The sequence below is a fragment of the Lacerta agilis genome, chromosome 16 (assembly GCF_009819535.1).
Source record: "Lacerta agilis isolate rLacAgi1 chromosome 16, rLacAgi1.pri, whole genome shotgun sequence".
Classification (NCBI taxonomy): Eukaryota; Metazoa; Chordata; class Lepidosauria; order Squamata; family Lacertidae; genus Lacerta; species Lacerta agilis.
Window position 1 is genome coordinate 35,858,152 of NC_046327.1, and position 67,527 is coordinate 35,925,678.

The 67,527-nt window shown below is 46.6% G+C and overlaps 2 protein-coding genes across 2 annotated transcripts; one reads left to right on the top strand and one right to left on the bottom strand.

Moving 5' to 3' along the window:
• Nucleotides 1-5,566: 5,566 nt before the first annotated feature.
• Nucleotides 5,567-30,509, top strand: ITIH6 (inter-alpha-trypsin inhibitor heavy chain family member 6). Its single transcript, XM_033174047.1, has 15 exons — nucleotides 5,567-5,778; nucleotides 10,144-10,179; nucleotides 11,404-11,558; nucleotides 16,249-16,359; nucleotides 17,471-17,718; nucleotides 18,523-18,692; nucleotides 20,248-20,364; nucleotides 22,762-22,933; nucleotides 23,281-25,095; nucleotides 25,723-25,749; nucleotides 26,543-26,572; nucleotides 27,054-27,104; nucleotides 27,197-27,310; nucleotides 28,754-29,134; nucleotides 30,203-30,509. Exons 1-15 carry the CDS (start codon nucleotides 5,605-5,607, stop codon nucleotides 30,436-30,438), a joined length of 3,837 nt encoding a protein of 1,278 aa, XP_033029938.1. The 5' UTR covers nucleotides 5,567-5,604; the 3' UTR covers nucleotides 30,439-30,509.
• A 2,406-nt stretch (nucleotides 30,510-32,915) lies between these two features.
• PHF8 (PHD finger protein 8) lies at nucleotides 32,916-55,578 on the bottom strand. The gene is made up of 21 exons (XM_033174048.1): nucleotides 55,099-55,578; nucleotides 53,181-53,266; nucleotides 51,897-52,017; nucleotides 49,531-49,691; nucleotides 48,710-48,851; nucleotides 48,093-48,279; nucleotides 46,947-47,109; nucleotides 46,602-46,689; nucleotides 45,800-45,906; nucleotides 45,591-45,682; nucleotides 44,952-45,041; nucleotides 43,492-43,710; nucleotides 43,170-43,267; nucleotides 41,751-41,920; nucleotides 40,898-40,983; nucleotides 39,726-39,859; nucleotides 38,157-38,428; nucleotides 37,134-37,229; nucleotides 35,940-36,049; nucleotides 34,939-35,305; nucleotides 32,916-34,611 (listed from the first exon to the last, which is right to left on the bottom strand). Exons 1-21 carry the CDS (start codon nucleotides 55,194-55,196, stop codon nucleotides 34,523-34,525), a joined length of 2,976 nt encoding a protein of 991 aa, XP_033029939.1. The 5' UTR covers nucleotides 55,197-55,578; the 3' UTR covers nucleotides 32,916-34,522.
• Nucleotides 55,579-67,527: the final 11,949 nt, after the last annotated feature.

Sequence of the window (67,527 nt, forward strand, 5' to 3'; positions counted from 1 at the left end):
AAGCCAGAGTTCCCAGTGGGCACAGTGCAGGTTTATTCTCCTCCGTCCAAGCAGCAAACACCAACACTTTGCCAGCATATTCTAATTAAAAAAACAACCACTTGGATGTACCGGTACCTTTCCAGTAGTTTGCCCACGCTGTTGCTTTTGGAACTGCAAATCTTAAAGATTATTTTGTTGATTATGATGGCAATAATATATTTCCCTTTAGCCTTGCAAGATCTTTTTTCCAGGTCTATTTTTATCAAGTTATTCCATGTCATAATTTCTTATGCAGGGCAGTTGGATAAAAATTACCCACAGGGCATCTAGACCACCTCCTGCTTTTGCACAATCTCGGTTCATTTAAATTGACTTGTTCATGGAGACCATTGTTTAAAACATGACTTTGTTGAGTTGCCTAAAGAAGGAAGTGCAGCAGAAATATATTAGTACTGTAGAACCTTTTTCATCCATTATGCTAAGTAAACTTTAGTATAGATAATTACCTGGGGACTTTTGATATGATGAAGGCACTTCTCATGTTGCTTGTGAACCTCTTAAATTGGCCAGGGGTGTCTCAAGAATTGCAATTCCTAAGCTGAAAAATGCAAATGGCACCCCATCTCACCAATTAAAATGATGAACAACCTACCAGGGATTTCTCTTGTGCAAGTCTTGTTGAAATTGAAGAATGGCTGTAGCTCAGTAACAGAGTATCTGTTTTACATGCAGAAGGTCCTGGCATCTCCAAGCAGGGCTGGGAAAAAGCCCTATCTGAAAGCCCAGAGAGCCTTTGCCAGTCAGTTTAGACAATACTCAGCTCTGGAAGCGCCAGTGCTCTGACTTGGTCTAAGGCAGCTTTCTATAGTTGTTGTTCCTCTCCACAAGTGCTCTACTGTGTTCTTGTGCAGCTGCCATTCATTTCTTTTTTTTTTTTTTTAAAGATTTTATTGGTTTTCTACACCATAAAAAAAACCACAACAACAACATCGACATAATAACAAATAAAACAATTAATACAAAACAAAAACAAAAAACAAATACATACCTAAACTGGAACACCAATCTATCTCTTACTACTTAACAAAATCTAGTTTCTGATCTTCTTAAGGGACCTCCCCCGCTTTCCCTCCTCTGCCTTCAATACTAATATACTTTGGTAACATCTATTTTTAACATTACAATTCATTATCCATCCTTTTATACTATCATGGAAACTTAACATCTTATAGTATCATGAAATAATTCTTAAATCAATCTTATACTTCTTTTCACTTAAACTGCTGCTGTTAGTCAATTACATATCTCTTCACTAATTCAAAATTCCCAAAATCTTAACATCAAAATCCTAGAACTTAACATCAAAATCCTAAAATCTTAACACGCTATCTTCAGGGTACCATAAATCCGTCCTAATTCAATTTTTATCATTTTCACCCTATTCCCCTTCTTGCCATTTTTCTGCTCTCTCCCATGCCTCCCCACCATTCATCTTTACATTTCCCTCTATTGTCCTTGTTCAGTGTCATCTTATAGTTTATAAATCTCCTCCTTGGGAGCCTCGAGAGGCACCAACTCTCCTCTTCCAGCAACTCCATTTCGCAATTTTGATTTTCTTCCACTTGTGTCTCCAGAAATCTTCTCGCCTTCATCTCTGGACTCCCACTCCAGAGACAGGATATTGTAGCTCCAGCCAAAACATCAGCCCTGTGTCTCTCACTACACCAGGGCCATCCATTTACTTGGGGTTGCTGAATCAATTCGTCCCATTTCTCCAGCACCTCCCCCAGCTCCCTGGAGAAGTTTGCTTCCAAGTTATCAAAGTTCTCCCAAATCTGGCTGGTTTCTCTTGTTCCATAACAAATTTCTTTGAAATTGCACCCTATCCAGACCATTTTCCGATTTATCAGCTCCAATTGCAGAAGGATTGTTCTTTGTTCCTGGGTGATACCCGGATCTAGAATCAGTTTGAAAGCGAAAGCAAGCATGGTTGGAAAAGACAAAGGGTGTCAAATGTCAGTAATTTTCCATCTTGCGTACTAGTTTTCCAGCGCCATTTTCCCTGAGACAGGGTGCCAAAAACAATTCCAAAAGCCACAGAAGAGATATTTCCAAAGTCTTCAATCCCCTCACAGGGATTTAATCCATCTTCTCTGTCAAAATACTCCAAAACAACATTGTATCTACTGATGCAGCTGCAGCCACTTGAAACTTAATTACCTCCTCTGCACAACAAAGGAGAGGGACGGGCTTCCTTTTAACATCCCTCCCGGTTGCCAATTATTCAAATGTAAATCCAATTAGTCCCGTACTTACAGCAGCCGGGGTTCTTCTTTTTTCTTTAAAGTTAACAGGAAATGCCTGGTGCTCAGATCTGGCAGATTCGCTGCTTTGTTCTCCGAGGGGCTTTCGTCTCTTCAGTCCCGTGCCGGAGCCTCTCTCCCGATTTCCCCCCCTTACGAGGGTAAATCAAGAGCGGGGACGACACAACAGGGACCCACAAGACCACGGTCCACGGGACGCTCTTCCCGTGGCTTTAAGGGGCCCCCGGCGCAGGCGAGGTAACCCCTAAACCCCCCCCCGGGAACCGGAGCTCTTCAGCTCCCCTCCGCCATTATCCGGCACCAAACCGGAAGCCAGCTGCCATTCATTTCAATGGGCCTCAAACTGGAAAGCATCCTAGCAAATTATTATCCATCATCAGATCTGCCTGTCTGCTACTCTTAAAAGTGTCCACACACTCTATCTAAAGCAGGGATGGAGAAGTTGCAGCTTTCCAGATGTTGTTGGACTCCTAACACTAATAACCTTGGACCATTGTGTCTGCTGGCTATGGCTGTTGGTTGGGAACAGGAGTCTACAATAATTGAAGGGCAACATGTTCTGTTTTTAAAGCAACCAACACAACTTGCCTCATGTTCAGCTGGTCATGGAGCAAGATGGCTCTTTCCAAACTTAGTGATAGAGCAGCAGAGATCATGTCCCCCTGTGCAGAGACATTTAAATATCCAGAGTTCTGCAAGAACAGCCACATGCTGTGAAAGATATGCTGATTGCAACCAGTGCATAGGTGGCTTTTTAAATGGATTAAGGAAATAAATGTAATGGAGGCCATGGCTAGGAATGACTACTCCCCATGATAGGGTGGTGCATCTTTGAATAAAAACAATAGGTGACAGCCATCTTCTGATCCAGAAAATGTGCATATGAGATAGACAAAGAGAGGTATTTGTGGGCAAATTATGTGAAATGTGCAAGAGCTAACAAAAGAATGATGTTAGGACATGAGTATAAAATAGGCCACCTCATGAGAAGAGAAGACTCCCTGGAAAAGACCCTGATGTTGGGAAAGATGGAGGGCACAAGAAGAAGGGGACGACAGAGGATGAGATGGTTGGACAGTGTTCTTGAAGCTACTAACATGAGTTTGGCCAAACTGCGGGAGGCAGTGAAGGATAGGCGTGCCTGGTGTGCTCTGGTCCATGGGGTCACGAAGAGTCGGACACGACTGAACGACTGAACAACAACAACAACAAATAAAATAAAATAGGAGTTACCTGTATGAAATCAAAAGTGCTCGTGAAGAACCAATTGAAATGGGAGGTCCTGGATTTCCCTCTATTTCTCCATGCCCTCATTGCATAATCTAACCAGTACAGGTCAACATGCTTGTTTATCCCACACATTGGGCAGTAGAAATTTAGGCATTTTGTTTTTGTTTTTTGAAATTATGCTTTTACAATAAATTAGTACATCCATTTCACAGTATTCTTCATTATCCTTCTACATTGTTCAACTTCCCCGCACTTCCCTCCATGGGTTCCTTTTTACTCTTAGTTGTGCTACATATCCTTCCACACCTTCTAATTGATTTAGCTGCTCTTCATAAATCTGGTCCTACTTGGAGATTTATATAACTGTTATAATTCTTTAAATATTCTCCAAATTTCCCCCACTCCTTTCTTATGGTGTATTCATCCTGGTTTCTTATCTAAGCTTTTCTTACTAAATCCTTTTCCTTTATCCTTTTTAAATATCTCATTTCTTTGATGGTACTGAAGCCAGTCTCTTCTTTCTTTTTTAGTATTGTTTGGCCTTCATTGATTTCTATAATATATTTATAAGTACCTCAATTTCCTTTCATATTTATCTTTTTCACTGATGCTGCTTCCATGGGTGATAGCCAGTTTGGTGTTTTCCTTTTTAGTAGGTCCTTATACCCAATCCAAACCAAAGGTAGACTTCTTCTAATTATATGGTTTAAGAACCATCTGTGTACTGTAGCCTTGTCATAATATAGATACACATGCCAGCAGTACCGTAGGTCAAACCCCTCCAATACTAGTAAATACTAGTAAGCTAGTATTTTTTAATTCCATACAGTCTTTTACCCAACTTAGACATACTGCCTCATAATAAATTTTTAGATCATGAAGGCTGAATCCCCTCTTTCTCTTGCATATGTTAAAATTTTGAATTTAATATGTGGCCTTTTCCCTTGCCATATGAATTTCAGCATATTCGTTTTTCATTTTTTAAAGCAAGCATAGTTGCTAATCACTGGTATTGTTTGAAAGAGGAACATCATTTTAGGTAGGACATACATTTTGATTGTTGATATTCTTCCCAACAATAATAAGTTTATAAGTTCACTATTCCCCATCTCTCCGTATCTGTTTAAATTTCATTCCAGTTTTTAGTATGGTTATCCTGAAAAAGATTTAAGTTTGTAGTCGAAATCCATATTCCCAAGTATTTTACCTTCTTCACTACTTAAATCTCCGATATGGCTTCTATTGTTTCTTTGGTTTGGGGATCTAAGTTTTTCGTTAACATCTTCATTTTTCCTTTGTTGATATAGAAACCTGCCAAGCTTTCAAAATTTGTTATAGTTTCCAGGGCTTTGGGTACACTCTCCCAGTGCATTTTCTAAGGTTAGGACCACATCAACAGCAAAAACTCTTAGTTTATAATTCCGTTGTCCTGCTCAAATTTCTGTATTTTCATGTACTGTATATTTCTTGCCAGGACTTCCAACGCTAAGATAAATGGTAAAGGCGATAAGGGACATTCTTGCATTTGGGGTTTTTTGCTTCATTGCAAGGAGGGAGGTTTGCTTCTTTCAAAAACCAGAGGATTAGATGAGGACCAAAAGGAACTGTGTAAATTCACTAAGATTCATGCATTGAGGAAATATTTCCCTTCCTTACACACATCCAATGAACTGGGGAGTTTTCTGTTCCTCTTTTTAGTAAGCTTTGACCTATTTTTGGTTTCTTCTCTGCCAAGGAACACTGCAGCAGGTACAAGTAGCAATGCTAGTCATTTTGCAGTGACCTTCTTCTGTCCCCTTGGCGATCTGGACCCATCGTCTATTTACGTAGCATATTTGTGGTCTGTTTATTTTTTTTCCAGAGCCCTCATCAAGTGCTGAAAACAGGACACGGGCTCTTCAGAATATTTTGTTTTCATTTCATCTTATGGAGTAGCGAGTGAAACTGGCCACCCTCCAGTCTTGGATGCATGGACAATCAAGGCTTGTATCAGGATGAATGCCACATTTATAGGTTCTTTTTATGAAAGAAAAAAGAAACCTAAGTTTTAAAAGCACGAACGAAAGAGATGCCAAGGAGGCGTTCTCATCCACAAAGCTTTCCGCAAGGACGAGGCAGAACTTCCATGCCAGTCACTACCACCATGGAGCAGCTCCTGGGATATTATTTCTGTCTCTTCCTGATCCTGTCACCTTTATGTAGCGCAGGGCACCCTATTCAGATCCACATACCTTCTCACGAGGTAAGTCCTGCTGGGAGCCAGACAAATGTAAGGGTGAAATGCTGCTTGGATGTTTGGTTTTTTTGTTTTTAAGGAAAGAGGACTACTGATCGGTCAGGTCAGCTGGAGGCAGCCATGCCAAATAGTTCAAGAGCAGTGGAAAGGTTGAATAGGAATATTCCCGAGTTCTTCTTCTGCCTTTGAAAAATCAATGGGTTCCAAAAGGTGGAGAAGGGAGGGGAGGAAACACTAGTGAAGTGTTCTCTTTTCGGATCAATGGGTTCAAACTACAAGAAAGAAGATTCCACCTAAACATTAGGAAGAACTTCTTGATAGTAAGAGCTGTTCGACAGTGGAATTTGCTGCCAAGGAGTGTGGTGGAGTCTCCTTCTTTGGAGGTCTTTAAGGGGAGGCTTGACAGCCATCTGTCAGGAATGCTTTGATGGTGTTTCCTGCTTGGCAGGGGGTTGGACTGGTTGGCCCTTGTGGTCTCTTCCAACTCTATGATTCTATGATTCTATCAAATTGCCTAGCATTGTGCAATGCAGAATAGGCAAGTGGGTGTATCTGTGTTGGAAGTAGTTACAGGTAGGTAGCCGTGTTGGTCTGCCGTAGTCAAAACAAAATAAAAAATTAAAAAAATCCTTCCAGTAGCACCTTAGAGACCAACTAAGTTTGTTATTGGTATGAGCTTTTGTGTGCAAGCACAATTCTTCAGATACCAGTATGTAGTAGGTGAAGTAGGGTGCTAACATTAGGGTTACGCAGAACTCCTTATTGGGCAGAATAAAGAGTCCACTCTCTCTCTTTCTCTACAGACAGAATGCAAAGCTGGGTAACAGCTTATTTCCATTCTGCTAGATGAAGAGTTCTGAATGACTCAAAATCTTGCATACTCTTCTTCCAACAGAGTCTGGTATTCCCTCACCTATTTTGTGTTCCTTATCTAATGCATAGCTGTCAACTTTTCTCTTTTTTTAAGGGAAATTCCCTTATTCCAAATAGGATTCCTTGCAAGAAAAGGGAAAAGTTGACAGCTATGATCTAATGGGACCAAAACGGTACCATCTTGACATCAAGCAGAATACAGAGATGCCTTGATTTTCCATCTCTTCCTCCCACCCAGGAATATTAGTTTTCAGTTTATTCAGGCTAAGAAATTAGTAATTGAGGCGCTGCCCATTAACTCTGACCAGCTGTGGAAAGGGGGGTCTGTGCTGTCTGAAGTATTTCTCATGCACTGTAGTACTGGACCTTCGTTGTTGTAGCCGAGAGGAATCAGAGTCCCTATTCGCTACATAATTCCAGGCAGTCACCATCAGTGCGATATCTTGGTCCAAATCCAGTCCATGGCAGCTGCGACTTATTTCCATCCAAACTTTGATAGACCAAAAGCCACAGCAGGTGCAATCCATGAATGGCAAGATTTGAGAACAAGCATTAAAAAGCGGTTAGTGTCCTAGAACATTTTTTACCACATGAAGCAGTGCCTGCAATGAAACAAATCAGGAAAAGTTGTCTCTTCTAATCTCACGTCTTCTGCTGTTTTTACTTCTTAAAATCATGGTTAAATTAACTGGACCTCCAATGTTAATTTTTATGCTCCTCACCTCAGCTCTTTCTAACCACAGAGAAACTGTTTGAAAAAATAAAACATTACTAAACACACATATATATATACACACACACCGTATTTTCCGGTGTATAAGACGACTGGGCGTATAAGACGACCCCCAACTTTTCCAGTTAAAATACAGAGTTTGATATTATATTTTAATCATTTGTGCCCCACTCTTCAGCTGAAAACATTCCCAGAACTACGTACAGCTCAATAAAGAGAAAGGCAGTCCCTACCTTCAGGCTTACAATCTCAGCTACAGGTGAAACTCAAAAAATTAGAATATTGTGGAGAGGTTCATTTATTTCAGTAATTCAACTTAAAAGGGGAAACTAATATATGAGATAGACTCATGACATGCAAAGCGAGATATGTCAAGCCTTTATTTGTTATAATTGTGATGATTATGGTGTACAGCTGATGAGAACCCCAAATTAACAATTTCAACTTTGGGGTCTCCGAGACTACGATCAATGTTGCCAAATTCTGCGTTTCTGCTATTAGACGCAGGAAATATAAGCTATCCATTGACAACGTGCAGGCAAAGGCAAACGTTTAATTTTATTAAGATCTTAATTTCAAAATGCTGTTTTTTCGTGTGTTTGTCTTGTGTGTGCTCCGTTGGACGATTTGGTCTGTGACCGTTTAATAAAATTTGATTTGATTTGGGGTTTTCATCAGCTGCACGCCATAATCGTCACAATTATAACAAGCAAAGGCTTGACATATCTCACTTGGCATGTCATGAGTCTATCTCATATATTAAACTCCAGTAGCTAATGAAAACAATTGCTTACATAAATGGACTTTCCACGATATTCTAATTTTTCGAGTTTCACCTGTATTCTCAGCAGCAGCTCTCCAAGGCCCCTGGCTGAGCTATTATCCAACTGTGGTACATGGTTGTCTTTTAAGTGGAGATGGTGAGCCAGACTTGAGCCCAGGAGAACCATAGGCACTGCCTTCAAGGTGGTCAGCTTTTGTTTCCTCGATATTTGGGGAGGTGGGCTGAGCAAGTGAGCTGGAGACATCGTTGACGCTAAAGTGAGGTGTGAGTCCCATTAAGAGTCCCAATAATTTAAATTAGAACAAAGTATTTACTTGTGGAAATGCATGATTTATTCTGGAACCCAAGGCCTATGCTAGCTGAATAAATGGCTATTTGTTTTAAGTAGGCACAGATCATAACACTTTTTCCTCAGCTTGCAATCTTCAAAGGGGAAAGTAGTTGCATGTTTGGAAAGAAATGGCTGGCCGAGCGATGCAAAACAAAGTTGGTAGAACTGGAAATGTCACCTGTGGTGGGGATGGCATGACCTGAAAGGAAGCAGGCAGTTCAGTGGATTCCCTGAGGTAAAGTTTGCCTGACTTTCAGATGCTTAGGAGTATAACTTTTATGGACTCTTTGAAGACACCTGGCAAGATGAATTAGGAATATACAGAAGACAGGATGAAGAAATATGAAGGAAATTGTCAATTAGCCAATGAGTCAAAACACACACAAACTGGTCATTTTGGCACACCCCTAGAACCTAAAGTTTTGTATATTCCAATGAGAGGCCACGGGGCTCCAAGATATGTGCAAAAGAGGGAATTTCACCAGGCATCCATTCTTGACTGCTGAGAACAGGCTAGAACTGGTGTAGGCACAGTGCTTGCTGAAAACTGTACCTGATAAAAGAAGGGTAGATGACTCTCTTTCACTATAACATGGCAGAAATAAAGGTCTGTGTCTCCACATCCCCAGCCACAGTCCAGTTGACTGAAACCAGACAAATTTTCATTGTAAACAGATTTTATAACCAAGGCTTTCAAAGGAAACTACATATTCCTGTAAAACAGACTGACTCTGTGGTTTGGCAGGTTATAATCTGAAGGAAATGGTGTTACTTTTTGCTGTTGTTAATGAGGTCTGGTCTTTCTTGAAGACAAGCTCACAGTCTGGGAATTCTCCTAAGCACATATGAAATGTAAGAGTCCTGCCCTGAATTTGACCAAACTCTTATCTAGTCCAGCATTTTGTTTCCCACAGTGGCCAATCAGATGTCCATGCAAAGTCCGCAAGCAGAAAGAAAGGCACACTCTGGATCCATAACTGTACCTGGAACATCAGGATGCTTGCAGCTCAAGCTCTTTTAACCACATTCATCCAGTGACAGCTAGTACATTCTCTTCCACATTTCAATTTAGTAATCATTCCAGTATTTGGAAGACACTTGATTACACCAAAGTAAACAGTTTTGCTTTTGCTAGTTACAGGTAGGTAGCCGTGTTGGTTCGCCATAGTCGAAACAAAATAAAAAAAAATCTGAAGAAGAAGAAGAAGAAGAGGAGGAGGAGTTTGGATTTGATATCCCGCTTTTCACTACCCGAAGGAGTCTCAAAGCGGCTCACATTCTCCTTCCTTTCCCTTCCTCCCCCACAACAAACACTCTGTGAGGTGAGTGGGGCTGAGAGACTTCAGAGAAGTGTGACTAGCCCAAGGTCACCCAGCAGCTGCATGTGGAGGAGCGGAGACGTGAACCCGGTTCACCAGATTACGAGTCTACCACTCTTAACCACTACACCACACTGGCTCTCTGCATGCACACGAAAGCTCATACCAATAACAAACTTAGTTGGTCTCTAAGGTGCTACTGGAAGGATCTTTTTTTAAAAAAAAAAATTGCTTGGGGATAGCAACCCATGCAATTGCTTGTAATTTAGTTTGATCCAGCACATTCACTTTTCCTTTTGAAAGAACAAACTCTTTTTGTTTTCTTCCACAGAGGTCTACACGCCAAGTGAAGACCCCCAAAACAGAGGTAGGTGATCATGTTGGATTACCAGTTCATTTATTACTGATCGACCATCCTTTTTATTTTATAACCACAGTCATGTCAGTGCAAGGTTTGTTATGTATGCAAAGGTAGCAGAAAGAGGTGCCAGAATAGTTTGGAAGAAAAGGTGCTATATAAATGTAACAAATAAAACAAACAAACAAACAAATAGAGAATAGCATCTGGAGTGGTTGTAGACTGAATGATTGACAGGATGGAATCCAGCAAGGTTTCTTTTTAGGGAAAACAAACATATATCTGTATGGGCCTCAAATGACCATGCATTAAAAAAATTAATTTACTGTATATATTTGGGTTATGCAGACTAGTATACACATAGGATTGGATCCAATGAAGTCGTCCCTCTCCCATACCTGTGCACCTCCCCAAATCTGTTCTGGGTTTTCTCCTTCTGAGAAGATTGAGGGCCAGTGGGGGGGGGGCATACACACAGGGAGAGAGAGTGGACATCTCATTGCATAGGCAGAAGTCCTGCCACTACCGAGACAGCTCCGTCAGATACAAGCCATAATTTTATCTGCGTAACTGAGTGTCTCTTGGGGATGCAAAATAGCTAAGAAAGGGGGAACACAACACAACCTGTTTTGCCTGGAGTCAACCACTTACCACAAACCTTTTTCAAAGAGGGCCAAGATTTGATGAAGTGAAGGGCTGACTGAAGGGCCAACCAATGTTGTTGCCTTTTTTTAGGATTGAAGTTGTTGAGGGTTTTTTAGGATTTTACCCCAGAAAATAAACTACCACAGGGGTCGGATTAAACTGATCGGTGGGCCGGATTAGGCCCCCGAAACGGACTTTGGACATGCCTGGCTTACCATTAAAACGTTAGAAGGATGAATGGCTTATAATTCAGGGCTACCTGCAAATGCTGATTTTTTGTGTGAACTTAATCAATCAGTAATCAAATGCTACAGATATTAAGGTCTGCATGAATAAATATTATTTTATTCTGGCTTGAAAGGCTGTAGTTGGAGCTGTTTTCCCCCTCTCCACCCACAACCCAGCTCTATTCTGTGCAGCTGTGGCCCCACACAAAGCAGGTGTGGCAAGAGGGCTTAGTCCTACTTGGAGGGTTCTCATGGTTTTTTTCTGCAAGTCCACCTACCTCACAAATGATCCAGGTAACACTTCTCAGGGGGCTCCTTATGGCTGATATTCATTCTGACTCTCCTTTTGGTTTCTCTTTAGCTCATCATTTCCAGTTTCTTGGTGCGCTCAACCATTGTGTCTCGCTATGCCTCCACCCAGGTGTGGACTTTCATGAGCAACCCACACGCAGAGGCAAAGGAAGCTTTCTTTGATCTGGACCTGCCCAGTTCGGCCTTCATCTCCAACTTTACCATGTGAGTCTGAGCTAGCGGAAGGCACCATAACAGAGCCATAATTTAATGGTACTGAAAGGGATGTGGAGCACAAACTTTGCGTGCAGAAGGTCCCAGGCTCAATCCCTAATGTCTCCATTTGAAACAGGGTGCTCCAACTTTTCATACCAAGTGGGTCACAGCAGCACTTTGACACGGAACCCATGGGCTGCACACTGGCCAAAATTTGAAGCCGCAGCTCTCACACTGCCTTCCTAAAGCCAGCTAAGCAAAGAGCTGGGCTTTGGGAAGGATGTGCAATGCTCTGGCAGGGTCCTAGAGCCCTTCCACCCCCTTTCCAAAGCTGGAGAAGCACTAACAGTGGAGAAGCACTGAGAGCCAGTGTGGTGTAGTGGTTAAGAGTGGTAGATTCGGAATCTGGGGAACCGGGTTCGTGTCTCAGCTCCTCCACATGCAGCTGCTGGGTGACCTTGGGCTAGTCACACTTCTTTGAAGTCTCTCAGCCCCACTCACCTCACAGAGTGTTTGTTGTGGGGGAGGAAGGGAAAGGAGAATGTGAGCCGCTTTGAGACTCCTTCGGGTAGTGAAAAGCGGGATATCAAATCCAAACTCTTCTTCTAACTAGGCTTTGGGAAGGAGGCACAAGGGCTGGGGTGTGTGTCAGATGTTGCTGAGGGCCTCCAGAAAGGGCATTGAGGGTTGCATGAGACCCTTGGGCCGCACATTGGACCACCCTTATTTAAATGGTTCAAGGAAAGGAGCTCTGCTTGAGACCTTAAGAGGTCCACAGTTGATTCTTCTTCCTTGGTGATCACTCATAGTCAAGTAAGATTGTCTTCCATGAATATGGTCTTAATGGTGTGTCCGCAAGTGACTGTGGAGGCCAATTCTGGATCCACACATCCTTCCAGTTGGGACACAGGTTACCGGGTGGGAGTTGATCACGGTGAGGATTTGCCAAACGTACCTTCCTCATAGCTCGTTTCTCCCTTTCTTCTTGAGTTTGTGCTTCTGTCCATGACACCTTTGGTAGAGGCTATTCTCCAATTGGAGTCCTCGCAGGCCAGTGTTTCCAAATTGTTAGTGTTTATACTACATTTTTTTAAAATTTGTCTTGAGAGCATCTTTAAACCTCTTTTGTTGTCACTGGCGTTACACTTCAGTTGGGAATAGAGTAGTTGCTTTGGAAGACTGTAGTAGCGTGGGGATAATGATTCCAGCAAGTGATTTCAGCTCTCTGACATAGCAGGCAAGAGACAGCTTCTTCACATAACACTCTTTATTCAGGCAAACAAGACTGGGGAACTGAGGAGAGGGAAGCTACATTTATAGGGACAGAAGACTGGCTAGAAAGGATACATTTTGGAGGGAACAATCTCAAGCAATCACAGAGCTGCCTTTTGGTGGGAACCAATAAGACTGAGGATCCAAATGCAGCAACTTGAACGAACCAATAGTAGCTGTTCCTTCTGGAACAGGAAGGCAGTTACTTTCCCCTAATGTGAATACAGACAATAGTAATACAGATATTATAACCCTAGAATCAATACACAACAAAGAAGAGAAGGAGAAAGAAGAGAAGTTTAGATGGCCCATTCAGTATAAGTGTAATGGAATATGGTTGGAGGGGGCAGCCCTTGGCCACCAGGGCTGCCAATCAAACATTTAAAAAAAACAAAAAACTCTGTTCCTGTGTCTTTCACAGCTGCTTGATCTGCAGGAGTTAGGTGAAGTTGTTCACAGCACGGAGGTAATCATTATCACCTGCTCATGTCTGCAGAGCAAACAGCTGTTAAAGGCAGAGGGAGCCAAACCATGGAAATCTTACAGTGGTTGGTCTGAGAAAGAACAGAACTGTTTGCAGAGCTGCAAGAAGTGAGGAATCCTGCCCCGTGCCCTGGGGAAAGCTGACAAGTGATGTTCCAGAACTCCAGAGCTAGATGTTTCTCTGCCTAGCTCCCCATCAGACACACACCAGCCCCCCCCCCACTTCCTCGTGAAACCTCCTCAAGCCCCTGGCAGTGGAGCACAGAGAAGGAAGCCCCCTTGAATGGGCAGGAGCGTCCTTGGGGATAAGGCTGAGGATTGTCCCAGCAGCCAAAGAAAACTTGGCGGCAGAGGAGACCGCTTGATTCTGGCGGTGCCTCCTCTCGGGCCGCCTGCTCTGGAACACAGGCAAGGCTTGTTCAAGTTTGTTTTCCTTCCCTGCCACGGCAAATGAGGTTGTCTTTTAATTGCAGAGGATGGGTTTGCTGGGTGGCGGGAGGTTGATTTAAAGAGATACCTCTTACCCTGAGCACAGGGGCAGGAGCAGCATGTCTATTCCTAAGCTCTTCACATAAAACAACGTTTCTTCTCTAATAGGAGTGGACGAGCGGAGAGCCTTTGTCTTCAGGTGTTCAGAAGGGGGCCACTGGCGTACGGAGCCGATTGGCTGCCTGGAGTGGCAAACGCGGGGGCACCCCCTGGGGGCAGGGTGCCGCTCCATAGCGCACATGCATTGTGACATCACGACGCATGCACACTATGGAGCGCAGTCCGTCCAGGCTGTCGCACATGCGCAGTCCATCCAAGCTTCCTTTCGCAAGGCTGCTGGGTACGAGCAGCAGCATGGATAGGGTGCCGGGTGGCGGGGCTCGGCTTGGGAGTCACGGGGGGGGGGTGGCGCCGAGTGTCACTCCCTCCAGGGTGGCTGGCACCCAGGGCGGACCGCCCCCCACGCCCCCTTGCTCCGCCCCTGAATGGGGCAGCTGAAATGCTCAAGCGGGTGAAGCAAATCGATTTGAGGCTTTTTAGTTGGGAGACAAAGTGAGCAAGGGCTTATTCTTGTTCCATTGCTTTCCCTCAGGGAAAACCTCTATTTTGAGCTCAATTCAGGTTTCCCCCGGATTGCCATTTGTCCAGGTTTTACCTTAGAAAGGAGCAGGGGGTGGGGGTGGGAATCGGCTGTGCCTAGAAAGTGTGGGTCAGTGTTTGAGGCTACATGGGATCATTCCATAGGAGCTGCTTTATCTCTGATAATTCCAAAGTGTAAAAATGTTGCCACAGCACTCATTCCTCCAATACACTGGGGTTTCTTTGGAATTTCCTATTGAATGGAGCCAATCACAGACCTTTGAAGCTTGCTGTCAATCTCATCTCTCCCCCACTCAACCAACTATATATTTCAGGGTTGATCTCTGGCATTGAAAACAGATGCCAGAGTTGTGCTCTGCTGAGCCCTGGCACAGATGAGTGCCTCTCTCTCTCTGTCTCCCCAGCTCAGGAAGATTTTTTGGGGAACTAGAGCTACCAGGGTAGGAAGCTAGCAGTATTATTTTCCACATCCTGTTTTGTAAAGAGGGTGCAGCGCAGAACAATTCTGACAGCTGTTGTTCTCAGTCCCCTTTACCTTTTCACAGATCTATATTTAAAACAAGAAGTCACTTTTTATTGTTTCCTTTTTTTAAAGTATTTTTTATTAAAGGTTTTCTTGATTTACAAAGGTAGTGCAATGTCTCTCGTATTTTTTCCATGTAACATTTTTACAAATCAATTTCGTTTGTTGAGACATTAGGAAGAAAAGGGGGGAAGAGATGGGTGGGGTGATGATGTTTCTATTTTACTTAATATATGTAGGGTTTGGTGTCAGCGTGGTTTGTGCAGGTTCTCTGTTGTTCACTTGTGCTCCTTTGGTGATGAGAGAGGTCGGGGTTGGCACAGGGTGCGATTGTTCATTTGTGGCTGGCTGTGGTGGTCTTTGGTTTCCTGTGTAAGTGGGGTGGGTGAGTGTTTTTGATCAGGTTAGCCATATTGATTTGTATGCTGTCGGTAGATTTTTGTCATTGTCTTGTTGGGCTGTGTGTGTGATGAAGGGGAGCCATACCGGGGTGAAGGCGTCTTCTTCTGTTTGTCCCCGTGTCAGTTTCAGCTTACTGGTTAGTTTTTCTAGTAGGGCTGTTCCCATACTACTTGGTACCATTGGTCCATGCTTACTCCTGACAGGTCTCTCCAGTGTCTGGTTATGATGTTTCTGGCTGCTGAGAGTAGACGGGTTATGAGTTCTTTGTGGTGTAAGTCAGCACTGTTGTCTTGGAAGATGTTTAGTAAGACCAATTCTGGGGTGATTTCTAGCACTTGCTTGGTTATCTTACATATTTCTCATATGGTTGTTGTCCAGAATGGTTGGATTTTGGGGCACTCCCACCACATGTGGAAGTATGTGCCTGTGGTGACCCTCTCCAGCATTTTGGTGAGGTTCCTGGGTATATTAGCGCTAATTTTCTTGGCGTTGGGTACCACCTGTAAGTTAGTTTCAGGGTGAGTTCTTTTCTTTTCATTGATATGGATTTGAAGGGGGGTTTAGACCAGTGTTTTTCAACCTTTTTTGGGCAAAGGCACACTTGTTTCATGAAAAAAATCACGAGGCACACCACCATTAGAAAATGTTAAAAAATTTAACTCTGTGCCTATATTGACTATATATAAAGTAATTTTTCAATTTTTCCCACGGCACACCAGGCAACATCTCGCGGCACACTAGTGTGCCGCGGAACAGTGGTTGAAAAACACTGGTTTAGACGACATTCTGGCCCATTGGGTGGGGTTGATTTCATATCCTATGTCATCCTCCCATTGTTTTTATCGTTTCCTTTTGATCTCATCTGTACTCATGGTATTAGCAGAGTCTACAAGGAGTCATGGGTGACTTGTTTTTTTCTGTCCATACTAGGACCATTAATGAGAAAATCTATGTGGCTGAGGTGAAGGAGAAGCACCAGGCAAAGAAGATGTATGATGAAGCCCGCAGGCAGGGAAAGACAGCAGCTCATGTTGGCACCAAGTAAGAGACCCTCCTAGGACCCTCCTGCCATGCAACCTTTGCCCTCCTCCTCCAGAGATAGCTAGGGGCCTTTCATGTGCCCACAGCTCAAATCTCACATGTGAGAAGCGTAACCTTATGACACTGCTCTGAAACAACAGAGACCAATCAGTGGAACCTGCAACAAAATGTTGCAGTGTGAAGCGCTTCTGTGTAGCCAAACCCTCTTCTCAGATATCCCAGTCCACCCCCTGCTCACCACCAGCATTCCATTCCCACTGAGCATGCTCCATTTGGCTGTTTGGGGAGGTGCCACCCAAGTGCTCCCCCCCCCCCCAAGAATGGAATGTTTGTCCTTTTGCAAACCTTTGGATTCTGCCACTGTCTCGCAATTCTGGATGGAGCTGTTCAGACTGCATAAGAACTGAAACTTGGGGTGGGGGTGGGGAGATATTTGATTCTGTTTGCATTTAAAGGACGAACCTTCCTGATTCAAACTTTCCGAAGCAATGCACAAACTGAAATGCATCCACAATTCAAAATCTGCACTTCTCTGAATTTTGCCTTGCAACTCTCTAAGCAAAGAAAGCATACAGAGATGCATATAAAGTGCACCTAAAGTGTAAAGTGTGGATAAAAATGAATATATTAATGAAGTATCTGCAGGCTTGGGGAAACCTCAAGGTTTGTTAAAGTACAAAAATAATAATAATAAATACTGGGTGTGTGTGGGGGGGTGGGTCTTAAGGACCACAGAGCAGCCCAAGGAGGCAAAGCATACTCAGTGTCCACAAAACGGTGGCTGACTTTTGGGGGAATGGGAATCGAAAACCTGGTGGAAGGGAGAATGAGACGACCATGGGAGAGGGCTGAGCTGGCTGGTTGGCTGGTCCAGGCTCAGAATCTGTTTGGACGCATGCAAGGAGAGAGGTAGGTAGTCAATGACATTCACCACTCAACCCACCTTCAGGAAGATTTTTGAAAGCATGCTCAATTGCAGCCTGCTCTGTGCTTGTGCAGAATTGTTCACACAACCAGTCGAGATTGATAATGAGCGCAGGGGTCCTGCCAAGTGGGTTCTCAAAGAACAAACGTCATATCCGATAACCTGCTATTGAGTGACATTTCCCAGGGACCGAGAAACGGAAAAATTCAGGGTGTCAGCCAGCGTGGAGGCAGGGGGCAAGGTGGCCTTTGAGCTGACTTACGAAGAGCTGCTGCAGCGGCATTTGGGCAAGTACCAGCATGCCATCAGCATCCGGCCCCATCAGGTGGTAAGGAACCTCAGCGTGGAGGTGAGCATCTCCGAGCGCACCGGCATCAGCTACGTCCACGTGCTGCCACTCCGCACGAGCCGACTGCTGACCAACACCCTTCGAGGTATGGAGTTCTCCTCCGGCTGCATGGTCAGGGGGGCTTCCAGATAAGTGTCACTTTTTGCCTTTTTTGTAAAAAGAAAAAGAAAAAAAGGATAATACATTTTCCCATTGAGCTTTATTATTATCTCTTGCTTAGATGGTCAGCCGGCTGTCCAGGTTTAAGCAGGTTCCAGAGCACTGAGGTACACTCTCTGTGTTGTGACACCACCTGCTTTCGCCACAGATGTAACACAGGATTTGGGTGTTGGCCGTGTAGCTTTTGCTCCCAAAATCTTAGGCTTTCAGCAAAGGCAAATAGATACACCTGGGAACTGCTGCTCAGTTGTCATGAAAAACAGAACCGTGGCTATCCTGTATATTCCAAGTCTTGGGGATGGTTCACGCACGCATGTGCAACACTTCCGCTTCTCCCACCTCTTTCCTCTGGGAAAACCTGCTCTTTGCTGCTGAATCGGAGCAAACATCAACTGGATTTTCTGCTGATTGATGTTTGCTCTGATACAGTGGTAAAGAGTGGGTTTTCCTGAGGAAAGTTGCCGGCCAAACAGAAAACCACTCAGACCCATGCCTGGAAAGCACAGGGCAAGTGGAAAACCTCTTGGACCCGTGCTTTCTAGGCCTGGGACAAGCGGAAGTGTGGATGAGCCCTGACCCCAGTTAAAAGGATTTGGAAGTTTTGTTTGTAGTGCTAGATCTTTAAAGGCTGATTCACACACTTGAGTTCATTCTGTGCTGTTGCTCTCATGCATGGGTGAGCCAGCAGCCCTCAGCCTCGTCCACAGATGAATTTGCCGTTTCCTTTCAGGTGATGCTGATGTGCCGCCATCTACTCGGGTGGAGAAAGGAACACACTGTGCTTGGATTGTTTTCACCCCAACCCCGCAAGAGCAGGAGGAGTTCTCCAGCTCAGGAATCATGGGTGATTTTGTGGTTCAGTATGACGTGACCATGCCGGACGTTGCAGGAGACGTACAGGTTAGGGAAAGGACTACCCAACCAGAACTGAGACTAGATGGAACATTTGGGGCTTCAGGACTGCCTTAGAAAGGGTAACACAGACTGTGATACAGAGGGATACAGGCAGAGACCAATGCGAGCACGAAAATGGCCTTGTTGGATCAAATTGAAGGCCTGCTTAGTCCAGCTGTGTTGCAACACTTGTCAGTCAGATGCCTCTAGGAGGTCACAGGCAGGCAGGACTGTGAGTACTTGGTTCAAAATAAGTCCTGCTTCTATAAAAGCAGAACCATGCAATCTGGATAACTTATGCAAATGAATGTCTCTATAAAGTACTTTCCATTTACAGCAGGGTCGGCAAGGTTTACTCCAGCAGAGATCCCTCTGTGGGCCAGATTGCACACGCATGATTTCTGGCATTTGCGTCTGCGTCTGCGCAGACACGATTTCCGGTGTCTGAGCATGTGCAGATGCGATTTCCAGTGCCGCAGAAGCGAGTCCCTGCGCCGGTTTAGTGCCGCGCGTGGGGACTCGCCGAGCGGGCGGCTCTGTTCAGGGGCAGCTTGTAGGCCAGTTAAAGACCCCCATGGGCCACTTGTGGCCCATGGGCCTTAGGTTGCCTACCCCTGATTTACAGTATTCTCAGTGTTTCAGTTTCTGCATGGTGCACAGTTACACTGGGCAATCTTATTTAACCCTGGTAATTCTTCTGATAATTCTGTATTGCCCATACAAATCTTCCTACTACACATGAGAGATAAAAACTTGCTTGAAAGGAAGGAAGGATGGTGAAGTTATTAGGAAGCCACATTCTGCACCCAATACCACATCCTGCATTTTTTCTGCAGTTGTGCTTGTAGGATAGGAAGATAATTACCATCCCCAGCTACCTTTCCTTGGAACTTAGTAATGCAACAGCAGGGATAGTCTGTTGTCTTCCCACTATTGTTGGACTCTTAACTACCATCAGTCCCAGCCAGCGTGCACAATGGTCAGGGATGGTGGGATTTTAAACCCGGCAACATCTGGAGATCCACAGGTTCCCCATCCCTGGGATTGTCTGTTGTTGGCATCCATCTGCCTCAAGAGACAACGGAGTGTGGCTCTGGGGGTGAAATATGTGTGTGTGTGGAGGTCCTGGGCTGCCCAAATGACAAGACCCCCTGCTGGCCTCACCGATGTGGTCCAAAGGAAATCAGAGCAATACATTTGGCACCAGCTTGGCTGCAGGAGTTGCCGGAAGGAGGCATACAAGGTGCCATCCAATGGCCTGGGCTGGTTCACTCTAACGGAGATCCCTTGGTGGGCCGGATTGCGCGTGCATGATTTCCGGTGTCTGCGCAGATGTGATTTCTGGCGCCACGGAAGCGAGTCCCTGTGCTGCGCTGGTTTAGCACAGCACGCGGGGACTCACCGAGTGGGCGGCTCGGTTCAGGGGCGGCTCGGGGGCCAGTTAAACGACCCCCGTGGATCGCTTGTGGCCCATGGGCCTTAGGTTGCCTACCCCTGGGTTAAATGATAGTGTGCGCCCTTTCCAGAGTGACTGTTCTACTTCTCTCTCTCTCTCTCTCAGATCTACAATGGCTACTTTGTCCACTTCTTTGCCCCGAGGGGCTTGCCCCCTGTGCAAAAGGACGTGGTGTTCGTTATCGATGTCAGTGGCTCCATGTATGGCACCAAGATGAAACAGGTGAAGTTGCAAACAGGAAGGGTCCCTTTGCCCCAAATTGGTGTCTTTGTGTTGGCCCATGTGCCATAGTCCAGAAGGAAAACATGGGTTGTTATTTCCGAAGATGCACATCTTCTAAGTCCAATTTCCTGGTGCTTATATGCTAGAATTGGGCTCAGTGCCATGCAAGGGTTGAATGTCAGTGTGAACAGGCTGTGTGAAGACAAACAGAAGTGAACGTATTATTCCTATCATTGCTACGTTTTTATCCCACCCTTCCTCAAGGTGGCCTACATGGTTCTCCTCCTTCTCCACCTTCTCCTCACAACAACCCTGTGAGGTAGGCTAGACCAAGAGAGTGTAACTGGCCCACAGTGTCACTGTGCAATCTTCATGGCTGTCTGGGAATCTGAACCCAGTCCTAGCCCAACACGTTTAGCACTACATTACACGGGTCAGGGGCTTAGCAAGGTAAATTGGTACCTGGGGGCATAAAAAAAATTTTGTGTCCCCCCCCCGGAGGCATAGGAAGGTCAGGTGGTACCCGGTGCAGAAAATTTCTTGTCAACCCCCCCATTGATTCCCCCCCCCCCCCGCAAAAATGGTTTTACATTATTTCATATTTTCTTACAAAGGAATAATAACAAGTAATAATAATAAAAAACTTTTATTTATATCCCGCCCTCCCCGGCCGAAGTCGGACTCAGGGTGGCTAACATCAGATACATAACATTGGTATAAAGAAGAAGAAGAAGAAGAGTTTGGATTTGATATCCCGCTTTTCACTACCCAAAGGAGTCTCAAAGCGGCTAACATTCTCCTTTCCCTTCCTCTCCCCACAACAAACACTCTGTGAGGTGAGTGGGGCTGAGAGACTTCAGAGAAGTGTGACTAGCCCAAGGTCACCCAGCAGCTGCATGTGGAGGAGCGGAGACGCGAACCCGGTTCCCCAAATTACGAGTCCACCACTCTTAACCACTACACCAAACAATAATTAAATTACCTCCTAAAAACATCTCAAAATCAAATTAAAGTCTAATTAGATGGCTTTCCACAGGGTTAGGGTTGGGAACAGTAAGTGCTCCACTGAACTGAAATTTCAGCCTTCACGACATAGGAAAACAGCCAAGTGAACAGCTATTTTGGTGGAGGAGGGTCAAGATATTAACCGATATGCATGAAGTTTCATATATAGCTATATAATCCCGAGTATAGTAAGAGAAGACCTTCAGAGCAGGCATTAAAAAAAAAAAATCCAAAAAACCTGTTCCTTGATCATTTGTCACCCCCTCCATTATGGAACACGGGGCAGACCGCCCCCTGCCCCCCTTGCTACGCCCCTGACACGGGTAAAGGATCGTCCATTTTAAATGTTGAATCTAAACTTTAAATGTTGTTGAGCTGAATTGATTTAATATTTCCCAACAACAGACGTTGAGCTCAAAGCGACTTACAATAATCACAACAACAGCATTAAGAAAACAACAAACAAGGCAATCACTATCATTTCAAACGCAATTTGCTGATGAAGCAAACGACAAATTCATCAAAACAGTTAGCACAATTCAATAATGTCAGAGCATTACCAGGTTTTTATGCTGTGTGCAAAGGAAGAAGCACATCACAGAAGATGGCTCCTCCTCCCAATTCTCAGCAAATCTCCCTCTTCCCATTTGGTCTGCTGCACCACAGCCTCCCCCATTCAGCAACGTAAACCTCAAGAGAAGCTTTTGTGGGGAATAGGGGAAGAGAAAAGTCACTTTTCACCCTTTGTGTGGCTGTTTTAAAATGTTTTTAGGTGTTCTTAATTTTTTTAAATAAATAAATTAAAATTTAATTGCCTTTGTTGCTTGCCACCCTGGGCCCCTTTTGGGAGGAAGGGTGAGGTAAAAATTCAATAAAGAAGTAAGTAAGTAAATTATGTGTAGTTACAGGTAGGTAGCCGTGTTGGTCTGCCATAGTCAAAACAAAATAAAATAAAAAATTCTTCCCAGTAGCACCTCAGAGACCAACTAAGTTTGTTCTTGGTATGAGCTTTTGTGTGCATGCACACTTCTTCAGATACATGCATGCACACGAAAGCTCATACCAAGAACAAACTTAGTTGGTCTCTAAGGTGCTACTGGAAGGAATTTTTTATTTTATTTTGTTTTAAATTATGTGTGGCAGTCGTTGCCTGCTTTGACTCATTAAGCATAGCTAATACTGAAACTATTCTGAACTTGGAACACTTTGCATATGGCACCTTCTTGAGGAAAAAATGCAAGTTGCACTTCACAAGCCATTAAAGCTGAGCTGCAGATAAGCTGCATGGACCCGTGTCCGGAAAGGGTCAGACAGCAGCCCCTTGCGGCTTGGGAAACACGGATCAGCATTTACTTAAGCAGATGTTTTACGTAGGGAAGTTTTGTTCCGCAGACCAAAAAGGCCATGCATGTCATCCTGAGCGACCTCCACCAAGATGACTACTTCAACATTGTTACTTTCTCGGACGCTGTGAATGTGTGGGTGCCCAGCCACTCCATCCAAGCTACACCTCAGAATATCCGGAAGGCCAAGGACTATGTCAGCAAGATGGAAGCAGATGGATGTGAGTTCTGGGCCGGCCAGGATAATTGCTGGGGGGTGGGGGTGGGGGTGCTGGTGTGCTGGTCCTGGAGTCAAGGACACAAACAGCCATTGGGGGACTGGGGAGAATGCTCCATATTTGCTCTCTTGAGCTCTGCGCTCCACGCTTTACACACAGGAGCTGAAACTGGGGTAGATCGAAGCTGCCAACGCTCACTTTCTAGAACCCAAATTCTCCCCTTTGGGTGTGACTCAGGAGCCCCGATTCATAGCCCTCTCTGGGTCTATCCCTTCCTTTAGACACCACTGTTCTCCCCAGAAAACCTAGGAGTCCTGTCTTCTGATTTCCCCGGGCCTTCTGCTCCCTAGGGACTGATATCAACGCAGCTCTGCTTGCTGCCGCCTCCGTCTTCAACCGGAGCTCTCCGGGGAAAGTTGTGAAGGAACAGAGAATCCCCCTGATCATCTTCCTGACAGATGGCGAGCCCACCTCAGGCGTGACGGCGGGCAACCGCATTCTCTCCAATGCTCAGCAGGCTCTGAAAGGCACCACCTCACTTTTCGGCCTGGCTTTCGGTGATGATGCGGACTACGGGCTGCTGAGGCGCCTGTCGCTAGAGAACCGCGGCGTCGCTCGGCGCATCTATGAGGACGCCGATGCCACTTTGCAGCTGAAGGGTTTCTACGACGAGATCGCCAGCCCTTTGCTGTATGATGTGGAGCTGGCCTACCTGGACGGAGTGGCACAAGACCTCACCCAGAACCTGTTCCCCAACTATTTCCTGGGCTCTGAGCTGGTTGTGGCTGGGCGGGTGAAGCCAGGGGCACCAGAGCTGCGGGTACGCACCACGGGGCACGGCCAGGAGGGCCCGCTGAGCCTGGAAAACGATATCTCTGCCAATGCCACTGAAGCTGCTCCCTTTGGCTGCTTTGGGGATGTCAACAAGATCGGTCGCTTTGTGCAGAGGCTTTGGGCCTACTTCACCATTCAGGACCTGCTGCAGGCCCGGTTCCGAGCCAATGACACAGCCGCCCGCCGCCTGCTGACTGAAAAGGCCACCAACCTGTCACTCAAGTACAACTTTGTCACCCCTGTCACCTCCCTGATTGTGGTGCGGCCAGATGAGGACAGAGAGAAGGGCCGGCCAGCAAAAGCTACTACCAGCCCTCCTGGGGTGACCAGAGCGCTCAAGGCCACCCCCACAACATTGGGGGTTTCTGCTTCCTTGGGGCTCTCTAAAGTGGCAAAAGCCACACCTGCCCTTGGAGCGGCCAGCGTCCCCGTGGTTGCAAAATCCCCAAAGGCAACAGCAAGGCCAGGATCTGCTCCCACTCCCCTGCTCCCAGTGGCAGCAGCTGGAGTCACTAAAGCAGCCAGAGCCACGGCCACACCATTTGCTGCCATGACTGCCGTCACTCCCGCCACTGCCTTCATTTCCCCAGTGCCTCCTGCTCCCGTTCACACCAAAACTGCCAAAGCTGCCACGCCAGTTCCAGGAGTGACTGCCATGTCTCTGACTCCTGCTGTCATCCGTGGGTCTGCTAAACCACCCAGAGCCACAGCCTCCCCAAGGGCAACCAGGCCGCCCATCAAACCCCCAAAGCCCAGCTCCACCAGAGCTGGGAGACTTAAGGTCACGCTTCAGCCACACTCTGTTTTGGAGACTAGAGGAACAGCTGTTACCAAGATCCTGGCAGGGACCGCCAGCACAGGGCACAGCAGGCCTCCCACGACAGTGCACCTGCCTGGCAGTGCCAAGGTCCTAGGGAATCACTCCAGTCCCTGGGAGCAGCTGGAGATGACACCAAACCCTGTCACCGAGCACCCAATGCCTACCAGCTGGCAGGCAGGGACTGCCAAGGTGGAGGCAGGGAACGTTCCCTGGAGTAAGACAACAACTCCCAAAGGTGGGGCAGCCACAGAGATGCACACTGACAAGCCCCTATGGAACAGCACCATCCCTTGGGGCACAGCATCTGGAGCTACGTCCCTAGTGACTCTGGGAGCAGAGTTGGAGAGTAAAAGCAGGATTCCTGGTAGCACCACCCCTGCGCCAGGCATCAGCCTCCTCCTGCTGCCCGGGGAGTCTGAGCTACGCTCAGCCACTGACCAGGGCGCAGAATATGTGGAGTCATTGAACCCGCCGGCTGTGTATAGTTTTGTGACACCCCGGGGACACGCAGGTAGGTGCGAGGAATTAGGAGTAGCTTTGCATGTTTCAGCCTTCCTCTGACACCTGCAGCCTATTCTTCACCTGGCCAACACCTGCCTCACTTCCAGGATCCTTAATCCAATTGTCATGCTACTGGTCTCCCAAGCACTGGGTGGGCTGCGGGTCTTGCTTGAGGAGGAACTTGGCTTGATTCAACACTCATAGGTCTTAACAACTCTACCAGCATTTGGTGCCACCCGTCCAAAGAACCAACTGTGTGGTCTCTTTCTTCCCTGCTCTGTCTCTCCCACCTTAACCTGTGCTCTAACTTTACCATCTTTCTCCAAATCTAGGACCCATTGCTTCCCCCTCCCCATTCCTTCTTTCTAGCCTGTGCATCCTGCACTGGTAACTCTTCCCAGCAGTCTGGGTTTCCCCCAGGTCATCTCCAGCTGCTGCTCTACATTCTTTGCAATGTTGTTGGACTCTTAACTCCCATCAAGCCCTGGTCAACATGTCCAATGGCTGGGAATGATGGAAGTGGAAATCCAGCAATGTCTAGAGGGAGTCATGTTCGCTGCCCGTGCTCTATGCCCCCTTCTTCCCATTCTGCTCCCAAATTGTTCAGGCTCTCAACTTTTGTTTGTCTTCTCCTCAGGAACTCTAGATTATGAAGACTATTCAGGTAATTCTGCCATCATAGTCACTCACTCTGAATGTTGAGGGGCTGGTAAGGTCATCATATTTCCTATTTTAAAAGCTTTTCTCAGATTTCAGTCCTCCTGCCTCTCTGATGGTTAAGAGATGTTTTTCAGCTGGGAATCAGGGCTGGCTGGCATGAACACATGAAGCCCCGTGTCATACCTACTACCCAAAGCCTGAAAATGGGCCACTTCTTTGTATCCAACGCTGAAAACGCAGCACATTAATTTTCTCTCTTGGGTTCTGCAGGAACAGATAACTCTATTAGCAATGACCAGCCATTGTAGCACCAAGCAAGCCAAGCTCAATATCTCACAGAAGTGTGTGTGTAAATCCTGTTCAGGCATGGATTTGTGGGGAGGGGCCAGAAATCATTGGTCTATGCCTGCAGAATACAAGCTCCATAGTATTTGTATAAAACTTGAAAGCTGCTCAAGATAAATTCAAACTGATATGTACAGTGGTACCTCTGGTTACATACTTAATTTGTTCCAGAGGTCCGTTCTTAACCTGAAACTGTTCTTAATCTGAAGCACCACTTTAGCTAATAGGGCTTCCCGCTGCTGCTGCTGCTGCGCCACCAGAGCACAATTTCTGTTCTTATCCTGAAGCAAAGTTCTTAACCTGAAGCATTATTTCTTGGTTAGGGAATCAGAGAAATGCTGGGCTGGGCTAAGCCCCTTGGGGAAGGGGGTGGAGGGCGGTGGTACCAGGGGAGGTTTGCTTCCGAGGGTGTCCATTGCCCGACTCCTCTGAAAATAGACTTTTCTTTGCAGACTTCTTAGAAGAACCGGACAGTGATTCAGGTACATCCCTGCAATATGGGTGCATAAGGGCAGCAGGGCTGATAACTGATGGGTCCAACGAGGTCTTCTGTCGGACAGAAACGGAATCCGAAAAGCCACTCAAGTCTGGGTTCAGCCAGGCTTTGTCCATGGCCTGTAGCTGCCTTTGTTTTGTCCTGGCTCAACCACCACCTGCCAAGATTTCATTCTGAATCCACCCTTCCTCACCTGCCATGTTTTGCCCTCTTTGCCCTGCCTTGGCCCAAGGTGGTGGTGGTGATGGGGGGAGGTAAGCATTTTCAAAATAAACATCTCGCTCCTGACTGGCCGATTCTTTTCAGCGTCTGCACTGCAGCAGCCTATATATGGGCCAAGACAGCTGATCCAAATTCCTTTGGGTTACCTGCTAGGCAAAGAGGCAGAGCCTACCTTGGCCCCAAAATTAGATGTGTGGTGATACTGGCTGCCCAGATAATGCTGTTCCTTCCACCTCTCTTTCCAGGCTCCTTGGTAGGTTCATCTGGCCCTGGCTTCTTCACCTTCTCCTCCTGGGGTAAGGCCATCTTATTCCCAGCCATGCAGATTCCCATGCCTTCCTCATTTTTACACTTAGCATCTTACACCCTTGTTTGTTTTTCCTTGCAGTGGATGGAGACCCTCACTTTGTAGTACGGTTGCCGCGTTCACTGGGGAACCTGTGCTTTACTCTGGATGGATGCTCAGGTGATGTCCTGCGCTTGGTGAGCGACCCTGCAACAGGTAAGGGCTGCAGTGCCTTCTGACCAACATGGGTTGGGCTTGTTCTGAACCAACCCAGAGGGTTCCAAGAACAGAAGGGTAGGTATAGCCAACCTCTTGTTTTCAATAATTTTGGCATTTCAATCAATCAATAACAATTTATTCGACCGTCAGTCAGAACACAATCATCCATACAAATTTTAAAAACCTGAGACAACTCAGAGGGGTTTACACTAAAACATACAGTAAAAGTAAATTATACATAAAAACCCATATCGATACCATCGATTTTGACCTTACGCTGTTTAAGGGCCAAAAAAAAGAAATTTGGCCACCTCAAAAGTTGTGGTGCCAGTAAAATTATTCAGCAAAAACGAAACCTGACATTCTCCATCTACCAGGCTAAGGTGGCCTAAGAGTGGAGCTATCAGTTTCTGTCTAAGAGCAACATAAAATGGGCAGGTCAGGAGAATGTGTTCGGTTGATTCAACCTTTCCCGAGGCACAGGGACAGACCCTCAGAGCATATGGGACTCCCTTATATCTTCCCAACAGGACCTCTGTTTCCAGGACGTTTAATCTTGATTTTGGCATTTCAGGCCAGGTACATGTGCCTGCAAGCATATGCAGTGTGTCTACCCACCCATCTCCATCCAACCTGGACAACTTTTAAGGAACCTGACAGTGCCTCTGACGATGTGCAGATAATTGATCAAGAGAATCAATTTCTGTTAAAAATGGATCTAGGACTCAGTGCCTTTGTACACTACAAAGTGCTTTTCATATCTGATGGGAAGCAAGTACAAAGAATGGCAGAGCACACACACAAAATATACATATTATAAAAAAGGAAATCTAATTAAAACACTAGATACACAACCCACCATCCTATTTTGTACTCTCAAATTCTAGCAACTGGGCAGGAAGAGAGAATTTTAGCTAGTTGACAAATCCTGAGAGTAAGATATGTTCCTTTCTAGATGCATTGAAAGCAGTTATACCAACAGGCATGGCTTACCCCAAAGAATTATGGGAACTGTAGTTGTTAACAGTGCTGAAACCTTTCACACTTACAGTTTCCAGCCCCCTTAACAAACTATAGTTCCTAGGATTATTGGGGGGGGGGGGACAGTAGGACTGTTAAGAGCATTATAAGAATGCTTTCGGTGTGGTAAGGCTGTGACCAGATATATGTTTTGGTTTAGTGGGCTGGTTTAGACTTGCAGGCATGGGAACCCTGTGGCCCTCCAGTTGTTGGACTCCAACTCCTACTGGCACTAGCCAGTCTCACCAGTAGCCAGGGATGGTGGGACTTGTACTGGAGGCCCACAGCTTCCCCACCTCTGGAGTAGAGCTGTTGCAAACCAGAACACCTGGGTTCTGTGCCTTCTCCCTCTAGGTGGGAAGTTGGGAAACGGAAAGACTGTTCTTTCATTACAGAGTGCTGCCTTCCTTTGCCCCCCAGGGTTGTCTGTCAACGGGCACCTAATGGGGGCCCCTTTCAGGCCAGGCCACGAGGAGCGTCCCCGCACCTACTTTGATGCCATAACCATAGTAGTGGAACACCCTCGAGTTGGCTATGTGGTCAACGTAACACGGAAGGGTGTCACGCTCCACGGTGAAGGTGAGCTGGTGTTGCCCTTTGCCCAGCGGGCTGTAATCCACAAGCCCCAGCTGGCAATTTCTGTGTGGCCTGAAGCCAACGTCACCGTATGGATTGGTCATGAAGTGGAGTTCCTGGTTCTCCTGCACCGCTACAATCACCCCACGGCCCTGCAGCGGGATCATCTCGGCTTCTATGTGGTGAACAGCAAGGGGCTGTCAGCTTCAGCAGGTGGCTTGCTAGGTGAGCAACTCCTCTTACAAATACAGCTTCTAGACTGCTAACTAACACCATCCCTCTTGCACAAGCAGTTTCATGCAGGTTGCATCTGTGGCAGGGACCAGAGAGTGCTAGGGTCGCATTGCCCTAGTCCAGACTGCAGTGCAATTATTTAGGAGTGCCCTTATGCTACCTGCCTATTCGTAAAAACAGTTGAGTGGAATAGGCAATTTTCATAGAGAAAAACAGCAGGGGAGGGGCTAAATGCCCCCTTCCTCTGTGCTATGGTCCCACTCTGGGCCTCTCCCATACACATCCTGCCACAGTTGCTGCAAGTTATAAAAAAGAGAGAGAAGGAAGATCTCAGTCATAGGATTCAAAGATGCTTTCACAGTCGCATATAACTTGATCCTGAGTAACTAGAATGCAAGCTCTTTAAATATAGTACCTTTTTGCAATTTTAACTTCAATATACCCAAAGCAAACTCTCTTACCTTGCTGGGAATTTTATCCATCTTTTGAAATCTCCTCTCCCTCTTTTCCAAGATGATCCCCCAGGGATCACAGTAGCACCGATGGGGAACCTGGTGCCCTCCAGGCTGCTGCTGGATCCTGGATTCCACCTTCCAGCTTTCCTGACCATTGGGCATACTGGCTGAGGCTGATAGGAGCTGGAGTCTTGAAGGCACCAGGCTCCCCCACCCCAAATGTTTTGCCCACTCCACCTTCACTTAGACCAGCAGCCTCTGTCACTTTAGTGTCTATCCTTCAGAAAACCCCAGATTTTTAGGACAGAAGGTATTCCCAAGCAAGTGAAGCTGCAGATTTGTAGGGAACTTTTGTCCCTCCAGCTGTTGCTGAACTACATCTCCCATCATGGCTGGCCATACTTGCTGGGGCTGCTGGGAGGTATAGTTCAGCGACAGGAGCTGGAGGGCCAAAGGTACACCTGCTGTAGAAAGAGAGATCTGTGCCAGACATGAGCATGGTAAGACTTGTTTGACTGGAGGCTTCATCAGTCTGATTCCCCACTTGCCTTTTCCTGACCACACACATCATGTGCTCCTGTTCTGCCAATTTGCTCTTCCACAGGCCAATTTCAGAGGGACAACATCAGGCTCTCCCCAGCCCCCACCGAAGGGGAGCGAGCGGCATGGATGTGGAGGGGCTCTAACAAAGCCCTAGTCACCGAGGTCACCAAAATACTGAAGGATTCATCCTGGAGGGCACACGAGGCACCATGCTGGCTGCTGAAACGCAAGGATGTGGAGGGGCTGTTGGGGGCTCCCTATAGCTCCTACGTAACCTCCAACCTGCTGGAATTGTGAGCCAGCCATCTTTCACTCAACTGGGGTAGCAAGCGACAAAAGTCTAGGACTTTCCCAATTCCTAACCCCCCCCATCCTTACATGACAGGGATGGTGTGGAAAAAGAGGGAGGGCCTGTTGTCTCCCTCCCAGGACCTTTGCAGTAGATTCTGGGGCATGGAGGCAGGATAGTTTTTTTGGTTTTTTTTAAATGTCTCTCACAGTGCAGACACATTTAAAATTATGCCCTCATTACACTGTTTTATTAACTTCATATAGAAAAGGACAGTGGATTTATCACAAAGGTGTCTCCTCGTCTGTGTGTGCAGGGAATCCTGAATAGGTAACTCATTCCACAAATTTTCAAGATCATCATCCTTGATGCTGGGGTGATATTCACTTTTTCTCTCCCCTCTCCCCACAAACTTTCCAGCAGATATTTGGCCCTCCAAAACCCCAAACTGTTAAAAACAGCAACACAGTCAAAAAGATTTAGCAGCAGACTGAAGCCTGCCCTACTTGGCCTATGAAGCACAAGGGCTACCTGTCCCCTTTGCAGTAGTTGCCTATTCCAGCAAATGCACTGCATCTTCTGCTCTTTTCAACACTGTTGGAATAGATCTGCAGGAGAGCCACTTACCAGTGGTGGGTCCAGAAACCTTGATGCAAAGTGGAGACAAACCAGCTAGCAGATATGCAGAATTCTGCTTTGTGCTTAATGTGGTTATTTAGAAGTCCTGCAAAGAATCACCCGTTTTCTTTGGGGCGTTTTGGCCAGAGGTGTGGCACCATTAAGTCTTGAGAACTGATCTGTGAAAAGGAGAGTTCAGTTCCAGGATGAAGACGAGGAGTCAAATCTGAGAACAACCCGTGCAAGATGCAAACCTCTTTTCTAACCTACAGCAATCCAGCAGAGGAGAGCAACCCATTCAAGGACACCCTCCTGCACTGATGGAGAATGGGTATCAGGTTGTTCAATAGTTAATAGGAAAGGGGTGTACTGCTCACTGTTTTAAGGTGTCCCTTCTCACCCCTGTACCTTGGAAGCTACAAGTCAGGGAGCCCAGTAGGCTGTGCTGATTTATTCTGCATTTTAATCCCTTAAATGACATGTCAATCCCTCCGCTAGCAATGATGAGGCCCACTTCTGTACCAACTTTCCCTTTGCACTAAAGGGCCAAACCAGAAGCAAACAAGGCTGTGATGGGGCCAGTAGGGCAGCAGAACCAAGAAAATGGATGTGAGGGATTTGCTGGTAAATTGCATCAGCCTGGTCTCTGCACAGGAATGGCTAGAAGGCCTCTCCCATTCTCGCCCCCATAACATTTCTGATTAGACCCCAACAATGTGATAGCACAGACAACAGCAAACAGGCACCCCCCCCCAAATCACTCTAGGAGCCCAATGTCTCCCAGTGATGCTGTTACATAACGTACATTCATTTTTATTTATTGGCTTTATGTTCAGAAAAGGCTGCCCCTGAATATTGCAGCCAAGAGCCTTTTCCCCAGAAATCTGAGACAAGCTCTGGCAAGACAACATTCTCTTTTCATGTGTTAAATTGTATTTTACAATTCATACAATAAAACGTAAATGACTGTTGAGGGATAGCTGAATGGTACTCACGAGTCTGGACCACTGCCTGGCATGATGTAAGACTGCACCTGTAGCATGCCACTTGCAAAGGTCTATGTTACTTGCTGCAAACCCCTCAAAAATACAACATCAAATGCAAAAGGATCAGCCTGCTGCTTCTACGCAAAAGGGACAAGAGGCAAACCTGTATTGTGTGCACCTGACACAGATAATGTTATTCACCACCTGCCCTGTTATAATCTACTTAAGCAGAAAAAGGATTTTAGCTGCTGCTTTCATGAATTTCAAATACGGCTGAACTGAATATATGGCTGGTTTGATTTCAGGCTGGTGGGACAGAAAACACCTAGATTGTGTGGGAATTGAGCTGCTAAAAATACTGTTTAATGGGATGGTTTTGCATGCTGCTACTTCCTCCCTGAATTAGTTATAAGGGTGAACCCATCACATACTGAACAGGACAGCATCACTAGACTAGGCCTGATGTCACCGGCCACAACCTGTTTGGGCTGCTTGATAATGCAACTCGGGGCACTTGAAAAACGTATTTCTTCTTCTTCCAAGATGTGTAAAAAAAAAAAAAGAACTGCCAAAAAGGGAGGTATTTTGAAGACACTGCTGAAAATGTTCACGAAAGAAATGGGGAGCAATTTCACATTAGCTCCAATATTAAGACCACTCAGCTGAAAATAATGTGCACAGATGCCCTTCAAAACTGGCATGCCATCTATGCTTTGGAAGTGGCATCTCAACCTGAGTACTGTGTGAGATGCTGCCCTAAGTTTACACTGAAAGCCCAACTTCTTCAGAGCAAAGACTTTGTTGGAGAGAGGGGAGCTCCCAGCAACCCACATGAAGGCTTTCGTTCCTGGAAAAAAAAAATCAGAAAAATGTGCCCCATATACAAGCCATGCTAAACCATCAAAGGTTTTATTCTAACCTTGAATATATATATAAAAAAGTTTCAGCCTCATTTGATTTTTTTTTAACACACATTTCTAGAGAGATGCCTAAAAAATAGAATTCAAACATTTACACAAAGCCTGTTGGAGTCTGGCATAAAAATATGATACACAGCCATATAAACTGAGCCGTGCAGCTGGGTACAAATGTCTTTTTAAAGTCCTTGCTTAGGGGGCATGGTGCCCTCCCTGCCGCTGTAGGGGTCGAAAGGGGGGGGGAGTGGAAGGGAGACTGCTTCATGCGAAGAATGTAAAAACAGACGCAGAAAAGTGGGGTGTGGAAGGGGAAATTAACAATAGAAGAGATTTGCAGTAGGAAGAACTTTGAAGCCTTGCTGGAGACCCTCATGTCGTAAAGGAAAACCTACCAGATCCATTACAGGGGAGATACTCTGAGCCCCCCACCAGAGGAACCCCATGATTAGCAGCCCCATTGGATGTAGCTGGTGCTGGCCTGTATCACTTCTGACAAGTGGGGGAAGGATTTGTGTACTAGATTAAAAACAAAACAACAACAGTAAAACAACAGAACCCCCTTCACATAGATAAGCGGGCAAGTCAGGGGAAGACACTAGCTTAGCCTTCCCCCAAAATGCTAATCTTGAATGTGTAGGGAGCTTATGATTTGGAAGGACATGAAAAACAACAACACCTGACTCCCACTCACACAATGAAGGTGGCTTAACCAATGGCAAGTTTTGTGTGCATAAGCCATGATGGTGACTCTCTCGCAGCTGGGTGGGTTTTTGGAAATCCAATTATATCCAGCCTGCCCTCTCCTCAAACCCAAGTTCTTGAGAAGCAGCGCAGGAAAAAATACCTTTGCATTTCCCCAGGGAGCTGTCCCTGTCCTGCTTTCTTGGGAGTTTGCCAAGCTGGCAGGTGATGCTCTGGAGCACAAAGCCCCAGGTGTGTCTGAAAGGGGGTCAGACTTGGAGGGATCCTTCTAGAAGACTGGGAAAGGAGAAGGGTTATCTGCTTTAAGTGAGGGCAATGAGCAGCTGCTTCCCTCTTTTTTTGTAGTGGGGGAAGGAAGACTCTTACAAAAGAAAAAAAGAAAATTAAAAGCACTCCTTGGTGTGCCAGGATCTGTGTACAGCAACAAAAATGCAAAAGGTAGCTGGGAAGAAATGCCTAACCAAGATCCTTGTGTGCGATATGGCAGTGGGAGGGGGAGAATTCTACAGAGGTATAAGCCCCAAAATAGACAGAAAAAGAAAAGGAAGTGCAGCGGGTCGAGGTAGGGATGGAGAGTCAGTGGGCGTGATGAAGCCCCTCTGCGCCTCTGGCGTTGTCTGTCTCTTCAGGGGAAGGAAGCATGGTTCAGCTCAACATCAGAGCGGCTGCCAATCTAGCCCAATGCTTCCAGTGGCAGGAGCAGCTCAGTCTTGGCCCTGATCCACACGAAGGAGAAGTAGCACGGGGGGCTCATCCACACCCCATTGTCCCGGCAGCTCTCCTGAGGACACGAAGGCAGTGTCTCTGTGCCTCACTCGTCCGCTGGTGCCCAAGTGGCGTGAGGTCTGGAGCCAGTGAGAGGATGGCACTCAGAGCAGCAGCTTGCCGTTGCGGTGGATCTTCAGGATGCGTCCCAGCCGTTGCTTGGCTGTTGCTAAGCCCTTCTTGGGGCGTTTCCCTGAGAGGGGGGGAAATGGTTGAGTCAGGGATGAGGACAGTCAGAGGTCAACTTACCCCAACAAGATACACAGCTTCTGCCCACTTGAAGTCCCAGGGGTGGCACAGCCCAAGAACCAGCCCAAGACACCTTGGTATCGGAGAAGGAAAAATCTTTCCCATTTGCTCATCGACACAGAAAGCAATCCAGTGGGGTGGTGTTCAGGCAAGGACTGCCCTGGACTAAATGATTCTCAGATCAAAGCCTGGATTCCTAGAACACCCCCAGATCCTCCTCTAATCTGTGTCAACAGCACCAGCCTCCCAAAGTCCACATATTCCAGCTTACCTTGCGCTGCCTGAGGACCTGTGGAGCCAGCCGAGGGGCGCCGCTGGGACAAGAAGACGCCAGGTGCCATGGGCGTGGAGCTGCGGTTCACCTGGGCCATGCCAAAGACGTTGGGCCGGGCGGTGTACTCATGGTCCACCAGGCTGCCGGCAAACTGCTCCTGCTTGGGTTCTGGGGTGGGAGGAGTGGGCGCCAGAGCCGCCGCTCCAGGATCCGGATCCTGCTGTGGCAGAGGCAGGTCTGGTTCCACTTCGGCTTCCAATGGTTCTGGTTCTGGTTCTGGTTCCGGCTCTGGCTCCGGGCTGGGTGGCTTGGGAGAGGGCAGCTTCTTTTTTACGAGTTTCCGTCGTTGCAACTTCTGGTGTTCCTTAAGACAGACAAAGAGAAAGCAACGAAGGAATTCCTTATTTAGAGCTCTAGTTGTGATCATGGCCAGCCTTTCGCAGGGCGCAGGAGGTGCCACCGGATGATGCCATCCTGATGTTGTTGGACTACAACGCCCATCATCCCTGGCTGGGGCTGATGGGACTTATGTTGGCTTCTCCCTGGAATAGGAGCTCCAGGGCAGAGAATACATAGCCCATCCCTGCTTTGGGTCACTAAAGTTATCTGTTAGCAATGGCTGGGGATAATTCCAGAAATGGGTTATTTTAAAGGGTTACACGGAAGTTATTTGTTTGGCCATAAACCCCATGAACAATACTGAAATCTGTGAAATCTAATCCAAACACAAAGTACTTGAATAGGTGTAGCTCATGCAGATTTATTAGTCGCAACATTGCTTTAAGAACCACTGACGAAAAGGCAAGTAATGAATAAGTTAGCACACTGATCCCCTAACGATGAAGGTCAGAAATATTCTACCGAACTCCAGCCCCACCCTGCCTGAAGCATCCTGAGGCCTCTTGAGTTAGTGAAGCAAAAGCCTCTCCAATGTCTTCAAAGACATCCCCGCATCTCTGTCCCTTCTTCCCACCTCCAAAGCAAGTCCTGCCACTTACCTGCTGAGCCAGTTTAGCTGCCGCAGCCGCCAAGCCTGTCTCGACTGATGCCACTCTGGTCCCCTCACGCACGGGACGGTCTTGCTTGGGCAGTGTTGGGGTCACTCGGGCTGCAAGGTGGAAAAGAAATGTTTGTGCTCCTGATGGTATTCTGGACCTTGGGCTTAAAGTAAGAACAACACCCTCATCCTGTGCCAACTAAGAGAGATTTCAAAGGAGGAAATAAAATTGCCTTCCCTACTCCAAGTGGGAGCATGGAGAGGGACCCACCGGAATGGAAAATGCTACACAGACACAAACAGCTATCAGCACAACTTGCGGTGCTGCCCCACAAGCAAGAACACCCCCTAGGCCTTCTAGGAGATGCAGCTTTCAATCCGGGAGGAGCCACACCCAGGAACGGCAGGTACATGCGCAAAGGAAAGAGCAAAGGAAAGAGAGAGAAGGGGAAAGCATGCACTGTGAATTGACGGTGCCCTTCACTCAGGATGCATTTCAGAGCCATGAAGTACAGCCCTCTCAAAACTACTTAACAGGCTGCTTGTCTGTTTCTTTAAAAAAAAACCAAAATCTTTCTTTCTAAAAGAAAAAGCCCTTCTTCCCTTCCATATAGCAAAGGGGTTTTTTGTGGGTGGTTTTTTTTTTTTTTTGCCTTCACCAGAAAAGTCTCCCCAAACCAAATTGCTTCAGGTAAGTCAAGCAAGCCTGAGAGGCCAGTCTCTTTTGCACTCCATGATGCTGCAGAATTGCAGAACGGGCTGCATTACTCAGCGCAGATTTTTGTTGAAGTGCAGAGAACACAAAATAGAGACCTCGAGGGTTCCCATCCTTTGCACAAAGAAAAGCTGGATTCTGCAACCTGCAAAGCACACATAGCAAGCAAACAGCACAACTGCAACTAACCTGCACAATTTATTGGGCTAGCGATGTTCATGGGGAAGGTCAAGGCCCAATGTGGGAGACAGAAGGCTCGTCCCCAAATGCTAAAAACTTATCCATCAAATCCTCTCATCTCCACAGGCATTTCAGCCACCCACTTTCAAACATATCTCTGGATCCACAAAGGCTAGAAGCTTGTTTAGCAACAACATTATGAAGCAAATAAACTCAGGAGATTGAATATGGTGCTCTTTCTGCCTCTGTGCAGCATCCCATTAATGCACCCCGTCCCAGTTACAGGAGATGGGTTCTTACCCTTGGGGCTCCAAGGTGCATCGTCTGTGCATTTCTTCTTCTTTGGTAGAGACTTCAAGGCTGGGTCATCTTCGTCCGATTCCAAGGAAGGGTAAACTACAGAAAGAGGGAATCAGGCACTTCAGTTACAAAAAACTGGTAAGCAGCGTTTAGCCCACATTTTCACAATCAGACCAAACAACATTTAAAAAACAAAATGCTGGAATTGCTGAGTGGCGTTAAACTGTGAGATTGCTACTACCTAAATCTTCTACAGGAATTGTCTGAAATTCACAAAAACAGAGACCGGGAAGGTCCAATCCAGCTCTCCAGCAGCACAAGGGTGGGGAAGAGCCAAAACAGAGAAATGTGTCTTAGGGGGATTTTCAGTTGACTCGCTGCTGCTAGGACAGTCTACTCTTGCTCTCTCACACTCTCTCTGCCCCCCTCCCCGTAGAGAGGAGGGGCACAGGGAAGGCAGCCACTGAGCTCGGGCAGCTCAGCCCAGCCCTATGTTAGCTGTCAGCCTTGGGGTAGTGACGGCACAAACAGGGAGACAGCAGCAGGTAGTGTTATCGCCCTTTGGCCCCTGCTCTGGGGGCAAGTGCTGCTTACCCAGACAAAGGCCAAATTACAGTGAACAGACCAAAGCCGTGTGACACTTCAGCAGTCACCTGGGAACCTTTTGCACCTTTCTGAAGACCAAGTGCAATATAAGCCTCCTTTAGAGTATAAGGATCCAGCCTGATTATGGGTCTACAGATCTGCTGCTTCCTTTAAAGCAGGGCTGGTGAAACTAGGTGGCCCTCCAGATGTGACTGGACTCCAACTCCCATCAGCCCCAGCCAGGAGGGCCAGTGGTCAGGGTGATGGGAGCTGTAGTCCTGCAATCCCTGGAGGGTCCCAGCCCTTGTCTGGAAGCTTCTTCTCCCAGGAGGGGCCCCATCCTCTCTCCCCCTTTCCCTGCCACTCTCCCCCCGGCCTGTTACTGCAGAGCAAAGCCCCTCTTCTCCCTTCCTGGCGGCAGAGACAGGCCATCCTTACTGTACTCGGCATCCTTGAAGCAGGCGCCCAGGCTCTCTTGCTCGTCCATGCTGGCCTCCTCCTCGCTATCGGTGCTGTGGTGGGCTGGGCGCTTGATGGGCCTCTTTCCTGAGCGCTGAGTGCCAGAGGCTCCTGCAGAGCCGCGTTCGTGCCCGGCTGCCAACCAGGCTTGCAAGCTGGAGGCCCCTGGCGAGGACGAGGAGGACTGGAGGTTGGCCATACACAGCATGCCCTGGATGGCTTCCTGAGTGCTGGGGGAGGCAGGTGCATCACTGCAGGGGGGGGGGAACGACACAAAGGAGGCACACGGCATCAGCCACAACAACCCACATCGTACTGCCGACCGAACCCCCAACTTGGCAGCAAAGCTGAGTGTCCACAAACAGGGGCTCAAGCACAATCAATGCTTATGTAGACAACATAATTAAAGGTATGCCCCAAGAAAAGCTGTAGAAATCCAGCAAATAGGCATCATTTCTCTTATTTTGAGAAATGTATCGCACACTTTGTATGAATTCGCCAAATTTATTCTGGGTTTTTCTAGCTTTGGGGAGGAGGAAGAGCTATGAACATCTACAAGGCCCCTGGATGGCAGCACCTACACTTTGGAACTCCCTGCCTCTTGACACCAGGCAGGTGCCTTCTCTGTATCCTTTTCAGCACCTGCTGGAAATCATATTCAGCTCCCCCCACCCCCGACTTGTGGGGTGGCAGGCAGGAGGCATCACCCACTCTCCCTCAAGCACCTCTTGGCCCCCATGAAGGGATGGGACTGAAACTTCATTTTTTTAAAAAAGAAAACCGTATTAAATTATTAAAAATATGATTTAACTTTATTTTAAATTGCACATTTTTTCAGTCTTTTAGCATGGCAGCACCTACACTCTGGAACTCCCTGCCTCTTGACACCAGGCAGGTGCCTTCTCTGTATCCTTTTCAGCACCTGCTAAAACATTTCTATTCACATGTGTAGGTCTTGACGAGTTTTAAGCTCTTTTACGGTTAGTTTTATTTATTTTGATGCTCTTAATGGTTTTAAACTGGTTTTTTATGGATAATTTTAATATTTCTTGTAAATTACTTACGAGGTTTGACTATACTCAAGGAGTCTATGTATTTTGTTAAATAAAGAAATAAAATGTTGACGTTTGCTGCCCTGAGCTCCATTGGAAGGGGGGGGCGGGATAGAAATGTATTAAATAAATGAAATAAAATAAAATAAAAAGTGGAAATTTTCTTCTGGACCATTGACCAATGCTACACTCGGAGCTTCTTTGGACCCACAGAATACATACACAGAGGGAGGGAGGACCAATCATAGACGAAAGGGGACCCCAGCGCTAGAGGTGTCTGTTTGCATTTCTTAGTACAGAAAGTATTGATCTGATGTGTAGAGATCTTCCCTATTCTAATTAATTCAAGAGGGTTCTGGAAGCCTCTCGAGCACTTCTGGACAAACCATTTGTTGCAGAGAAGGGAAGAGTGCCCTGAGACGTCCCATGGGCAGGTCTGTCCAGAGGCCCCAAGAGCAGCAGCAGTACCTGAGGCCCATCAGCGGCTGCTTCTCACCTGAGCTCGTCATAGTCTGCACCGCCCACTTGTCGGCTGGCCTTGAGCAGGTCCAGGATCCCGGCAGCGCTGCTGCCGCCCTCCAGCTGGTCATCGCCAGAGGCGTCCTCCTCCTCTTCTGTGGTGTAGTCCTCCTGAGAATGGAACAAATTTCAGAGAGCCTCGGTTGGCAATTCACCGATTAAGTTTATATCCTCCTTCTCTGTGCACTGTGTCCAATAGAAGAAGAGGCAGAGCCCTCTTTCCCACCCTCCTTAACAGGAACCTGAGCCAAGACCCAAGGAGCAGCCAGGCTGCAAGAGCGGAGGAAATAATCCACACAAGAGCGCAGTAACTGGTCTGCATCACACAAAACCTAGTAAAGGGAGCAGTGGCTTGTTCCCCTGGAGGCTGAAGCCCAGTGTTGAGGGACAGAGAAGGAGTCTCAGGAGAACTCATGGATCTTCTGCTGCTCGTCGCTATTGGAGGAGGGAAATGATTCAGAAATACAGGGTGATTGATGCCTGTCCCAGAGCATCAGTCTTCAGAAAAGGGAAGTGGCCACGTTCCAGACTAAGCTTCTCTCCACTTAGGAGGTACAAAAAGAAAGGTTATTAAAAACACACACACTTTGCAAGCTTCCCCACTGATCTAGTCATTTTTTTTACTTTAGGCAGCTTGGAACAATAATAAAGGCACATTTCAAAAAAACAATAAAAGCACATTTTTAATGTTTGATGTCTTCCTGTGTTTTAATTTGTTGGAAGTGGCTGGGCTAACCCAGTCGGATGGGTGGCACAAACAAACAAACAAACAAACAAACAACAACAACAACAACAACAACAACAACAACAACAACAACAACAACAACAACAATAATAATAATAATAATAATAATAATATGAAAACAAGAGCAAATGTGTGAATCTTGCTGTGGCCTGCCCCCTTCAACTCCATAAAAACCCCTGAAATGGCAATCCTGACCTGAACTGCTAATGATTAAGTGGCTATAAGAATGCCTTAAAATAAATAAACAAACCTACTGCTTACTTCCCTGAAGCAGCCATGGGGAGGCTACGACCCTCCAGATGTCAGACTCAAATTTCCAGGGAGATTGTAACCTACATGAAGCCTCATTTCTGCTATCAAGCTCCTGGCAGCACAACATTCCTGAAGTCCGGAGCCCGACTTACCTCAATGTCAAACTCTACTTCCCCTGGCTCACGCACTCTGTTTGGGTCGGAGCAGGGCTTGGCTCGTGGCAACTTCCGGGGAAATTCTTGAAGCAAAAGACAGCAAATGTTAAATTAACTGTTGGACACAAAGGAGTAGGGATTGGGGGCTGACAGAAGCATACCAGCAGAGACCCACCAGATGATTGCAATGCAACACCTGTGATCTGGGAAGGGGCAAGGACCAAGCATGTACAGGATTGGGCTGCCAGTTTGTCATTTAGCCAGGCAGAGACTTTGGAAATTCCACAATAAGGCCTGAAGCAGGAGTTGGGTGGGTGGGAAGGTGGGTGAAGTGCAGCCCCTTTGGAAGATGAATATGACAAAGAGGAGGGCAGAGCTTGTTCAACAAATCACTGAATATGAGTGACAGGAAATGTTCCTTGAAAGCAGGAAACGGAGAAAGGCAAACTCTATAGTTTTGTACACATATACTGCAATTCCACAAAAAGAATCAAGAATGTGCAATGCTCCCAATTCTTTAAATTTCAATGTTAATTTTGTTCCTAGACCTTATACTCGTGCCTGCCAACAAATGCTTGTAACTGTGTACAAAAGTGCCTGTTAAATCTCAGAAGTTATCCCTGTAGGCTTTTTGATGAGCGGTCAAGATGGACCTCTTGTTTTCCCTCCTTCTGCAATGCTCCCCTGTGCTGCTGCTTTGCTAAGCTGATCATTGTTGCTTTTGCAGATTTTTTATTTTCATTGTGGTGTTTTTAGCTCCAATAAAATTAAATGTATGTTTTCCCCAACCCAAGAGAGACGTGACAGGCAGAGAGGCAGAAGCAAGGTGGGGGGGGGGGATACCACATACTGGGCAGCCTCTTGTGCAGAACCAGGCTCCTCCTCTCCCTGCGCGGTGTCTCGTCAATCTGCAGGTCCTCCTCAGAGTCCATATCGGGGGCTTCAGCATCAGATGGGCTGTGGGGAACTTGTGCCAGTGCCCCTTTATGGCTCCGGCTGCGTTCGGAGGCTTTGATTTTCCTGGTAGGAGAAAACATTACGACTGGTCAGGCACATGTACACAGCTCAGTACTGTTTTGGGTGCCCCATACCATTTTCTCTGTACAAATATCTGTGCATCACGAAAATCTGCCTTTCCAGTTAATAGTTGGCTCGGCCCTAATGGAGGAGCCACGTAGGAGGGGAAATAATACTGGGCTGTATCCAATGTTAGCCGTGTCCATCATTATCAATGGTCTACCCTGAGTCAAATTCAGTTGGATACAACCCCATTCTTATTTCCCACCCCAGTGGCACCCCTCCTTGGGGGATGGAAAATGCTGATTTGGGAAAGAATCACATCGTTCCTGCCACCAAAAGCTGGAAGACCTAAGTTCAAATTCCCACAGAGCCACTGAGCTCTCTGGGCAACCTTGAGCCACTCGCAGCCTCCACCTCACAGGGTAATAATGGTGAAGGAGAAAAAGCAGGTCCACTACTCTGGGCAACGTGGAGGAAATAATGGGCTAGATTCGTCCCTATGGATGGTACCACAGTGAGGTGGGACCTGGTCCCAAGGAACTCCCCTGCTCTGCCACTGGTCAGCTATTTAAAAGTTTATTATTTTGAAGTGGGCAAGGGCAAAAAAGGGAAGGCAGCATTGTCTCTGCCCACTGGCTCACTTCCATGTTAGCCAAGGAGAAGGTAAGTATTGCTTTTATACTTTCTCCTACAGTGGGAACAGCAACTGAAGCAAGGATGGCTAAATTGTGGCCCTCAAGGTGTTGCTGGCCTCCATCTCCCAACAGCGTCAGCCAGAACAGCAGCGGCAGGGATTGTGGAAGCTGCAGCTCCACAACTTAGGGAGACCACCAGGTTCAACATCCACCCCCCCCCGCCTAATTCTAAAAGCTTGGGCAGAGCTGCTTCCTTGCAGTGTTTCCATCTCCTCATACCCTGTGTCTTGGCAGCGGGGGCTAGAGGTGTATTAAGTGGGAAAGTCCCACAGCTTCCGCCATAACTCCTTTCGATCCCTTTGCTTGTGCCTCAGCCTGAGAAGCAGTGGGTGGAGGCACAGTTCTTGAGATCCAGGGCTACGGGTGTGTGTGTGTGTATGGATTTGGCCCTCTTAAGGTTCTGGTTGACTATCTCTGAGGTAACCCCTAGGCAGCGGTGCAGGTGGCAGGCCAGTATTGCTGGAACATCACCAGCTCAGCTTTCCATTCTGTCTCGCTTTCCCATCCTGCCCGGCCCCTCTTGCACATCGTAACGCAGGCATAGAAAAGCGGACCTGGTGCCCCGGCCGTTGGCGACCATCACGGGCAGCTCCTCCTCCGTCAGGTCGGGTTCCCCATCTGTGTCTTCCAGGCTGGAACTTGGCAGATCAAACTGGAAAGGAAAAGGTGGGTGGGCTACATGAGGCCAGAAGGGGGTGACGCTAAACGCTAATCAGAAAGCGAGTTCAAAGCTTCAGGAGACAGGTACACCAAGTCTTTCTCCCCCTTTCCCCCAATCCATTTGGACTCAAAACTCGCCTTCTGGAGAATCCCACTGTGTAGCCCCCTCAGAGTATGCGCCAGAGTTTCCGCAGCACAGTCACAATGGCGGCTCACCTCCTCCTGGCCAGGACTCTCTGCTTTCAGGGCTTGCTGCTTGTATTTGTCCAGTAGCTCCTGCTCCAAGGCTTTGACCGAGGCAACGTACTTCCGGCTGGCCTTCTGGCTCAGTTCCTTGGGGCTCTGGTCTCCCTTTTTGGCGGCTGCACCAGGCTGGGTACCCCTCTGCAATCCAAACGGGCTCCCTGTCTTCCCAATGTTCTGCTGGAATATATCCTGGAAGAGTGTGAGCATCAGAACCGAAAAGAGACATCTCTCCCCCCAGCCCTGAACATGGACCTGATGCTATGAAATGTGGCAGGCCTAGGCCCTGCCTTCTGCTGCGCTTCACAAACCAAGAGGGAGGCATTTGCCAGAGGAGGCTCCAGCTCCTACCTGCACCCCTCAGATGTTCCATACAAGGCTGCGCTACACCAACTAGACAATACAGTCGGAAAAACTTGTCTGGTATCCCCCCAGGACAGAAAGACCAAGCTTGCAAGTCCTCTGTGCATGTGTTTGGGCTGCCAGAATATATGCTTTTCTCTACGGTGTGGTATAAACAGCCAGGCTACAGTCTCTGCCATGGCTGCTCTGAGCACACCGTGAACATGATCCAGCAAGCTGTGGAATTACTGCCCAAAGAGCCAATGAGGTGAGCCCCTGTTCCTTCACATGGGTGAGTGAAAGTTGAACCGGGTCCTTTCTGAGCTCTCACTCTTGGCCACTAAGCTACACTCAGTCACATGCCCCAGACACAGTGTGGGGTCTGCTTGCAAGGGAACACTCCAGCCTCTAAGGGGTATATCAACTCATGAGCAGAGATGCCAACCTATTGATTCAGATCTGCTTGCAACAGGCACACTCGCAACCACCCAGGGCTTCTGTTTCAAGCAGTGCAGCATGGAAGCACAATGACCTGCGAGCGCATCTCCTATTTGGAAGGAACAACATCTTATAAGCACCAAAGCTGCAGGGAACGAGATGCGACAGTCATCCAGACATTCATCGCAAGGAATACTGCAGGGGACTTAGTTCCTCTTTAACAAGGCACCAACATACCTGCAAGAAGCCCCAAAGTGCAGCCCTAGTCAATGAACCTACCAGGTGCTGGCTCTAAGCTATATCCTGCAGGCAGCTGCAATAAACTATGGCAAACCCTCATCTACTGGTCTGCACAAATAATGTAAGAATAGTCTGCTGGATCAGGCCAAGGGCCCATCTAGTCCAGCATCTTGTTCTCACAGGAAACCAGAAAGCAGAACCTGAGCACAAGAGACCTCTCTCCTCCCGTGATTTCCAGCAACTGGTCTTCGGAAGCACGGCTGCTTCCAGCTGCGGTGGTAGAGCACAGCCATCCTGGCTCATAGCACTCAAGGCTGGGCAGAAATGGTGCTACTCTCAGCGCTGCTCCCCATCTCGGAATACAGGCCCCTCACTGCCAGGAGGAAAGGGCCCTGCTTCCTTCTCATACTCACTTCCACGAGCCTGATCTCCTTGGCCAGGTCTTTGATGAGCTGTGCTGGGCGCACCGTGCCAGGGATTTCTTCCTCGTGCTCTGCCAGGGCCTGAGAAGGAGGAGATCAGGTTTCTGCAAGCTCTTCCCCTCTGTGCCAAACGGAAGTGCCACTGACAAAGGGGCGCGGCTGGCAGCAGGCATCTCTCCAGAAGGAGTGGGACTTCAGCTCCCGCAGCCCCAACCAGCATGGCCCAGGGGCCAGGGAGTTGGGAGTCCAACAACATCTGGAATGCCACAGGATCCCACCCACAACTTCCCTTCCCTTTCAAATGCTTAGGATTTGGGCCTAGAGCTTGCCGAGGTGGTCAACCTGTGTCCAAGCTGCACAGCTCCAGACTGCAAGCAGAGGCTCAGGACTGAATGCTTCTCCATACAAAATAAAAACGGCATCCACAGAAAGGAAATGCACCAGGGAGAAAGTTTATAGACTTGCTTTCTCCCTGATGTGCAGGCTGGTGAAGTCTATGAGGAGTTTTTGTCTATTCTTGACTGCTAGCAGGAGGGCAGCCAAGCTTTGCCCTGAGTCCATCAGAACCCTGGGCAGCAACCCCACACAAAGAGCTTTAGCTCAAGGAAGGCCCATCTTGCAACCCTTTACCTCCTTCTTAGTCCAGGAGCGGAAGGCTGTGTTCAGGGCTTTGGCCCCATGAACCAAATAAGCAGCCGGGTGTCTGCGGTTCTCTCGAAGGCCTGTTGTGGGAGACAGAGCGCATTAGCAGCAGGAGCTCTCATGCCCAGCAGCTTTGCATGGGCACGGTGGGGGCACTGCATGGAGGGGCACCAGGGAGGGGAGGACTCAATACCCACCTCGGAAGATATCCAGGAGGTGTTTGCCAACGTACCAGCAGATGGTTTCAAAGTTGGGAAACTTGAAGAGGTCAGCTGTGCTGAGACGCTTTTCAATCTCATAGGCTCTGGGCAGGAGGAAACAAAAAGACCAGTGAGGTCCAAGCAGGGTTATGTATGCTCTAGGCTTTAAAACCATGGAATTCTGTGCCAGAGGAACTTAAATTTGGTGATTAAAAAGAACACCCCAAAACGAATTCTGTAAATTAAACCCATTTGCACGATTTGTTCTGCTCTGCTGCCAACTGCGTGAAGGCACAAGGAGTTTTGAAGGCCACTCAAGACCCAGCCGTGCAACCTCCAGAAGCCTGACTCAGCAATTCCGCCGGCATTGTCAGTTTAACCATAAGGACTAGAAACTGACACTTTTAAAAACTGAAATTCACCCAGTATCCCATTCTGCGGTCTCACAGAAATCATGACATGCACACAGCTCTGGATCCAGCCGACATTGAGCAGAGGGGGCAGAGCCCCATGCTGAGCAGCACGTTCTGTTCTGTGATGTATGTTTCTCTCCTGGCTCTGGTTCCATTTAGGAACATAAAGGAAGCTTTTACACCAAGTTAGATCATTGGTCTATCTGTACAGACTGGCAGAGATTCTCCAGGGTTTCATATCAGAGTCATTCCCACCCTTATGTGGAGACTGGATCAGGGACCTTCTGCATGCCAAAGGGTGTGCTCCACCGGTGATCGGGTCTCCTCCCCGCCATTTCCCAAGATGCCTCGCTGCAGACCAGCAAAGCACTCCCAGCCAAACTCACTTGAGCTGCATCTCAATGTTGAGACTGTGTAGGAAGTTTCCCCCAAAGGCCAGGCAGTCAACAGGGGTCAACACGGCATGGATCCAACCTGAAAGTGGAAGGAGGAAGCAGTCACATGGGCCTCCCGGAAGGACTCAAGGCTTATGAGAGGAAAGAGAAAGGATGCCCCCAGCCGCTAGATGCAGTGCAGCTGGATTTCACCACATTTTGACCTGCAGCTTACTCTGTGGCAATGCAAGTCACTCACAATGGAAGGAGAGGTGTCCCTGAGTGGGAGAAAATCAAAGGCCCCAGGAGTAGCAGTGGCCATGGACGTGGCAGGCAGGAGCAGGACCGACTCAATACCTGTGGGTATGAAGAGCGTCTGGCCCTGACGGACGGGGCAGCGATAACATCGGTCCACCTGGTCCCCAAAAAACATCTCGTTCTGATTGGAAGAGCTGCTCCAGGCTTCAAAGAGGGTCAAGTTGGCAGCAGTGGGACGCACCAGATAGAAGATCTTTTCTCCCTGCGAGGAACAGGTGGTAGTGAAAAGGAGCTGATATGCCACTTCTAATGTTTAGGGGCAAAAGAGCTGACAAACAGGGCAAAAGCATGTGCTATGAAGAGGGCTGGGGTAACAGAAGGAAGCATCCTGTTGCACAAGGGGGCATTTAATGTGGAGCAAATGAACAGCATGGCTGCTATCAAGTCTGCAGAGTCCAGCTCTTTGCCTCATCCTCAAGGCAGGCTGATTTGGAGTGTCACAGAATTACACAGAGGACAATCACAGTGCTTGTTGTGTTTTTCCCCTGTGCTTGTATGGAATTGTGACACACACACACCCAGCCAGCTCTACTTTCCTGCCATTCAAACAATGTTTATTGGCCTGTAGATGTAAACCCCCCCTCCAATTTCTAAACAAAATCAAAAATCAAAAATCCCTCCAGTAGCACCTTAGAGACCAACTAAGTTTGTTCTTGGTATGAGCTTTCGTGTGCGTGCAAAGGCCTGCAGCACCAGGCCTGGAGTAAGGATGGAACAGGAAATGTGAAGATCAAACCGGAAGCAAGAATTAGTTCCCTGCTGCTCAGTTTTGCTGGGCCTGGCAGAAGCCTCTTGGTGCCCTTCAGCAGCTTCCAAACAAGTCCATATTGCTAAGCAAACTGCTTAGCTTCATTCCTCATAGAACAGAAAGCATAAACACAATGACAGCAGACTCATCTGACTGTATACCAGACTCCAGGCCTGGTGCTCTAGGCTATTTTTTTATCCTCCTACTCAGCCAAATAGCTCTTGAACCCTTCACCCCAATATGCCACCTTAGCATGTGCAAGATGGATTTCTTTCAAAAAGAAAATATATGGGGAGAGGGTGGGAAACGGACAATGAAACATTCAACCATCACCCGGAATCTGAAGTGGAAGTACATCCCGGTGGTCTGCTGGTTCTGTGGCTCGGCTCTAAGATCCAGCTCCCTTCCTGCCCACCCCCATGACTTCATATTCTTACCCGCAGCACATGGTACCAGACAGAGGTGCCACCAAAGTCAATGTGGAAGTCTGTGTAGCTGTCTCGCACTCCCATCAGGCAGTACTTCTGCACGTTGGGACGCTCAAACACCGACTCGCCCGGCCACAGGTTCTCTACCCAGGACAATTTGCGCACAATCTTTGGAGTCTCCACCAAATTAGAGAGCCTGAAAAATTGAGAAGGAAGAATAAATTGACTCGTCCACCTTCCACAGATTTCTCCTGACAGAATTTTAGATAGTAATCCAGTAGAGCAATGACCAGGAACATTGCATTTCAAATCCTTACTCATTCGAGGAGTCCAATGACCTGCTAAAAGCCCAACAGGTACACAAGAAACATATCCATTGGGACACACACACACACACCCATTTGTGAAAAAGGGAAGAACCAGAAGAGACAGACTTCTGTTGCACCCCCACAATAGCAAAGACACGTAGCGAGGAGAGGGATACTACTGCTTAGTAAGGAGGGAGATACTACAGCTTCATGGCAAAAGTGGGGATTCTCCAGCTCCAGGGTTTCTCTCTGCTGGGAATACTGGGGGAAATGAAGGACAAGCACACACGGCTGCTTTCACATCCCCCTTTTCCTTGCCTGGTCTCAGAGAATTCGAGGCTGATGACGTTCAGTACTTTCTCCCGGCGACTGCTGGAGTAATATCTGACAAAGTCACCCAAGCACATCTTGAGGTCGGCCTGGCGACTCACGTCAATCACATCAATCTCCTTGTCAGCTCCTGTTGAAAAAAGAACAGGAACGCCGGGCAGCTCAGATGATGGGACAAATGTCTGAGAGGGCTGCAGTCACGGGAGATGGCAGCACAGTCCTGTTCTCACCCCTTGCGAGCTTCACGGCTAGTTGGAATCTCTTTGCAGGGTATCCCCACCAACGTGGCGCAGTGAACTGTCAGAAGTTCAGCACTGCCAACATCTCCCTCTAGAGGCTCCTTTCCTCCAGCACCTTGGCCAGCAACTGCTATCAAAGGGCCAGAAACCCGCTGCTCCCCATTACCTGCTGCTTCCACATACACATCTTTTGCCTTTGGGGTGGCAGTTGTGGAGCAGGAGGACAAATAAGTGAGCATAGCCAGAGGCTGGGAAACCAATAAAGGCTCTAGGGGGATAACCAACCCACGTAGCTAAAGATAAGACTTCTTTTCTCCCTATTTATTCTCATCAATCAAAACCATGGAAGAAAGCACGAATAATATTAATCCCACAGACTATTTCTCTCTCCATGCAATCATGCGCAAAATGCAATAGCAAGCAACCGCACCGCCTCTGCAATGAAAGGACAACATTACACCAAGCTGTGTGACTTGCTAGCTCCCTTTCCCGACTGCAGTGAATGAAGCACCCAACACTGGGGTCACCTTTGGCCACTCTGTCGGCCGGCAACGCTCCCCTGCTACTCACCCACATAATGCTCCACATCCCGCACGGTGAAGGAAGGTGGAGGAAGGGTCATGCCCAGCCCATCCTTCTTCAGGACAAGGATGGGGACGCTGAAGCTGTTCTCCTCCAGAAACTCCACGGTCAGCTGGGTCCCGCTTGGCTTTAGGATAACCTCGTCCGCACTGGGGAAACAGCCCGTGGGGGAGGGGGGGAGTCAGGCCAAGAACAACAAGCCAACCCCAAGTTCTACCTCTTAGGTAACATTTTGCTGGAAGCCGCCCGGAGTGGCTGGGGAAACGCAGCCAGATGGGCGGGGTATAAATAAATTATTATTATTATTATTATTATTATTATTATTACTAGTGCATCTGTTACAGAACACAGAGAGTCCACCACAGACTCAGCTGGTTGCCCTAGCCTTCTATGTTATATGACTTGGTTTGCTATTTGTTGTGGTGGGAGGAGGCTCCCCCCCCCCCCCGCAGCTGCAGCCTAGAAGACTCTCTTTGGAGACGCTCTGTGGAGCAGGGGGGTGGAGCAGCACCAAGGGTGTGAGCAGCTGCAGGGAGATTCCCCAAGGAGTCAGAAGGAAAGTCAGAAGACAATAAATGGCAGACCAGTTCATAAAACAAAGGAACAGCCTGCTATCAAGTTACAGGTAGGTAGCCGTGTTGGTCTGCCATAGTCAAAACAAAATAAAATAAAAAAATTCCTTCCAGTAGCACCTTAGAGACCAACTAAGTTTGTTCTTGGTATGAGCTTTCGTGTGCATGCACACTTTAGATACGAAATCTCATACCAAGAACAAACTTAGTTGGTCTCTAAGGTGCTACTGGAAGGAATTTTTTATTTTAGCCTGCTATCAAGACTGTATCAGACCGTTAACAAGCTGCTCGCTGGACCTGCTGTGCCACAACTTTCTAAAATGATAGTTACAGGTGGGTAGCCGTGTTGGTCTGCCATAGTCAAAACAAAATCGAAAATTCTTTCTAGTAGCACCTTAGAGACCAACTGAGTTTGTTCCTGGTATGAGCTTTCGTGTGCATGCACACTTCTTCAGATACACTGAAACAGAAGTCACCAGATCCTTAAATATAGTGGGGGAGTGGGGAGGGGTATTACTCAGAAGGGGGGTGGGAATGGGTGATAGGCTGATAAGTGTGGAAAACCTGTTGACGACTCTAAACGGCTGCAATTAATACCCCTCCCCACTCCCCCACTATATTTAAGGATCTGGTGACTTCTGTTTCAGTGTATCTGAAGAAGTGTGCATGCACACGAAAGCTCATACCAGGAACAAACTCAGTTGGTCTCTAAGGTGCTACTAGAAAGAATTTTCGATTTTGTTTTTTCTAAAATAATAGTTCAACAGACTACTGGACTTCAAGCCATTGGAATGCATCTCTGCTTCATGATTAATGGATCCAAAATAAATACCATCAGAAAAATGAACCCCAATCTTGAGGCAACAAATCATTCATACATTCTTCTTCCATATCATTTTTACTAAATCAGCTTGGGGGGGGGAAATCATCTCAAGGCTCAACTGCCCATTGAGTAAGAAATCAGGATACATGGAATGGTAGAAAAGCGTGAAGCACAGTATATTTGAATGAAGAGTAGGTGTTGGAGACCATCTTACAGGCAGCACTCCAGAGACACAGAAGCCACTCTGGGCTCACCAAGTTCAGCCGATCTATGGAGTGGCTCTGTAGTCCTTGCACGTGAACAGTGTGAGGTGGACAACTGACCACTTGCTGTATTTTAAGTACACCACCAACACCAAGCCTCTTTAGCAGCTGAGTCACTAACAGAGGACTCTGAACCTGGTCACCTTTACTCAGGATAACATAGGTCAGGCATAGGCAAACTCCGCCCCTCCAGATGTTTGGGACTGCAATTCCCATCATCCCTAGCTAACAGGACCAGTGGTCAGGGATAATGGGAATTGTAGTCCCAAACATCTGGAGGGCCGGAGTTTGCCTATGCCTGACATAGGTGCTGACTTACCCTTTAACCACAGTTACAGTGGAAATGAGAACACTAGCTCTAAGCAGGGGCAGAGGGAAAGGAACGTGAGATCCCATGGTGATGAAATCCTCATTTTAACTGTGGCTAAAGGAGTCCTGATGTTAAAAGAGCCCTGATGTTAAAGCTGTACCATTCGTTCCATCCTGCACAAAGTTGCTGGGGGGAAAAGCCCCAGACAGAGAGCTTCTGCCCAAGCAGGCAAGTTTGGAATAAAAAGGGCTTGTCCACAGCGCATCTTGGCCTTCTGGAACAAAAACTTCCCTCTACCTGAACACCAGCTACCCTGTAACATGGATTTTGGAAAGTCTTCCTTCTTTCCTCTTGGGTGACCCAAAAATCACCAAGTGTGTGCCCACCTAGGGAACGTCCTGCTGCGAAGTTCCTTGATGAACAGACTACTTCCAGTCTTCACCGCCTTGCCAACCTCTTTGACCGCACATGAGTCGGGCTGTTTTTGGGTCCCCCGGCGCCGTTTCACTGTCAGGGGGAGGGGAAAGCAAGATAGTAATGGGGGGGGGAGAAAAAGACATAAGCAGAGGAAGGTGACAAAAGATTTTGAAGAAGCTAAGAGAACACCACACACACACACACACACACACACACACCCCTGTAGTCAAGGGCCTACACATGAGTAGGTCTGTGCTAAACAAAGAAGGACCATAGTAGAGTGTTAGAAAGTATATCAGGTTTGGCAAACACCACCCTGCCAGAACCTCCAGCTAAAGGCGTCCTCCTAAGACCCTAAATTGTGGGTCAGCTATAGGGCTAGACCAGGGACAGTTCATTTTTCAACACTGTATCTTTCTTTAATAGTTGCATACATGCGAGAACTTGCAAAACGTTAAAGCACAGGAGAAGCACTGAATGAGATATTGGACAAAATTCAGTTTCCTACAACTCTCAGCCTTCATTCAAAAACAAACAAACAAACAAACAAAAAACCCACCCAAATTTCCACTCCTGGTGGTTGCAAAAGATCGGCTTGAAAGTGTGTGGGCAATACCTGCTGAAATTACAGAAGCCAGAAGAGTAGGTGAATAAACTTTCCAGAGGATTGGACTGAGGTCCTTACCCCTCTTCTAAACTAGCAAATACATTACTTAAAAAAATAAACTCTGTAAAATAGTCGAACAATGCAGCTGTTTATGCACAGTCAAAATGCAAACAGACTGTGCCAATTGAGATGAACAATACACATCTGCATAGCTTGTAAGGGTTGCAGAACTGGCTCGTCTTGGTACATAATTTTTATGTACTCAGTTCTGAAAAATTAAGTCCTGACTATTAGTCAAAAAGCACTGGGTTAAATACTGGATAACTGAAAACAGCAAAGCTGCAAGGGAGGCAGGAAAATTGGGAAAAGAGTCGCTGAGGCACTGTGCAAAGCCACAAAAGCTTTCCCCGATCTCTGTTCTTGCATCCTTTAGCAGACACATTGTGTTTTTATATTACAGAATTTCTCTCTCGAACCACAAGGACTAGAACTTTTTAAAAAAGAGAGCCTCTCATTCATAGGGATTTGATCAATATACCAGATTTTGTGATTTCTGATGAGACAGCATCCATGTAGGAATTAGTATACAATTATATCCTATTAAGTCTTCATCCCACTGAAAAATCACAGCAGGACCATAACTTACTGACAGATGGTCCATGAAGAAGTTGGCAGTTAGGGCAGTGATACAAGTCAATGTCGGCTGCTGCATCTTCTTCTACTCCAACACAGCTTGAAGAGAGAAAGTCAGTCACATACCTCTCCAAAAGACAGACAACAACCACTAAAACAGGTATGGGAAGACTGTGGCCTCCAGCTGTCATTAGATTACAACTCCCATAATCACTGACCATTGACCATACCGGCTGAAGCTGATGGAGCTGGAGTCCAACCACAACTGGAAGGTCACAGGTTCTCCACTTGCTCTAAAAGAAGCAATATCCCCTAAGTCTACAACCACCCAGCCCTAGATGACCACCCTGTACAAGCCCAGAGACTTCTAACTTTGAAACACAGGAACTGTACCCTAAGTCAGAGCACCTAGTCTGTATATACAATGTCTCCAGTTCAAGGGCATGCAAGAGGAATGGGACAGTCATCTGCCAGAAACCTCAAAGATACATAGGACACTTCACTCGGCTAGACAGGTCCTTTCCAGTTTAAGGCAACCCTTTCTATTCTAAACCAGCATGTCCTGAGGACCTGATGGAATTGCAGCCAAATGCTCCTTCAAAGATCAACACCCCTCGTTCCAACATCCACACTCTTTGTTTAAGAAGTTGCACCTAGGGAAAAGCTCATTTTTTAATCAACTGTCTGTCAGTTCCATCCTACGACCTGGTAGCGAAGGCATCTTCACCTATTAATGTCCTACAAGGCAGTGAGAAATGGATGCGTGAGAGGTTCTGCATGCAGTTGCTACCAGTTGAAAAAAATGCTGGCTAAATGAAGGAACAATCTGAAATCCAGATACGACTGTTGGTGATGGGTGTGTGACAGTTTGGCAAAAAACAGAGTACTCTACCATCAACCCCATGAGATGAATTCCAGGAGCGAAAGGAGGCAGGTGAAGTTCACCTCAGGAAATGCCCCAGATGGGCCACCCCTGGATGAACTACCAACAACCATCATGTAGAAAAAACCCTAGCGTGTTTTTGATATGTTACTATTTTTAAAATATGTACTTGAAGGCCACCTTGGTAGGATTTGTATCCTGAATGGCGGGATATAAACAACTGCAATAAAAATAAAATAAATAAATCTGGCACAATAGAAAGCAGTTCTATGCTCGCATCTTCCATGAAACGTGACTGCACTACGTGCAAGTGCAAAAAGAAGCTGTGTGGGGTTGAAACAGCACAATAGAAACAGGATTACAGCTTCTTAAATTTTTGCTGCACTTCTATAACTTCAGATCCCTTAATAGCCAGTATGGTCTGATTTAAGCACATTGCTTACCTGTTTGGGGGAATGGCAAACTTCTCTTAAGCCTCCTCACCAACTGGCACTGTAAGAGCTTAGGGCAGGGATGGGGGACAGGAAACTCCTATCATCCCCTGGCCACCAGCCACACTTCCTGGGCCTGATTACACCTGAAGAGCTAGTTTCCCCATCCATGACTTAAGGCATGTCAACTGTTTGGCAGGTATAAAACATGAAGTCCGTTGGTCAACTCCTGTTTCTACGGATGAATGTCATGGTCCCCCAATCTATTTCTGGCAACCATTCAGAAGCTTCCATGTACAAAGACGGCACAACCCTGAACACCAGACGATGAGGACAAGCAACAGAGGAAGACCCTTCATGCCTTACTTGTGTGCTTCAAGAGGTCTCAGACTGGCCACTTTTAGGAAACAAGCTTTAAATCTTGGCCTGATCCAGCAAGGCGATTCTTAAGAGCAACTAGCCCTTCGAGAATTACTGACATTCTACCCATACTCCTCACCGAGGCCCCCGATTAAAGGCGGCACCTCCAAGAGCAGACATACCCTGGATTTAAAGAAACAGGGGCTACGGAGCCGCTACCTCCAAATGTCAGTTCCCACCCAGTGCCGCCTTCTCACCTGCCGTGGAACCAGTCCTGGCAAACGTCACACTCAATCATGAAGCGGGTGACATCGTAGGGCAGCCGGCAGAGACAATACACAGGGACAGAGGCCATGGTGGAACCAAGTTCAGGCGAAGGAAGACCCTCCAGGAACCGAACGACGTCAAAGCGTCCGCTATGGCAAGTTGAAGGACGAGGTCATGCTGAGGTCTGCAGGAGAGCCAGTCTTTCTCCGGCTGAGTGGGGGCTAAATTATTTCATCCCAGTCACCCACCCCAACTTCCCTGCAAAAGATGCTTGTTGGATCCTTGGGGTGTCGGTGGTGTCTTCTTCCTCCCCCAAAACAGCAGGGCTTGCCTGCAGGAAGTCTCTTGAACCCCAAAGTTTCAACCTGAAGTTTCATGGGCTGCTTCTGATCATCCGAAGCCCTCCAAGGCAGACTCCCCAAGTTTTGCACCCACTTCCCCCCTACTAGGGGGGAGACCCCCCTCGACTTCCTGAGATAAACTTCCCAAGGTTTCCTTCTTGTTTCTTTTGGGGGGAGGCGGGATCACCCTTGCATCTGCTGCAGCCCCAAACTTGCCCGCTTCCTCAGCTTCTCCCCAAAGGAGATTCCCAGCTGACAAAGGCGCCGAGGGACATCGCGCTCTCCTGGGCGACCTTCGGGTCTTGCTCCTCTCGCGCCTCCCTCGGCCAGGCTCCCAAATACTCCCCACTTCCCAGCCAGGCTCCCCTTGACTCCCGGGAGGAGCCTTGTCCCTCGTCGCGGCCAGAGACGCCCTCGCCTCTCTCGCCTCGCCTCAGGCCCGCAGCGGAGGCGAAGCACTGCTGACTCGCACGCCCCGTCCCGGGCTTCTTTCTCCCTTCCGGGCAGGAGCGCCTAACTCTACGGCGGGGATCGAGGCCTTCTCGCGCCAAAGCGGCTGCGCTGCTTCTCGGCGACTCTAAAGGCCTAGGCGAGGCCCGGGATCCTGCTCTTGCTCCGGCTCCTCAATAAAGTTTATTCAAAACCACGGAGGGGGGGGGGGAATACACTTGAGGAGGCGCCGGCGGCCATCTTAGGGGAGGCGCAGGGCGGGACGCTTGGGAAGCCATCTTGAGAAGGGACGGAAGAGAGGCCTGCGTCGTAGAGGTACGAAGCGCCCCTGCTGTTCCACATCTTCAAGGCGGGATAGACGCAATTCCCGCCCCTCGCGACTGGAGGAAAGGCGACGGGAAGAGCAAAGCACCGCAAATCCCCGGTTGGCTCTTTAGCGCTCCCTGTCTCTTGAGATCCAGCGCCCGCTAAAAAGCTCATTGCTTAAGCAAACCTACCCAGATGCTTAGGAAGTCGAGGCAATGCGAATCTGTGTCAGTATTTTAACTTTCGTGCTTGCGTGTTGCTTGCTGAGTTTCGTTGCGGGGGTTGCCGATGTGGGTTTTGTTGCATCTTTATTTCAGATCATGTGATTTGTATGGATTTTTTTTGGATTTTTTAAAAGGTCTGTATCTACTGTATACGACTACTTTTCCTATGTTGTAGTGACACGTTTCATGTTCTAGCTGCCTTGAGCGTGGTTTGAACTGTGGAAAGGCAAAACGCAATTAATATGTATATGTATGTTTTAAAGTAGGGTGGTGATTTTTTTTTAGTTTTTATTAATATGTCTGCTTTGAGGGTTTTTTCTTTTAACAATGAAGCAGTGTGTAAATCTTATAAAATAAATGAAACATAAACGGGACTCTAGTGTAGCTGTTGTTTGGTTGTGAAGAGAGAACTTGTGTTATCTGCAATATCCCACCTTTCCTACAAGGAGCAACATGGTTCCCCTCACTCCTCGATTTTACCATTCTCTCTTTTTTCAAACTGCTTTGATGTTTCTTACAATCAAGACAGTGTGCCAACTTGAACAAATGAATGTCCACCAGGGGCTCGTTGTTGCCAGGTGTTCAGTCCGGGGAAGAGTGCAGTGAGATGTGGCAGCTTACGCCTAGACCAGAGACTTCCAACTCCCAATAGTCTGCGATCTACTCACAGTATAAAAAAACTGGCAGTGATCTACCCAAAGTTGTGGAGCTTTTTTTAGGAAGCCAAAGTTGTTTCTTTTATTTTTTTGCTTTCTTTGTAAGGAGGGGCCAGAGATCAGCTAAGATCTACCAGGAACACCCCATGATCTACCAGTAGATCGCAATCTACCTGTTGGACATGCCTGGCCTAGACAAAACAGTGGTTCTCCCTAGACCAGTGGCGGCCAAACTCAGTCCTCCAGATGTTTTGGAACTACAATTCCCATCATCCCTGACCCTTGGTTCTGTTAGCTAGGGATGATGGGAGTTGTAGTCCCAAAACATCTGGAGGGCCAAGTATGGCCACTGCCCTAGACCTTTTGATGGACTACATCCCCATCATGTCTGGTCATTGGCCACCCCAGGAATGATGGGAGTTATGTCAAGAGGGCCATGAGGGTCCCCTAGCCACTGCTATAGAATACTGTTTGCTTTGAATGTTGGAGCTTGAATGAAGATGGGGACAAGGATAGGCATGTCGGAGGCCTCTTGCAATATTGTAATATACGGTAGTCCACTGCAGGCTCAGCCCAAGACATTTTGGTACTTGGGGTGAAATGGCATTCTGCCGCCAGGAAATAAGGGACGAGTGAAGATCTGCAAGTGGCTGATCCAGCCTCCAAGGAGAGCGGGCAATGTGTTCCTTGGAGGCCAGATCTGCTGCCCATGTGGATCCTGACGCTAACTATGGACATGTTTACATACACTATACATCATGGGTAGGCAAACTAAGGCCCGGGAGCCGGCCCAATCGCCTTCTAAATCCAGCCCACGGATGGTCCACAGGAATCAGTGTGTTTTTAAATGAGTAGAATGTGTCCTTTTATTTTAAAATGCATCTCTGGGTTATTTGTGGGGCATAGGAATTCGTCCATATTTCCCCCCAAAAAATATAGTCCGGCCCCTCACAAGGTCTGAGGGACAGCTGGAAAAGTTTGCTGACCCCTGCTATACATGTTTAAAAAGACCTGCAGTTCTGCACCACACACTTTCCTTTTCACTCAAGTAACTTAAGTTATTTGTTCAATGGGTCTATTCCAAGTATGAATTAGATGGACGTCACGCCAAATGAGTGGCTGCAGGGACACCATGAAGAAACACCTGAACTTCTGATGAGGCTAAATTCTTCACTTCTGCAGCATACACACAGCACTGAAAATGACACGGCACCTTTCTTTCAGACCTTGTACCATTACAAAGCTTAAAACAAAGGAGTACAAACACACCATTATATATTTTTTTTACTAAAAGAATAGAATTTATTAAGCACTGTAAGTCTCTCTCCATCATCAACAGATGAACAACGCGCCAGGATTCCACCAGCAAAAAACATTCCCAAAAGACCCCCAAGCTTTCTGATTGCAAACCTACTGCGAGTTTCCCCTGATTTTAGAGCATCCTGTCCAAACTTACACTGATTAAAAAACCCAACAACCTATGGAGCTTGGTGTGGGGTGCGAGGATTGGGGAGATGGGGATTTGTTTATCAAGGTTGGGGTAGTAAAGATAACATTTATCCATCCACTAAGAACAGGTGTTAATATAGCATAAAAAGAAAATCCATTTTAAAAAAGAAGGGAATAATGAATTTATCCCACATAAATAAAGCATGAACTTGCAATTGACAGGGGATCACTAACAAGAAAAAAAAATCAGATTTACTCTGTTCATCAAAACTTGGTTTGTATGCTTTTTTTCCCTTTAAAGCTAAAATCTCAGGCTAAACATTTTAAAAGGTGGTCATGGGGAGATATATATGGTAAAAATGCAACTTCCAAGGTTATTCAAAGAGGGTGTGTGAGGGGAAAGATTGGCTTAAAGTAACAACTGAGATTGAAGTTTTTACTTTTAAAATCTTACTAGGCATTTAGTTACTATCAACAAAGCATCTACCAAAATACAAGAGCAATGGTTATAAGTCAGAAAAAGTGTACATCCCGTCTGCGAGGGTAATATTATAGACAGATAAAGTGTACGCGGGGTGGGGGGGTTGGTCTTTCAAAACGGAGTCAGAAAAGAATTCTAATCTTTTTTTAAATAAAAAAAAACCTAGAAAATGAGCAACGCTATCTGACTTTATGCAATGAGCGGTAAATAGCAATTAAAGACTGAAAGATCTCTAAACAGGTGTGTGTTAGATTTCTTTTAAACAATAAAAATGGACTTACAAAAGAGATTGGTGTGGGGGTAATTGGAAGGATTAAAATTAAAAATAGTAGAACATGCATATTTAGCAAAATACATGTCAGGTAAGTTAGCTACTATAATGATTCAACTTCGGTAGTAGAATTATGCTAACAAGATTAAAAAAAAAATTGTAGTTAGCTTATGATTCATCTTGCAGCTTGATCCTAATAACATTTACTTGGAAAGAAACACCATTATTTCAGTGGGCTTACACCCAAGTAAGTATACTGAGGATTTGCAGCCTAGGTTACAGTTGCGTGATAGGGGGAAATGTTGGTTCTTTGTGCCAACTGGCCACTGAGTGGCCCTGTGCCTTCCTCACAGGCTTTAGCGTACACACGTTTAATCTGTGGACCGGGATACCCCTATTCCCCTCCACAAGAATTCAAGTCCCTGTCATAATGTTTGTCTGTGACTTCCCCCCCAGGGACCTAAGGGCTCGCTTGCTTGTTTGTGTATGAATCCAAGGAAAGGTGGGATTCTAAGCGACATCAGAAAAAGTTTAAAAGCTGCCCCTGAAAAGGCTTCAAAGTCTTTTCAAGTATTGTAAGTATATTTGGACAAAAAACCTCTAACTGGTTGGCTAATTTGACCAGTAGCCATCCTTGGGAACGGCTAGCCAGAGTCATATCCCGCATTACTGCCTTAGGATGGGATGAAATATTTGTAAGAGAAATGCAGGAAATATTGGTCGGTAGGCTGGCTTTAAAAGGTTCCCCCTCCACCCACCCCCCACAAAAACAATGAAGGCAGCATGCTAAAATCCATGCCTTTGATTGTATGGTTTAGATCCTTATGAAGACTTCAAGAAACATGCTTAGAGAATCTTGAATTGGAGCCTAGTACAGGAAGTTAAAAGTATTAGATTTGTTCCCACTTCAACTCATATTAAAAAGGAACCTTTCTTTATCTTAGAGGCAGTGCTATTTTTCTAGAAAAAGAGGTGCCGGAACTCACCACGAACTCCTCCCTTGTTCTCTTATAATGGCAATGGTGCCCAGCTAAGAGTTGCCGGAACTGAATTCCGGTGAGTTCTGGCTGGAAAAAAAAGCCCTGCTAAGAGGAAGAAAATTTGGACACAGGAACATATTTTGCCCTCCTTATGAGCATTTAAGGTCCACTGCACGGTGCAGAGGAAAGTCATATTACTTCAGTTAATTCTCAGCATCAAAGTTAGTTAACACAGCAATTATTTCTAATAAACATGATCCCTACAGCTGTTGTTAATGGACCTTACTCCATTGGGGATCCATGGCTCTGAATGTGGGATGCAGATCCAGTGGCTTCAAAGGAACTCTGCCAAGATTGTACCATCCAAGGATCCAGCCCTGGAGAGAGTCCAAAGTGTTACAGAGGCCAAATGAAAAGCAAGAACACTGCATTTGAGAGCTCTGCTCTCAAACAATGAACGCAACTCAACATAATCTTTGGGTCCAACTGATGCCACAATTACCTCAAGGTCACTCTCACAAGGGAAACCTGATGTTTGTTCATGATTAGGATATTCATTTCACAAAGTCACAATCCATTCAAGCTCTACATTTTTGCGTCCCACAGGCAGCACTGCAAGATGCTTGAAAAGTCCTTAATTTTACAAAATAAAAAATAAAAAAATTCCTTCCAGTAGCACCTTGGAGACCAACTAAGTTTGTTCTTGGTATGAGCTTTCGTGTGCATGCACACTTCTTCAGATACACTGAAATAGAAGTGTGCATGCACACGAAAGCTCATACCAATAACAAACTTAGTTGGTCTCTAAGGGGCTACTGGAAGGAATTTTTTATTTTTTATTTTGTTTCGACTATGGCAGACCAACACGGCTACCTACCTGTAACTTAATTTTACAGACAGCCTGCAATGCTAAGGTGACTAATTTCTGGAAACGTGGAGAAAAGAGGTCTCATTACAGATGCCTGAGGAATTTTATTTCTGCGAATTCTGATGAAAAGTGACCCGACCTAGACCCCCTGTGAATTAGAATTTAATCATCCTTAGATTTTGCATTTATCTGAATTAATGAGACACAGGCATTATCTCAAAAATAAATAAATACCAAAATGCCTAGTTAAAATGATTAGAAATGTATATACAGAGTTAAAATCTGTTTTTAGATACAAATTTTCATATGGATTCAAAACAAATCCAGAGTAATGCAGAAACTGAATGGAATGGATTTATGAATGAAGAGAAGACACATGAAACAGACTGATCCATCCATCGCAAGGCCATGTGCTGGCCTCCTGTTTTGTGCGTCTTAGGATCATGAGAAGTATATTCAGAGTTATTATATCTACATTCAAGGACTGAAGCTTTCTGGTCTCACAAAAGGATCTGAATTTTGAAATCTGCACTTAACTTTTTTTTTTAAGTTTGCAAATCAGGGCTTCATTATTATTATTTTTAAATAAGCAAACTTTTTGTTATAAAAATAGCTATGGGGCCATCTAGTTATGGCTAGGCACATTTGCAGAGACTCCTGGTTCCTGGCTCTATAGGTAAAAGCACCTCCAATATTAGCTTTAGATTCAAAAGCTGCAAGAAATGGGGAATCAGCACTGTTTCGCCACAAGGTTAAATACAACATAAAGCTGCTTTAAGTGTTAGAAAGAGCCCACTTCCAATAGTCAAGTATCATTTTCTCAAAGGACTTTGGCTCATCTCCTTCCAACCAAAGCAGAACCACCTTTGCCCAACAGTCATATCTGAACTACACTTCTGATCTATGAGTACTATCAACACCAAAACAAAGGCTTCTCATTAGGTTTATAGAAGATAGGTCAGGTTAGCTTGGCTCTTGCATCATAGCATGATGTCCATCACATCAGAGATGCTCTTTTACATTCAGTAACACTAGTGGGAATAGTAGCATTATCCAACTGCAATTAAACTAAAGTCCATAGATATGCATGTGTTTTGTCATTTGGATTTATTACGCAAGAGAAACAAACCTAGGAATTTTCATCTACCTCTTTGGCTTTCATGCAACTCTGGGCTTCAAATTAAATTCCTCAAGATTAATGATCCCCTTCCCACCAGAGAGATTTTAAAGATGCATGTTGCCTGCTACCTTTTTGGCTGAGCAAGCAGTGAGCAATTCCGAACAAGCTTCTCAAGATGCTGAATTTTGTACCCAGTATCACATTCTGTACTCTCACAGAATCACGGAATATATAAATGGTTTTGTCTCCGCTTGCATCAGACGATTAAAGCAGGGGTCCCCAAACTAAGGCCCGGGGGCCGGATGCGGCCCAATCGCCTTCTAAATCTGGCCCGCGGACGGTCCGGGAATCAGCCTGTTTTTATGAGTAGAATGTGTCCTTTTATTTAAAATGCATCTCTGTGATACTTGTGGGGCATAGGAATTCGTTCTTTTTTTTTTTCCAAAATATAGGCCGCCCCCCCCCCCCAAGGTCTGAGGGACAGTGGACCAGCCCCCTGCTGAAAGTTTGCTGACCCCTGGTTTAAAGCATGGCTTCCCTCAAATGATCCTGGGAACTGTAGTTAGGGTGCCGAGGGTTGTTAGGAGACCCCAATTCACCTCACAGCTACAAATCCCAGCGTCTCCTGGCAACAGGGATTGTTACACCACCCTGCTTAAAGTGGTGTGGTATTGTTTCAGATGTGTTGTACAGATGGGACTGCAATGTAAGGGGGCTAATTTGCACCCAATAGTCACTAATGCCTACAGTCTGCACAGACAGACAGACAAGTCAAATCAATCCCGCCACCTAATCAATAGCTTGCCTGGTTAAAAGGTTAAAGGGGGGGGGCAATCTGATCCAGTTTCAATTTCTCAAGCACTGGAAATATGGTATATAAGGAAATGCGTACAGAAGCCTGTGACGCAGATCCAGCTGCTCCCCTGGGCTACGTGATATCATAGCATATTCAGAGGCCTGTGCGACTGCAGGCATGGCTCAAGCAGGCAGGCGTCTTTCTAGTTCTGGGCTAAGACCTCAGAACTGGCAATGGTTACGTTGCTTGGAAATGTGTGTCATTGGTCAGGAGAGGAAGTTCTCTTCCTTCCCAGCAAATACTGTCAAAGCTAAAAGCAACTGAAACACCCCCCAAGAGAAAAAGAGTGTCAAATCCCAGCTCTCAAATTCACCATTTAAAGTTGCAATCCCACACCTCAAACTTCATATGACAACTGCTTGCCCAACTGAAGAGGTTGATCAGTGTCTCATTTGTGACAGGAAGTATTATCATGTAAGGAAGATTTGCACTTATTCTTCACACCTGGGAAGAAAGTTTGGATTTGATATCCCGCTTTTCACTACCCGAAGGAGTCTCAAAGCAGCTAACATTCTCCTTTCCCTTCCTCCCCCACAACAAACACTCTGTGAGGTGAGTGGGGCTGAGAGACTTCAGAGAAGTGTGACTAGCCCAAGGTCACCCAGCAGCTGCATGTGGAGGAGCAGAGATGCGAACCCGGTTCACCAGATTACGAGTCTACTGCTCTTAATCACTACACCACACTGGGTGCAAAGTGTTTTTCTGTTATCATCAAGCCAAACCCAGATCAGAGGACGTTCAGTGACAGGGCACAATTAAAACCTAAAACACTTCCTTTTCTCCACCAGTTTCCCAAGACTGTTGGTTTAATCAACTTGAGGCTGAAGCTAGGGCCTTTTCTGAAAACCCTAGTTCTAAAACCCTCGATGGGCGATTTTAAGTTCTGTCTTACTTTACAGTCATAGCATACCAATGAGAATAGGACTGAAGACGATTCAAAAAGAAATACACCCCTGCCTACAGCTGCAATGTTGCTAAATCTACACTGGGCTATTGCTTAATTAGAACATTTAATGCTTAATTAGGAAGCTTTAATGGTGAGATTCATACCGGTAGTTCAGAGACAATGCCTTTTTGCTTCCTATATACTGTAATCCCAGATCGTATACCCTTTCTAGTAAAATCATTTCTAGGAGCTGGGAAAGATCTTTCCTGGAAACTATTAGCTGAAAATACTGTTCTTAGTGTGAGTTGGTTCATCCTGTTACCCCTTTACAGAAAAAAATGGGGATTTAACACTCCGATTTGATATGCAAATATATAAACAAAAGAATGTATGTATGGGAGAGTCAGGTTCTGGAAGCCTGCAATGCTGAGGTTAAACAATGCACTTGCTGTAGTATATACCTACTGCATTTCTGAATTTCAAAAGTCTATCGAGATTCCAGTAGCTACAAGCCAAATTCTGCAAGAGACTTGAATGAACAATGGACAAATTTCAATTAAATAAATATATGTTACAGATTGAGAGCTATTCAGAGATTACTGTAGGACAAGGATTTCTGATTCACGTGTATTTAACAATAGCAACAGCAAAACAAGTCTGTCTAACTGCTGAAATGAAGGAAGAATGTGAGATTACCAAGAGTGAGTGGCTCCAGTCACTTCCTGTACTCTAAATCAAGTCTGGGAAATGCAATTCTGAAAAGCATGTGTTTTACACCAGGGTCCTAGATCTTGATTCAACAACAAAAAACCCAAGTAGATTCCACTGTCCTGAAGTTTGATGACTCCCAATTAAAGACTGCAAAAGGGACTAGGGAAAGGCTTAGAAATACATAGGTAAGAAAAGAGGGAAGGTCAACTGTATCGAAAAACCTCTCCTGCACCCTTCAAATCTCATACACCCCTTCCAAATAAATGTTCAATGGACAAACAACAGGAAACAAACATTCCCATTATGCCCTCCTGTGAACATCTTAAAGACATCTAGTTAGTTGCTACTGGAAACAAGAGTACCAAAATTCTCGTTTGACTCAGCAAGGTGGCTCTTCCATTCTCAGAAATCTTTGGTGCGTTGCACCTCCATCACAAAGGCAAAAAACCTGTTTTTAGAAAACTGAGCTTTACTGGAATCCTCACAAGACCCCAACAATTAAGGCTCAGACAGAGCAATTTAACACCTGTCTATTCAGAAGCAAGTCCCACTGAATTCAATGAAATGTACTCTTTTTTTGGGGGGGGGTTACAGGATTACAGGATTAAAGCCCCAATGAAAAGGGGATTGATTGGACAAAAGCATGGGCCATAAAGTTATCAATGGCTACTAGTCATGATCGCTAGGTTGACTCCACTAGTATCAGAGGCAGAATGAAGAGGAGACCATGAGGTTGCTGGACTAGATAGGCTTTGGGTCTGATCCAGCAAGGGGTTTGTAAATTCTTCTTCTGGATCACAGACTTCACTCAGCTTTGGAAACCTCTAACCCTAACAATAAGAGAATCAGAAGCCTTTGGGGGCAGGTAGGCTTTGGTGATTTATATATATTGCAGAGCCCCCTAAAATGTGCTTCTGCTTGGATACTTTGCAACATTGTTACCTATAAATGTGGCAAAACGTTTTTCTTTCTGGATTCCTCCCCACCCTGCTATTCAGAACAGAACTGCCTGTCATATTTTCAGCAAAAGAAAACGTTTCCATTTTCAATACATTTGAACAAACAGGAATTTCTAATACTTGGGGAGTTTGGTTTTCAGCTGCCTTGAACAACAATAATTTTACAAGATAGGAAAGGGTCCCCAGTGGGGTGCAGGGTAGGTGGGGGAGAATCAAGATGCCTTTAAGAGCTTACGTTCCAAATCACCTTCCTGCACTTTAAATCAGTGCCCCCTCCAACCTTTGGAAACCCGTCCTTGCTTCCTAAAATCCTGCCTGGTTCCCCAGATATACAGGTCATCCTCTTGCCCAACTGCTCTAGATGTCAACCTAAAAAGAGCATTGCCTTCTCCCAGCTGTTGGCTGCAGAGTTCTCACTAGAGCCTCTGGTACAGAGAGAAGGTGACTTTTTCTAGCAGCTGTAGGTCACACGCCACCCTAGAGGTCCAGCACTTGCAGGGACCTGAAGGAATCTTTCAGCCCCTTGGAAGATCCCAACACACAGTATGAACACCACGCTGTAGGCCTTAGGCGCATTTTAACTGCCCTTTTATGTTCAGAAAGAGATCCCCGAGTGGGTGACAGGGCAGATTCCCCTCCCACTTTTCCCCAAAGACTCCTGTTGTTGCTTCCAAGCAACTGAAATTCAAACATATTCCATCCCTGAACATTTAGGCTCCATCCAGCTATCAAGGTTAGTAGACATTTACAGAACTGACATCCCATACTCCTTGGGAAGAAGAGCAGGACGCAAATTTAATAAATAAATAATAAATAAACTTCTGCCCATGGATTTGTCAAAAGCCCTTGTCAAAAGCATCTACAGCAGCGACCGTCACCATACCTTGTGGCAGTCAATTTCATACACTCGTTACGCATCGTTAGGAAGTACTTTCTTTTGCCTATACTGATCATGGTCAAGGAGGCAGAAATAGCCATCAAGACATTTTTTTCTGGCCAACTATTTTTCATCTGTTCCTCTTATGGTAGAAACTCAGGTGGGGGATTCAGCCTACTGGAGAATGGATTGATTGATAGCAGAAGGCAGAAATGAAAATCAACACACATTTCAGGTTGGAGTGGTCATTCTGACACTCTCATAATCTAGTAATTGAGGCACATGCCATGGATGATGTCAGAAATCAGACTGCATGGACGTATGCAGCTGGAAAATTGGTTAGAGTTCTCTTTTCAACAGAACTTAAATCCTGCCCACCCAAAATCCCACCTCAGTTATGAGATTCTTCACTTTAAAACCCCCCATTTTTTCCATTCTATATAAGCAAAACTGTGTGTACTCTGCGCTAAAAACAACCCAGACAGTTTCAGTACACCGTCTCTCTTGTGCCATCTACGTGTGTGAGAACTGGCTTATTTTTGCAATTACAGTGGTACCTCGGGTTACGAACTTAATTCATTCCAGAGGTCTGTTCTTAACCCAAAACCGTTCTTAACCTGAGGCGCGCTTTCGCTAATGGGGCCTCCCGCCGCCATGGCTGCGCAATTTTCGTTCTCGTCCTGGGGCAAAGTTCTCAACCTGAGATACTACTTCCGGGTTAGCAGAGTTTGTAACCCAAAGTGTTTGTAACCCAAAAGGTTTGTAACCTGAGGTACCACTGTATTCAACTTCTAAAAAAAATTTCCCAAGAGAAGAAGAAGAGTTTGGATTTGATATTCCGCTTTATCACTACCCTAAGGAGTCTCAAAGCGGCTAACATTCTCCTTTCCCTTCCTCCCCCACAACAAACACTCTGTGAGGTGAGTGGGGCTGAGAGACTTCAGAGAAGTGTGACTAGCCCAAGGTCACCCAGCAGAAACAACA

Coding starts and splice junctions, on each gene's coding strand:
- PHF8 (XM_033174048.1), bottom strand. CDS start 55,196: ATGGCCTCTGTCCCTGTGTATTGTCTCTGCCGGCTGCCCTACGATGTC. Junction 48,852..49,530: donor GGATGTGGAGCATTATGTGG/GTGAGTAGCAGG, acceptor TTTTTTCAACAG/GAGCTGACAAGGAGATTGAT. Junction 41,921..43,169: donor GCCAACGGCCGGGGCACCAG/GTCCGCTTTTCT, acceptor TTCTCCTACCAG/GAAAATCAAAGCCTCCGAAC.
- ITIH6 (XM_033174047.1), top strand. CDS start 5,605: ATGCCAAGGAGGCGTTCTCATCCACAAAGCTTTCCGCAAGGACGAGGC. Junction 10,180..11,403: donor TGAAGACCCCCAAAACAGAG/GTAGGTGATCAT, acceptor GTTTCTCTTTAG/CTCATCATTTCCAGTTTCTT. Junction 27,311..28,753: donor GGTGAGCGACCCTGCAACAG/GTAAGGGCTGCA, acceptor TTTGCCCCCCAG/GGTTGTCTGTCAACGGGCAC.